Source organism: Talpa europaea (genome assembly GCF_964194135.1).
Source record: "Talpa europaea genome assembly, chromosome: 5".
Classification (NCBI taxonomy): domain Eukaryota; kingdom Metazoa; phylum Chordata; class Mammalia; order Eulipotyphla; family Talpidae; genus Talpa; species Talpa europaea.
This window is the reverse complement of record NC_140071.1, coordinates 61,326,991-61,399,079: the sequence shown is the minus strand read 5'-3', so window position 1 is coordinate 61,399,079 and position 72,089 is coordinate 61,326,991.

The following is a 72,089-nucleotide window of genomic DNA, read 5'->3' as shown; positions in this document are numbered from 1 at the left end:
AGCCCAACATTTGCCAGAACCACCCCTGCAGCTCTCATGTGTGCTTTGTATCCTGCATCAGTGGATAATGGATAATGCCCCTTACATCGATGGATAAATCCTCCAGACAGAAATCAGTAAGAAAACCTCCATCTGAAATGACATATTTAGACTAGATGGACATAATTTAGACATACAGAACATTCTATCTCCATCCAGAGCAGTAAAACACACATTCTTCTTTAGTGCATATTGAATTTCTTTTAAGATTTATTTCTGCATACAAGAATTGGGGTACAGGCCAGAGGTGCTGGGGGTGAGAGGATTCACCAGACACAGAGTGGAGAGCAGAACAGGCAGATCTACTGGAATACACTGCTGAGGGGAGCAGCGGGTATGACAGGGGAGGTCTGCTGCACTGTGTGGGGTCAGCTTCCTGGCCAGGGATCGAACTCGTGCTGCAGTAGCTGCTGATAGCTTCATAGTGCTGAGAGTTAATCCCTTGCACCACCAGGGAGGACCACACATTGAACATTCTTAAGGATAGATCACATGTTGGGACAGAAAGCAAAGCTCAATAAATGGATTTTTTATTAATTTTTTTTAAATTGAGGTAACATTTATGTGCAACAACTGTAGATGACTCAGAGGTAAAGGATCACATCTTTTCAGATATATTTTACCACCCCACACTGAACCACAAATGTAACCATAGTTACATGGTCAACTGTGCCCCTAATTCCTTTGCTCTCTAACTTGTCCTTCCCCCACGGATAGCCTCAATTTTATAGTAAAATTTCTAAACTTTGTTTTGGTTTGGTTTTGTCTGATCCTTGGTTTTGTTTCTCTGTAGTCTCTGGCTTATTTCATTTAGCATAATCTCCTTCCAGTTCCGTCCAAATCATCACAAATGGGAAGAGTTCATCTTTTTAAATTGTTGAGTACTATTCCATTGCACACACACACACACACACCCCTCATTTTCCTAATCAACTCCTCTGTCCTTTGGCACTTAGGTTGTTTCCGTAACTTGACTTTTTTTTTTTAAAGATTTATTTATTTTATTTTTATACAAGCACTGGGTACAGTCAGAGGCGCGGGAGGGTAAGAGAATTCACCACAGCGGAGAGCAGAACAGGCAGAGTGATGAGGTACACTGCTGAGGGGAGTAGCGGGCGGCAGATGTCTGCATGCCATGTGGGACCCTCACCTGGTGGCCGGGGATCAAACTGGCGCTGCAGAGGCTGCTGGCAGCTTTGCAAGCCAGTGCTCAACCACTGTGCCACTGGGGAGGCCCCCATAACTTGACTTTTGTAAATAGTATTGCAATGAATGTAAAAGTATATACATTAGTTTTAACCCAATTTATAAAACAAAAAAGGAAAACAATGTATCTTATCCCCAATAGACTGCAATGTGTTGGGTAGGAAGGTAGGAAAAATATTGCATTGTGATTCATTCAATATTAATTGAATAAGTCAATGAAGTATTTCTAGATCTTTTAAAATAAATTGTCATGAATACTTACTACATATTTGGCTGGCTAAAAGAAACATTTCATTTGTTCCAAATGGCCTCTGTGAAATGATATACTTTTATTGTTTCTATTTTAGAAAAAGTAGAAATGGAAGTTTCTAGTGATGGGTAATGTGCCTAATGCTAGAGCTAGTGAAAGTTGCATTTGGAGTTTGAACACAAATCTTCCACATCTTAGTTACAACTGTGACTTAGAATTAAAAAAAACATTTAAAAAATGCACATATAATTGTGTTTTTTGTTTGCTTGTGTTCATAATAAAAAATAAAGACTTAGCAATACTACATTTTGTACAAATGTGAAGGTACCACGATATGTGAACCATTGAGTCTTGAGAATTGGTACTCTTATAATCCTATGACCCTAAGATGGTGAAAATCTCTAGTTACTTAGTTGAAACATGTTAGGACAGAAATACCTGCTGAACCTGAGAGGATGGCCTGAGTCAGAGCTCACGGACCTTCCCCAAGAGGTCTGGGAACTCTGCCAGTGAGACTGAAGGATGAGTCATCCAGGGGAAACACTTACTCGCTGTGATTTATTAATGGACATTTTGTGATTCTGGTTTTAGTTGGAGCATTACGAGGGAGAAATGAGAATAACTTGGTCTTGAATTCCTGTATGATTTAGGCTTCTGGTCTTCAGAGATTTCTCTCAGGCCAACAAAAAAGGCAAGATGTATTTGTCAAGAGATACCGCCCTTGGTTTCAACTGGAAATACACTGTGAGACAAGGATTCCATTGCAAGTGGTTTATGCAAGATCATCCCAGGAAACAACAGCAGGGGACTGAGTGAGTTAGGGCAAGAAAGGAAACCAATAAAGACTCAGTCATAAAGCAAGTGACTAATGTGGTTAACTGTTTTAAGTTGATGCTCATTACCTCTGGGAAACAGAGCCAATATAAAAGGTGGACCTCAAGTTACGTAACCCTCGGAGTCAGGCAGACGAGAGATTCTATCCATCAATCTCTTTTAGTGTCATTGCCTAATCTCTGAGATCAGTAACTGGCACTTCAACTGGCCAAGAATAAGCCAAATGCTTTCAATAGCTAGAGGTGCAGGCCAGAGGTGTGTGTGTGGGGAGCGTGGGGAGAGGGTGGTGAGAGGATTCACCAGAGACAGTGGGGAGCAGAACAGGCGGATCTACTGAAATACACTGCTGAGGGGAGCAGCGGGAGAGGCAGGAGAGGTCTGCTGAGCCATGTGGGTTTCTCCCTAGCCAGCTGGGGATCGAACTCATGCTGCAGTGTCTGTTGGTAGCCTGATAGTGCTGTATTTGACCCCTGCACCACCAGGAAGGTCCTATGCATATTCTTTAACATAGTGTAACTCTTAACACTTACAGGTATGGATGTCAAGTTGGTTTTTAACATATTCTCTTCCTTCTACCTCTGCAATATCTCTAAATAACTTTGTCCTTGCTGTTGTTATTACTCTAGTTCAGATCCTTTTTCATCTCATTTGGATTAAACTTTATGACTTGCATCTTAAATTCCTGCCTGTTGTCATATGGATTTTACTGCAAAACACTTCATCTCTTCTCATTCCCTGCCCCCAACTCTTCGGCCTAAAAACCAAATTCTACGTTGTTCAGCCTGGGATTTGAAAGTTTCTTAGATGGGCTGCAGTCCATGCCGGGTCTCTTTAGCACCTTTGGAACAGTGTACTGTGCCCCTGTTGGTATTTATTTGTATTGATCCTTCCTGGAAGTTTCTTTCTTTCTGTGTACAGGACACCATTCTTTGAAAGTTTAAGTGTTAGAACAAAAAGTCTCTTCTGATATGTTAAAAATAATAATTTTTGCTACCTCATCTTGGCATAGTTTCACAGTCAATATCCGCGTATTAGTTTTATCCACCGTAGTAGGTTGCATCTTTTACAGCTTCTTGCTCATGACAATGTTCCAAATATGTTGATTTTTTTTTTAAATGGCTAAAGGAAGGCAATTTATTTCTTTAGCTGGAACACCTAGATAATGAAGTTAAACATCTTTGTATTGTTCACTATCCATGGATAATGAGTGACTTTTAGGAGGTACAAATTAAGATATGTTCTTAATGTCATGTAGCACATCTATAAATGATGCTGATGAGTCAAACAGGAATGCGTGAAAAGTCATTGTAAACTTTGACAGTTGCAGCCTTTAACAAGGCCTATAAATACCTAAAGAGGACTCTTGAAGACTGAAGGATGATATTAATGGAACACAATGTTCTATTTAGATTATTTAAACACATGATTTTGAAAATGCAAAATTAGAATATTGTTTGTAATTTTCTACACACTGGGTCTTAGCTGATTATTTTCAAACCATTTGAAAAGTAAGTAAATAAAAACATACATGACTGGTTTTAATGTTTTTGATCCCATGTAGTTTTTTTTCCCCTACATCATAATTTTTGAACACAAACATTCGTCTTTCCATTATGGTCATTCAGTCTCCCTGTTTCTTTTCTCTTCCACACCACGCCAAAGACCCCTTCGACCCGTTCCCTTGATCCCTCCTTCTTAAACTCAGACACTTCATTTATTAGTGTGTTCAATAAATTTTATAGGTGTTTTACTTACTGATTTGTCTGCTATGGAAATGTCCAAGTTTGTCTTTGACATTCTGATTTGCTTTACTATCTGTAATACTGTCTGTAAATGGCAATGTTTTATTTTTCCTTATAGCTGAAAAGTATTCCATTGGGTGGATATACAATTTCTCCTGGATCTAATCCTCTGCCAGTGGACACTTAGGTAGTTTCCATATTCTAGTCATTACAAACAGTGCTTTCATAAACACTGTAGAGAATGTAATTTTTTGAGTTGGTGGTTTCATATATTTTGGATAGATGCCCAAGAGTGGGATTACTGGGTAATATAGTATTTCTACTTTTATTTTTTTAAATATTTATTTATGCATACAAGAGCTGGGGTACAGGCCAGAGGTAGGCGTGGGGAGGATCCACCAGAGACAGAGTGGGGAACAGAACAGGCAGACTGACTGAAATACACTGCTGAGGGGAGCAGCAGGTGAGTCACAAGAGGTTTGCTGCGCCATGTGGGTTTCTCCCTGGCCAGCCCGGGGTTCCAACTCTTGCTGCAGAGGTGGATTGCTTCACAGTGCCGTGCTATAGGGTAAATGGTTTTTCAGGCTTTTCTGCCCTCCCACTGTTAGGATTGCCCTGCTTGATGGGGCACCTGCAGTAGTTACATTGTTGCAAGCTATCTTGTTTACTTCTGTGGGCCATGGGAGGAGTATTGAGATAGTCACCAGAAGAAGCAGGAGAAGAAACAAGAGGGAAGCAGGACAGAGGCAGGAGAGAGAAGGAGAGAGAGAAGCTAGAGAAGCCCAGAGTGAAGACTTGCTGGGTCTTGGAAGCCTAGTGGCCTCCTGGCCCCACCCTGGCACCCCTGCCTGCCGTGTACCTGGATGCTGCACTACATGTAAAGCTCAATAAAAGCCTGAGAAACGTACCAAGGGCTCCAGGACTCCTCCTTCACCTGACTGCCGGATCAGAAAACCTGCTGTGTGCCCATCCTGCCCCTACAAGTCCTTAACCCCTTGCACCACCAGGGAGACCTCCACTTTTGTTTTTTTAAGGTAAATTCAGATAGCTCTCCAACATGGCTATAGCAGTTTACATTTCCACCAACTATGTAATAAGGTTCCTATTTCTCTGCATCCTCTTCAGCATTTGTTATTGGGGGTCTTTTTGATATGTGCCACCCTCTCAGATGTAAGATGATATCTAATTGTGTACTTGATCTCATCTCCCTTTTCAAAAGTGATAATGAACACTTTTTCATGGATCTGTTGCCTCACTCTGTTATCAGAAGATAGCACATCAATTGGATAGCTTCTGGAGAGCCTCTTTGGTGAATTGTAGGTTTAGATCTACTGCTCATTTATTTATTAGCTTGTTTTTATTATCCAGTTGAGTAAGTTTTTATATATATTTTTGGATAGTAACCCCTTGTTGGTTATATAATATGTAATATAACCCCTTGTTGGTTATATACTGTGTAAATATTTGTTCTGATTTGGTAGGATGTCTTTTTAATTCACTCATGTTTTCTTTCCTTGTGTAAAGACTTTTTAATTTTAGGTAATCAGTTTTTAATTTACTCATATTTTCTTTTCTTGCATAAAGACTTTTTAATTTGAGGTAATCCCAATTGCTTATTTTTGCCTCTATTTCCCTTGTCATAGAGGTTGAGTCTACAAAACTTTTTATCATTGATATCACGAGGCAGATCGCCAATGCTCTTTTCTATATATCTTATTGCTGTGGGCCATATGTCTAAGTTCTTAGTCCATTTAGACTATATTTTGGTTTGAAGAGTTAGAGAATGATCCAGCTTCCTTCTTTCACATGTGACTGTCCATTTTCTTCTTTTACTTTTTTTTATAATAAATTTTATTATTATATTCCCCATAAAATTGCAACCCCCTTATTTTGAGCCCAATCCTCGCCTCCCGCCCCCTACCCCCCATAGAGTGTCTCTGGTTCATAGTTTTTTGTTGATTTTGATTTTTACTTTCTTATAGTTATTCATTTTCCTGGTCCCTCATTTAAGTTTTCTAGATTCCTGCTATGAGTGAGACCATCCAGTATTTTTCTTTTTCTTTCTGGCTTATTTCGCTGAGCATGATCCCTTCCAGCGCCATCCATGTTGCTGCAAATTGCATATGTTTATCTTTTTTGAATGCTGAGTAATATTCCATGGTATATATGTACCACACCTTCTTGATCCAGTTATCTATTTTTGGGCATTTGGGTGGTTTCCAAAGCTTAGCTATTGTAAATAGTGCTGCTATAAACATAGGGGTGCAGGTGCTCTTTGGAATTGATGTTTCTGTGTCCTTTGGGTAAATACCTAGGAGTGGAATTGCTGGATCATATAGAAGCTCTATGTTTAGTAGGTCCAGAAATCTCCACACAGCTCTCCATGGTGGATGGACCAGTTTGCACTCCCACCAACAGTGCAGAAGAGTTCCTTTTTCTCCACACCCTCGCCAACATTTGTTGTTGCTAGATTTTTTTTTAATATGTGCCATTCTCAATGGTGTAAGATGGTATCTCATGGTAGTTTTGATTTGCATTTCCCTGATGATAAGTGATGTTGAACATTTTTTCATATGCCTGTGGCCATTTGCATTTCCTCTTCAGATTGTTTTCCATCCTTTTATTTTCAGTCTGTTTTTATCTTATGTAGTTAAATGTGTTTCATGGAGACAGCAAAAGGTTGGGTTTTGTTTCTTAATCCAGCCTGCGACTCTGTGTCTTTTTATTGAAGAGTTTAGTCCATTTACATGTAGAGTTAATATTGATGTGTTAACATCTGTATTTGCCATTTTTGTTTGTCTTTTCTCTGGTTTATTTATTTATTTATCTTAAAATTTTTTTTTTGTCTTGTTTCATTCTTATTCATCCTTTTGTTGGTTCTGGCTTTAGGACTCCTTATAGTATTTTTTGGAGTGGGGGGTTTAGTTGTAATGAAATTCCGGAGTTTCTGTTTGTCTGGGAAGGCCCTTATACTTTCTCCATAGAAGAAGGAAAGCTTTGTGGGATAGAGTATTCTTGGTTGGCATTTGTTGCCTTGGAATCTGTTGACTCCTTGTTTGCAGTGTTTCTTTGGAGAAGTCTAATGTCAGCCTGATTGGTTTTCCTTTGTATGTTATCTGTTTCTTCCCTCTTGTCAGCTTCATTATTTTTTCCTTGTCTTGGATTCTTGGGAGTTTTACTATTATGTGTCTTGCTGTATTTTTCCTTTCATCATGGAAGTTTGGTGTTCTTCTCGCTTCTTATATGTCTATTTTCAGCTCCCTTGTCATGTTTGGGAAGTTCTCTTCAATTATTTCCTTGAATATTTTCTCTGTTCCTATGTCTCTCTCCTCTCCTTCTGCGATTCCTATAACTCTTATATTTCCTTTCCTAATGGAGTCAGATAGTTCCTGAAGTCTTTCTTCATTCTTTTTCCTTCATACTTCTCTTTTCTTTTCTGTTTTGGTTCTTTTTATTTCTGTGTCTTCTAGAGTAGTTATTCATTCTTCCATTTCATCTATTCTGCTTTCATTGCTTTTCCCAGAGTGCTTTAGCTCCTCCATTAATACTTTGATCTCTTGCATTTCTTTCACTTCCCTCCTTAGGGACTCAATTTCATCCTTCTGATCGTTGATTATTTTTCCCATATAATTTTCGACTTCTTTCAGTTTTTTAATCATGGTGATTTTAAATTCTCTATCGGGAAGACTCATAAGTTCTTCTAAGTCACTGGTGTTGCAGCCTGGTGTTAGATTGTCTTTTTGTAATGAGTCTTTTTCCTGGGGATGTGCTTGGCTGCCTGTAATTTTTCTTCTCCCAGCTGCTTATTTTCTAATTTGTCCAATATGTTGGGACACTGTGTCACTGGTACTGGCCAGCATCTCTTTGGTGTGCTCTTTCTGGGATGTCAGGAACTGGCAATCCAATCAAGTCCAATACTGTTATGCCAGAAGTCCAGTAGGGCAGTGGTATTATGGATATGTTAATGGTCGCTGTCCCCGAAAATCTCTTCCTTCTCTATTTGTTTAATTCCAGAGGTGGGTCTTGAGGTCCCATAGACTGCCCTGGTGGTGGCTGGATCACCTGCTGGGCTCCAAATTGCTGTATCCCCATCTAGGCTCCGACTCGTTGCCAGGCGGGGCCTGGCTTATGGGGGCCTTCAGCTCACCTCTGACTGTGGGGATAGCCCTTTCTCAGTCCCACACAACAGCTTTGGTGAGGTCCATATGGGCACATAATTCCCTGTCTTAAATATGGCACATCTGCTGAGCACTTCTCAGAGCCCTGGGTCTGCCCAGGTGGTGGCTGGATCCCCCTCTGGGCTCTGACTTGCTGCCAGGCGGGGCCTGGCTTATGGGGGCCTTCAGCTCACCTCTGACTATGGGGACAGCCCTTTCTCAGTTTTGCACAAAAGCTTTAGTGCGATCTGGATAAGTGCAGAATTCTGTGTCTAAATATGGCACGTCTGCCGGGCACCTCCCTAGGCCTTGGGTCTCTAAATATAAGAATTTATATGAAGCTAAAGGGGAGGGGAAAAAATCACACAATTTCATAAATTTGCATTACGTTGCAACCAAAGAAATAGTAGCACCCCTTATTTTGTTTCATGTTGACATATGAGTATACATTCTAATGGATGAAACAAGTTCTTCTAAATATAGTAATCATAAAATATTTTAAAAAGAGATATTTGCTGTTTTCTTCAGAGCTATGAAATGAATAAATTTTATCAGTGGTTATTATGTGATCTTGTATGAGGGAAATAAGCCAGATATGACTATAAATACTGCATTGTGTTAATATGAAGAGAATGGCAAAATTAGTGTATTTAATTCTCAGATGTGCAGCTCTATTATGGACTGCATTTTATTTTTGCTTGGTTTTCTCTCCTATGATACACTTGCCTTTAATTATTCAGAGCTCAATTTTAATAAATTGGAAAATCCTTATTTTAATTTGACCTAATCAGTACTTACTCTACGATTCCTGTTCCATTGAAATAAATATGGAAGTTTTGTGATATGTGAGGTAGTAAAAATAACAGAGGAGTTTAGAATTAGAAATATCTGGGTTTAAATTTTGAAACTAAGGGCCTCCCTGGTGGCCTAGGTGTAAAGTCTCAGAGCTTTTGATCTCTGGCCACAAAGCTAACCCACAAGTGGTGCAGCAGACCTCTCTTGTTTTACTCACTATTCCCCTTAGCAGTGTATTTCAGTAAATCCACCTGTTTGCTACCCACTCTGTCTCTGGTGAATTCTTTCACCCCCTGAACCTCTGGCCTATACCCCAGTTGTTCTATATGCAAAAAAAATTTAACTAAATTTATTAATCTTGTGAAAATGTGCTCAATTTCATTTATAAGACAACTCACTCATATGTATTATATTTGCAAGATTTGTTTATAATGAGAGCATATAAAATGTGTGATTCTTAATTATTGCAAAACTTGCTATATTATTCAAGGTATGGTAACTAATTGAAAAAGTTTAATAATTTAAAGAGCTTATTGAAACAAAATTTTAATGACTTAATGCAATAAAAGCATATTTCTTAAGTCACAGATGTAAGTCATTGGGGTAGGAGGGCATCTGTTGGCTCTACCATACCTCAGTGCACTGGGTTCCTCTGCAGACTGGCGACAGAAGCAAAGAGAGGAGAGTGGAGAAAATGGGTCAGAGGAGAGTCCCTGCTTCGCTCCTGGGAGGATTATCTGAAATTAGTCCAGAGAGGCACTAGATGCAGAAAACCCTCAGAACTGGGACAAAAGTAGAGTACTTATTGGACATCAGAAACAATCACTGACGGCACCAGAAGGACTCTGAGGAAATTTAGCATCATAGAATAAAAAGTGGGTAGAGAGAGTTGTAGCAGGAGTGTGAGCTGGTGGAACAAACCTAAGCTCCCATGTTTGGCTGATGGACCTGGGGAGGGAGAGCTGGTTAATGGTGTATGCTTAACTGAGAGGAGACAGCTGTGGAGGTGCCAGGGTGACCCAGAAGGTTGGTTCCCCAGTGAAGAGGAAAGGGAACAAAACTGTGTTCACCTTCCATCACTCCCTCAGAACTTAGGCTTATCTGTGGAGAGGTGCTGAAAGAGCAACTGCAGACTATAGAGATCTGGAAACACAGAGAGGAAGACTATCAGGAGTACCAGATACATGAGCCACCATGCACTCCACTTTCACCAGTAACTGGACTCTTTCACACTCCTCCTCGACCCTCTGATTCAGCAACTGAAAGTTAGATCTCCCCAATCTCCCCAACACACAGTGATATACAGCATACTAAAATGCCAAACCAGGAAATGCTAAACAACAAAGATTTCAAAAAAGTCTGCTGAAAAAGTGGAAGTTATGCACCCTTAGGACCCTTTTGGTAAAATGGCAAAGTGTGAAGCTCAAAAAAGGGAAAGATGGAAAACTACAACACATGGCAAGTTGAGTTCTGGAGAAAATATTTAACCACATATATCAAACAAATATCCAGAATCCAAACACAAAAACTTGGAAGGTCTTTTCTTCCTATCAGAACATAGTTCAAAATTTCCAGGAAAAATTCAAAGAAATAAAAATAACAAGAAAAGCTGATAAAAGAAATAAAAGAAAACTCAGAAAAACAAATTAATGTCCTGAGAAATAAAATTAAAGAACAGAAGATAGAAATTCAAACTTTAATTAAGAAAACAAGAGAGACACAAGATGCAAAACAATCCATAGAGGAGATAAAACAAATTCTGGTGAAAGCTAGGGAAGTAGAATATGCCAAGTAGAAGACTGAAATGGTGACTTGGAAGATGGAAATGCACAAATAATCCAGACGGGAGAAGAAAGAACTACAAAGTAAAAAGATGAAGAAGCACATCAAGAATTATCTGACTCCATGAGGAGAGGCATTATAAAAGTAATGTGTATTCCAGAAGGGGAAGAGGGTGAGAAGGGAACAGAGAATTTATTCAAAGAAACAATAGAGGAAAACTTTCCAAACCCGGACAAAACCTAAATATAAATATCTATGAAGCTAAAAGAATACCTGGTTACCTAAACATAATACAGCCTACACCAAGAAATACAGCTGTGAAACTTCCAATAATTTAATGTGAGAAAGTATATTGAAACTGGCCAGAGGGAAGAAGCAGACAACCTGTAAAGGTAGCACAATCAGGCTTTCATTGAACTTCCCTGAGGATGGGGGATGTTTACCTCAAATAACCCTTAATATTGCCACTGTAATGGTGAGCATGAAGATGCTTATTACATTGCAGCTGCTGATGCAAATCAGAGATGGTCAAAATCCCAACAAATGTAACACCAGCTGTAAATGACTCTGTATTAAGAAAGTGTTTCTTTTCCAGAACAAATATGAATGGGGAAAATTGAACATATTTTTGTAACAATCTGTTTGTGTGACAGTGAAGAAAATATTTTTAAGTGATTTGAGGACTAGTTTCTAAGTCTTTTTCACACTGCTTGGTGTATTTCATATTTTGGCAGCTGTTTAGAACACTTTGAATGCAATTGGCTTAAATAGCCCATTTAAATTGGTTCTAGACTATTCAAGTACCATTCCAAAGGGCAACATTCTATTCCTGTATGCATACCTCCTAGCCCCTGTTGTTAATGCAAAGAAACAAACTCTCCCAGACAGACAGATCCATATAACTATTTGCATAGTCATGTTTTGAAGTCTGTGATCATGTTTCTTCCTCTCGGCTGACAAAACAGATATGTTTGTATTGATGATGTGAACAATTAAAAAGATCAGTGAGAGGGCCTCCCTGGTGGCTACAGCCTCTGCAGTGCCGGTTCAATCCCTGGCCACCAGGCGAGGGTCCCACTGCGAGAGTCCCACGGGACTCGCAGACCTCTCCTGCCGCCCGCTGCTCCTCTCAGCAGTGTATTCCATCAGTCTGCCTGTTCTGCTCTCTGCTCTGTTCTGGTGAATTCTCTCACCCTCCTGCACTTCTGACTGTGCACAGTGCTTGTATAAATAAATAAATAAATAAATAAATAAATAAATAAATAAATAAATAAATCTTAAAAAAAAATGATCAGGATATTTGAACGGAATGTCACCTTCTAGGTAAAACCATTAGTGAAGATTTAATAAAATACCTAGTCTATCAATATCATGCAAGAGTAGGCTGAAACCTCGAAATTGAATCTCAGCTGCTAGAATGTAAATATTACTTTGAGAAAATGTAGCTAAAATTTTACAAGGACTATGACATTTCTAAGAGGAAGTAAGCCACGTCAGTCCCCTCATAAGTACTTCAGCACAAATATAAAGCTCACAGTCTGGCTCTGGTAAGATTCCTCATTTGTAAAACTTACTTTACTCCTCTGCACTGAAGGAACAAAGTGCTTTCGAAAGGATTATCTGTGAAGGATTCAAAGAAGCCTTTGTGGGGATTTTTATTTAACTTTTTAGATTACCATTCTTAGTTGTGATTTGGCAAGTGATTCTATTTTCCAAACACTTCATCATATTTTCAGGCGATGAAAAGTGAGTTTGAAGCAAATCTTATCTGTGAACTTTGTTACCTTCCTTTAGTGTGAAAAGCAACTCAGTGTGAGAATAATCGACTGAGGCTCTAGATAAATATTTATCCAGGAGAACTTAAAGGAGCCAAGGACTATTTATTGATTTTCTATTGCAAGTGAGGCACGATGAGCAAGATAAAATTCCTACCTCAAGTAGCTTATTAGGTATTGAGTGATGGAATCATACGAAAGGAAAATCTAATACCAACTATGTAAGTGTGCCTATGGGGGGAACAGGGTGGTGTTTTGCAGGCAGAAGAAAATATCCTGAAGAAAATAATACTTAAGCTGAGAGCTGCATGATATACAGGAGTTGGCCAGAGGAGAAGTGGGGAAGTTGAAGGGCAGGAGTGTCAGGTCAAGGAAGAGTACCTACAAAAGGGTTGGGGCTGACAGAACATGGTCTACTCTGAGAACTGAATTCTGAGTCCAATATGATTGGGTAATTGTAACACCAGCAACAAGGCACAGAGCAGGCAGGGGACTTGAGGGCCAGGAGGCTGGCAGGCCTCCCAGCCCCTGGGGAACCCCTTACTCTCTCTTTGGGCTCTCTCTGGCTCTCTCTGGGCTCTCTCTGTGTGACAATGCCCTTATAGCCACAGCCTCCAGGCTCAGATGTACCCATTTTACACATGCCCACACCATACTCCAGGTGTCCACCATCAGGCATGTGTGCCCTGAGTCCATGATCCCAAGTGCCTCCTACATTCAAGACCGCAAGTGATACCCACAGAGGTCAGTGGCATAAAAGCCTAACTATTCATTTACCATACAGTCGCCTATTGAATTTTGTTAAGAATGGTGTCTTAGTCAGACATATCTAAATACAATAGACTGGGTGGGCTTAAATAATACATATTTCTCACAGTTTTGGAGGATAGGAAGTCTAAGATCAAGGTGCCAGCAGATTCATTTCTTGGTAAGGATTCTCCTCCTGACTTGCAGACAGCAGCCTTTTAATTTATGCTCATATAACAGTGAGAGGAAGCTGTTGTTGCTTCCTCTTGGGCACTATTCTCCCTCACGGGGGCTCAACCCTCTTGGCCTCCACTAAACCTCATTACTTCTCAAAGACCCTGTAGCATCACATTGGTGGTTGAACTTCAAAATATTGAAGGTGTCCAAATCAGTTCATCCCTGTATTTTCAGAACTGGTTTCCTCAAGACATTCTGCTCCAGTTTTCAGAGAATTTTATGCTAAAAGCAAAGAAATCCCTTGAGGCTGAGGAGAAGGTTCTGTCCTTGCTTAAGTCCTTTGCCTTCCACTACTCAAAGAAATGATTGTCAATTCCTAAAACTTTCCTCTTCTTAATCAGAGAAGAAATCACTGCCCTCTTTGATAACCCAGAATATTTTGTTGGGGGACTCAACCAGTTGTAAGTTTTTCACTGAGCATGTTCTCTTTATCTAAGAATCTCATCTTAAATCTCACGACAAGGTCGCCCCTTATTCTCTGTCAGTAAAGATCCTCTACATCTCCTTGATGACCCAGGTCCCTCAAAGCAACATAAGTATCCCCAGTCTACTTCATTATGATATAGAATTTATAAGCATATAAATTCTCCATGTATGTGTTCTAAAATTTGAGCTCTTCTCTTACTGTCTGTCTGATATAATTTGTCAGTCTGTCCAGTCTTAGAAGAAACCAGATGGGGTGGGAAAATTTTCCCCTGTGCTTCACTTATATGAATTTTGGACAAAATATAAACATTCATGTCATAACAAATGGGGATTTTTCTTAGGAATATTGAAGCATATTAAATTATTAGTTATTGACAGATTATTAATTATCAATCTGACAATGGTGTATAGGACCTTATTACTAACTCCTCAGTGAAAATCTTTGAATGGAATAAATGATCTGTGAAACAATTTCTGTACCCAGTCCTCTTCTCCAGAAACTTTGTCACTATATTATATAGATTTTATATATAAAATTCTTATTTTATATGTATATATATATATTTGCTTTTCCAAAAGTGTTTTCCTAGTATTTTCACTGGTTTCATGAGCGACAAATAATATCCTTTTTTTTCCTGCAAAACAACATGCAAACTTGGAAGAAGAATGTTTTCTTGAGCACTCTAGATAATGGTCTTAAGTCAGGATCAGAACAAAATCACCTTCAACTGTTTCTTCAAATGAAGATAATTATCTCTGCTTTCTTTTTTTCCTTTTCCCTTTCAAACCCATTTTCTTTAGTAGTGAGAAAGATAACAATGAAATTCTACTTTAGGGTCACAAGTTAGCTTAGTTAAATCTGTCTCTCTAAAACAATAAAAATAATGTGAGATAAAAGCCATATATGACAAACCTACTGCCAATATTACCCTCAATGGTGAAAAGCTGAAGGCCTTTCCTTCAGGAACAAGGATGTCCTCTCTCACCACTGCTCTTCAATATAATACTAGAAGTCCTAGCCAGAGCAATAAGACAGGAGAAAGACATACAAGGAATCCAAATAGGGAAAGAAGAAGTAAAACTATCACTATTTGCAGATGATATGATAATATACATGAGAGAGCCCTAAAAATTCCACAGAAAAACTACTCTAAATAATCAACCAGTTTAGAAAGTAGCAGGATACAAAATCAACACACAAAAATCAGTAGCCTTCCTATACACAAACAATCAATATGAAGAGGAAGAAATCAAGAATACCATTCCTTTTATAATTGAAACAAAAAAAATCAAATACTTGGGAATAAACCTAACAAAAGAGGTGAAGGAACTATACAAAGAAAATTATAAAACACTGTTAAAAGAAATAGAAGAAGACACAAAGAAATGGAAAGACATCCCCTGCTCATGGATTGGAAGAATTAACATGATTAAAATGGCCATCCTACCAAAAGCAATTTACAGATTCAGTTCTATTCCAATAAAAATCTCAACAGCATTCTTCAAAGAAACAGAACAAATCTGATGAAATTCATATGGAACCACAAAAAAATCACGAATTGCCAAAGCCCTACTGATGAAAACAAAAGAGAAAGGAGGTATCATACTTCCAAACTTCAAACTACAGTCAAAGCCATAATAATTAGAACAGTTTGGTATTGGCACAAAAACAGACACACAGACCAATGGCACTGAATAAAGAGCCCAGAAATAAAGCCACACGTATTTGGACAACTAATCTTTGACAAAAGAGCAAAGAATATGCGGGCCTCCCCTGGTGGTGCAGCAGTTGAGCAGTTTAGCACTGGGCTGCAAGGCTGCCCACAGTCTCTTGCAAGCTGGTTCATTCCCAGGCCGCCAGCGAGGGTCCTACAAAAAAAAAAAAAAAAAAAAAAAAAAAAAAGAGCAAAAACTATGCAATGGAACACAGACAGTTTGTTCAATAACTAGTGCTGGGGAAACTGGACCACCACATGCAAAAAAATGAAACTAGATGACTACCTCTCACCGTGCACAAAAATCAACTGAAAATGGATAAAGGAACTAGATATAAGACCTGAAATCATAAAATACATAGAGGAAAATATAGGTAAAATATTACAAGACAGACAGCTTAGTAACATCTTTAAAGACATCACCCAAAGCAAAGAAAGTCAAGGAAAAGATAAACACCTGGGATTACATCAAACTGAAAAGCTTCTATACGGAAAAAAGAAACATTAACCAAAATAGAGAGACACCCCACTGACTGGGAAAAAATTTTTCATGCCATGCAACTGAAAAGGAACTGATCACAAAGACATGCAAAGAACTCACACAACTCAACAAAAACAAAATAAACAATCCAGTCAAGAAATGGGCAGAAGAACTTAAAAGACATTTCTCCAAAGAGGAAATGCAAATGGCCAACAGGCATATGAAAAAATGTTCAACATCCCTTATAATCAGGGAAATGCAAATCAAAACCACAATGAGATACCACCTTACACCAGTAAGAGTGGCACATATCAAAAAAAGAAGCAACAGCAAATGTTGGTGAGGATGTGGAGAAAAAGGAACTCTTCTGCATTGCTGGTGGGAGTGCAAACTGGTCCAACCACTGTGAAAAGCTGTCTGGAGTTTCCTCAGTCTACTAAAAATGGAGCTACCGTATGACCCGGCAATTCCACTCCTAGGGATCTAACCAAAGGACACAAAATCATTGATCCAAAAGAACACATGTACCCCTATGTTTACTGCAGCACTATTTCAATAGGCAAAACTTGGAAACAACCCAAATACCCAACAAAAGATGACTGGATCTGGAAGATGTAGTATACATACACAATGGAATATTATTCAATAATCAAAAAAGATAAACTCATGCCATTCACAGCAACATGGATGGAGCTAGAAGGAATTATGTTCAGTGAAATAAGCCAAAAGGAAAAAGAAAAATATTGGATGATTTCAGTTATAGCAGGAATATGGGGGAACCAAATAAGACATCTGTGTAAAAAATATAATAACAGTACAAAAGACAACAAAACAAAAATGGACAATTATAAATCAGAGACATACTGCAGGGTTGGAGGCGGGAGAGGGATCAGAGAGAAGAAGGGTGGAACACAGTGGACTGAGGTGATGGTGCATGGGTGCATTGGTGAAGGAAACTCTATGGGGACTATGCCTGAGGGGTGGGGGAAACAAATATTGTTTAAAAGTGAACAATGATGTAAACATAAATAAATAAATAATGTGAGAGATTGTATCAGTCATAGTTTACACCAGTCAGAAACCACAAAATTTGAACAGTACAAGTTTAATATAAATAATTATTAATTATGTCAGAGGACTGACTATTAAGATGTTGACGAGATACTAAGGACTCTCTTAGGTCTAATTGAGAGTACTGCAGTATAAACAACTTGGAAAAAGAGCCTTTCCCCAAAGCTGGATTTCAGACCTCAATGAAGAAGGTATAGTTATAGCCCAGTATATGGCAGGGAAGTTCACAAGATATCTATGGCAAAGAAGGCCTACAGCTTCTGAGCAAATAGAGGAGTTGGGGTGTTAAGAGTCACTTGGGTGGCACAAAGCCTGTGAGGTCTCCCTCAGGAGGGTCTCTCGAGGGTGGTCACCTGTCTGGGCGTGGAGTTGTAAACTCACCAAGTTAGCATGCATTGTGCTGACTGAATGCCCCGTGCATCTCTGGCTATCATATGTTAGGCACAAAAAGAAACAAACCGAACCATACAAGAACCAGAAAAGGAACTTCCCATTTCCTCTAATGTCCTTACAGTCTTCTTGATTGAAAAGTTACTTGTGATCAAAAAGATAAACTCATGCCATTTGCTGCCATATGGATGGAGCTCAAAGGAATACTAAGTGAAATAAGTCAGAACGAGAAAGATAAATACTGGATGGCATCACTGATATGGGGACTGTAGAGTAATTAAACTTAAGAGTCAAATAAAAACAAGCTTAGAAAATAGTCTTTTATAGTTTCACTTATATGTGGAATCTAGAGGAACCCAACAAAGGATCAGACAAAGACAAATTGTAAGACTGACCCAGATATGAGACACTGGGTAGCAGAGGGGGAGTGGCATTATAGAACAACAGTGGGGAACTGCGGGAGGAGAATGCTTGGAGTGTGGTGGAGGACTGTGGGCGTTTGGGTGGTGGGAAAATTATGGTGATGGCACCTGAGGGGAGAAATCCTGTATTGTTAAAATATAAACAGGGATGTTTGGGCCCCCTGGTAGCGCAAGGGGTTAACAGGTAGCCATGAAGCTATCTGCAGCCTCTGCAGCATAAGTTTGATCCGCTGGGCCAGGAAGCAACGCACATGGCACAGCAGACCTCTCCTATCTAGCCTGCTGTTCCCCTCAGCATTGTATTTCAGTCAGTCTGCCTGTTCTGTTCCCCACTCTGTCTCTGGTGAATCTTCTCACCCCCCACACCTCTGGCCTGTACCCCAGCTCTTCTATGCATAAATAAATCTTTTTTTTAAAGGGGTGGGGGTGTTTAAAAGGAAAAAGAAAAAAAGGTAAAAAGAAAAAAATAAATACATTTGTACCAGAGTGAAAAAATAGGTCTAATCCTTGATAGCCAAGTACAGAGCTAACAAGCCCAGAGGAGGGAGTGGGTGACGAAAGGGTAAGAAGGAAGAAGGAAGGAAGCACAAAGGACTATGGTAGTGGACTGTGGGTGATTTTGTGGTAGGTGCACTACAGTGGCACACCTGATGGAGATATCCAAATAGTACCTCAGTAAAAAAGGGGAAAGAGACAGAGAGAGAAGGAGGGAGAGATAGAGAGAAAAAATGAGAGAGAGTGCTATAATAATAATAAAAGATGTTTAACACTGATTACAGGGTCTATCTAGCTCCATTATCTAGAAATCAATAAAAATCTGTGAAGTACTTGACTAGTCTTTTAAACCGCGCCTCAGACTTCCAAGGACTAGTCTTCTGGAGGGAAATGAACAGATGGTGCCTAAAGAAATTGGTCAAATGTCTGAGACAATATTGTTATTTGACACTGCATCATCAACTGGAGCATCTGTCAAGAGGAAGAGTTATGCTTCTGTGCTGCTTTCCTTCAATAATTAACCACATTTCTCTTTACTTCTCACTGTTCAGCATGCATTTTTTTCATAAGCTGGTGTCAGAAAATTTCAGTGACTCACTGACATAATTTTAAAAAGATACTACAACAATAGCATTATTGAAATTCCCTCTGAGACAAAGAGAGATTTCACTAGAAGAGAAATTGACATTTGTTCAGTTATTTCTGACACGAAGATTATTTAGAGTCAGTCACTTAATCTCAAGGGAATTATGATGTGTAATGACATTTCAGCAAAGGAAAAAAAAAACCCTAAAATTTTATGGAAACTCCACACACATCCTCATTCTTTTCCATCATTCTAAGTTATTCAAATATTTATATGATGGAGAAAATACACTATTTATTCTTGCCATGTATTATTGGTTCTTGCCATGTATTATTATTACTATAGGAAATGCCTGTGTTAGAGATTGTCTCCAAATGCTGCAGTATTTATAATATTGTCTGGATCAATGAAGACCATCATTGTAATTGCCCATATATAAATAACCACTTCCTATCCGAAATTATAGAAGAATACACAGGAGGCATGTACTAAGGTTTATTTATTTTTTTTTAAGATTTATTTATTTATTTATTTATTTAGACAAGCACTGGGTACAGTCAGAAGCGTGGGAGGGTGAGAGAATTCACCAGAGCAGAGCAGGGAGCAGAGCAGGCAGAAGGACCGAAGTACACTGCTGAGGGGAGCAGTGGGCGGCAGGAGAGGTTTGCGCACCATGCGGGACCCTCCTCCGGTGGCCGGGGAGCAGCCGGGGATGGAACCAGTGCTGCAGAGGCTGCGGGCAGCTTCGCAACCCAGCGCTCAACTGCTGCGCCACCGGGGAGGCCCCACATGTACTAAGTTTTGAGCAATCATATTCATAGCGATAAAACCATTGTTCAAGGATGTTTCCACAGTCTTTTCAAGTAGAAGATAGTAAGAATTGTCAAGGACAGAATGAATAGTCCAAACCATACGTGAAACCAGGTTATGTTTTCCATACTAAGTATCCAACAATTCCATCAAGTTTCCCAATACAATCTTTATAGCCTAAGTTCTTTAGCCATTTTAAATATTTCTGCTTAATGCTGTTCCAGTTCAGCTGAGGCTTTATGTAGATTAAGCTAAGCCAATGGGCTCTCTTTCATACATCAGAATTAGAAACTCATGAGCTGACCCAGGGCTTGGGAAAAGAGAGAAGAGTTAGTTTTAGGAAAAACAAACTAAAACGATCAACAAGAACAAACTACGCATCAAGCGAGACTGTGAGTGGAAAGGAACTATTTCAGCCACCACACCCCGTGAACTGGAGCTGTGGAGAACCCTGCAGGATTTGCCGCGGAGGTGAGCGAATGGCTCCAGGCGCCATTAGAGAAAAACAGAGACTCCCGGAGACCTTCACACAGTCCCGGGCCAGCTGGTAAGCTTGCGTGGAAAAGAGGCGCGCTTGAAAAGCAAACACGGATCACGGCTGCCCAGGTCCCCGCGCCTGCGAATTAGGCTTGCGGGGAGATGGGCGGGGGCCCTCACTGAGGTGAAAGTCCCTCACTGAGTAATCAGAAACTAGATAGACACCGGAGCGGTGCAAAAGACGCCATTTCTGAGGACACTGAACTGGGCTACAGCCCGCGTCCTGGACCTGAGGGCTTTGGAACTGAGACCCGGGGCACGAAATTTGGGACGTGGGTTCCCCACGACAGTGGGGCACAAGGCAGACACAGCAACCCAAAGCCGTGGAGGTTAACCACACCATTCCCACTCTGTTCCCTGTCCGACGAGGTGAAAAAAAACAGCTCCCCAAGGACACTAGGGGAGATGTCTGGCGCCACCTAGCGACCAGAAAAAAAGTCACTAACACACCATAGAACAGGGACCTCTCTTCAGTAAAGACTGCTTGAAACCAGCAGAAGACTCCCGGAGGAGCCAGTGGTGATCTGGGAAGTTAGCCCACACCAGGCCCCTTCCGACCAGCAGTCTGATCCCACAGGGGGAGTGGGCACCCACGGCTGGGGCAGACCGGGCACGCAAAAGAGTGTGCCTGAGATCAGATGCGCAGGGAGTGCGTCCCGCATCGCCATTTTAGAACAGGGACATTTCTTCAGTAAAGACTGCCTGAAACCAGCAGAAAGCTCCCTCAGGAGTCAGAGCTAAGCAGGGAAGTTTGACCATGCCAGGCCCCTTCTGGCCTGCAGTCCAAGCCCAGAGGGGGAGCAGGAACCCACCGCTGGGGCAGACCAGGCACACAGGGTAGTGTGTCCCCACATTGGCATTTTAGAACAGGGACCTTTCTTCAGTAAAGACTACTTGAAACCGGCAGATGGCTCCGAGAGGAGCCAGAGGGGAGCGGAGAAGTTCACCCAAGATGCCGGCCAGTTCTAGCAACACAGTGTCTAATGCATACGACAAATTAGAAAACAGACAGTAGGGAGTAGAAGAACCACATGCAACCTAACAACTCCTCAGGAAAAAAGCACACCACAAAAAGAAAAACACCCCCCAGATTGCAACGACAGTAACTTGGAAGAACTTCTAAGCCTTCCAGAAAGAGAACTTCAAATTGCCATGATTAAAAAAGTGACAGAACTCATAAAAGAAAACAATGATATGAGAAAAATAATCAAAGATCAGAAGAATGAAATTGAGTCCCTAAAGGGGGGAAGCAAAAGAAATGCAGGAGATCAAAGACTTAATGGAGGAACTAAGGAACTCTGGGAAAAGCAGTGAAAGAAGAATAGATGAAATGGAAGAATGAATAAGTATCTTGAAGACACAGAACTAAAAGGAACCAAAACAGAAAAGGAAAGAGAAGTATGAAGGAAAAAGACCGAAGAAAGACTTCGGGAACTATCTGACTCCATGAGGAAAGGAAATATAAGAGTCATAGGAATACCAGAAGGAGGGGAGAGAGATGTAGGAACAGAGAAAATATTCAAGGAGATAATTAAAAAGAACTTCCCAACGTGAAGAAGGAGCTGAAAATTGATATACAAGAAGCAATAAAAACAAACTTCCATGACGAAAGGAAAAATACAGCAAGACACATAATAGCAAAGCTCCCAAGAATCCAGGACAAGGAAAAAATAATGAAGCTGACAAAAGGGAAGAAACAGATAACATTCAAAGGAAAACCAATCAGGCTGACATCAGACTTCTCTGAAGAAACACTACGGGCAAGGAGAGAGTGGAGGGACATAGTCAACAGACTCCAAGAAAACACATGCCAACCAAGAATACTCTATCCCACAAAGCTCTCCTTCCTCTATGAAGAAAGAATAAGGACCTTCCCAGACAAACAGAAACTCTGTAATTTCATTACGACTAAACACCCACTCCAAAAAGTACTACAAGGAATCCTAAAGCCAGAACCTCAGAGGGACCAATAACAACGAAAGAAGGCCAAAAAAAAAAAGTTATTAAAAGAATAAATAAATAAAATCAAAGGAAAGACAAACACAATGGCAAATACAGATGCTAGCATATCAATATTAACTCTAAATGTAAATGGACTAAACTCTTCAATAAAGAGACACAGAGTTGCAGCCTGGATTAAGAAACAAAACCCAACCTTTTGCTGTCTCCAGGAAACACATTTAGCTACAAAAGATAAAAATAGACTCAAAGTTAAAGGATGGAAAACAATCCTACAAGCAAATGGACTAAAAAAGAAAGCAGGAACAGCTATATTTATATCAGATAAAACAGATTTCAAAATCGAAAAGATAAAAAGAGATCCCAATGGTCACTACATTATGATCAAGGAGACAATATTCAAGAAAAAATAACACTCATTAACATATACTCACCAAACGAAGGAGCACCAAAATATATCAGACAACTGTTGTCATCTCTGAAAACAGACATCAGAGAAAACACATACTGGGAGACTTCAACACACCACTATCAACAATGGATATATCAATGAGACAAAAAATAAGTAAAGAAACTAAAGCTATAAATAAGGACCTAGAGCATTTGGGTTTAACAGACATCTATAGAACACTAAACCCCAAAAAAACGGAGTACATATTTTTCTCAAGCGCACACGGATCATTCTCCAGGATCGATTGATCACGTACTGGGGCACAAGACAAACATCAACAGATACACCAAGATTGAAATCATACCAACCATCTTTTCTGACCATGAAGGCATCAAACTAGAAATAAACCATAAAAAGAAGGCAAGGAACCCTCCTACCTCCTGGAAATTAAAAACCACACTACTGGAAGACCACTGGACTAATAAGGAGATCAAAGAAGAAATTAAAAAATTCTTTGAATTGAATGACAAGGAGGACACCAATATCCTAAATGTATGGGATGCAGTAATAAGAGGAAAATATATAGCAATAGAAGCTCACATCAAGAAACAAGAAAGAACTCAAAGAAACAACCTAATCTCGAAGCTCAAAGATCTAGAAAAAGAACAACAACAAAAAAAACCCTAAAACCAGTAGAAGAAAGGGAATAATAAAAACCAAAGCAGAAATAAATGAAATTGAAACTAAAAAACAATCCAAAAGATCAATGAAACCAAGAGCTGGTTCTTCAAAAAAATCAATAAAATAGACAAACCCCTAGCCAGGCTCACAAAGGGTAAAAGGGAGAAAACACAAATAAACAGGATCATAAATGAAAGAGAAGAAATCACAACGGACACAGCAGAAATCAAAAGAATAATCAGTAACTACTATGAACAGTTATGTGGAAACAAGTTCAAAAATCTAGAGGAGATGGACAAATTCCTACAACTCTACAATCACCCAAAGCTAGATAAAGAAGAAAAAGAACACCTAAACAGACCAATTACAAGCTGCGAAATTGAAATGGTAATCAAAAACCTCCCCAAAAACAAAAGCCCAGGACCTGATGGATTTACAAATGAATTCTACCAAACATTCAGAGACGAATTAGTGCCTATCCTTCACAAACTCTTCCAAAAAATTGAGAAGGAAGGGACAATACCAAACACGTTCTATGAAGCCAACATTACACTAATACCAAAACCGAACAAGGACAACACAAAAAAGGAAAACTACAGGCCAATCTCCCTAATGAACACTGATTCAAAAATCCTCAATAAAATTTTAGCTATCAGAATCCAACAATGTATCCATAAGATAATTCACCACGACCAAGTAAGATTCATTTCAGGGACACAAGGAAGGTTCAACATCCGAAAATCAATCAATGTTATCCAACACATCAACAAAAAGAAATATAAAAACCATATGATAATATCAATAGATGCTGAGAAAGCTTTCGACAAAGTGCAACACCCATTCATGATAAAAGCCCTTGAAATTCTTGGGATACAAGGAACATACCTCAACATCATAAAGGCCATCTATGACAAGCCAACAGCCAGTATCATTCTCAATGGTGAAAAGCTGAAAGCAATTCCATTAAGATCTGGAACAAGACAAGGATGTCCACTCTCACCACTGCTTTTCAATATAATACTGGAAGTCCTAGCCAGAGCATTAAGACAAGAGAAATACATCCAAGGAATACCAAATAGGAAAAGAAGAAGTCAAAGTATCACTATTTGCAGACGATATGATAATATACATAGAGAACCCCAAAAACTCCACAGAAAAACTAATTCAACTCATCAGTCAGTTCAGTAAAGTGGCAGGATACAAAATCAACATGCAAAAGTCAGTAGCCTTCCTATACACAAACAATAAATCTGAAGAAGAAGAAATTAAAAAAACCATCCCTTTTATTATCGAAACAAAAAAATCAAATACTTGGGAATAAATCTAACAAAAGAGGTAAAGGACCTATACAAAGAAAACTATAAAACACTGTTAAAAGAAATAGAAGACGACACAAAGAAATGGAAAGATATTCCCTGCTCATGGATTGGAAGAATAAACATTATTAAAATAGCCATCCTACCAAAAGCAATATACCAATTCAATGCTATTACAATCAAAATTTCAATGTAATTCTTCAAAGAAATAGAACAATTATTGATGAAATTCATGTGGAATCACCAAAAACCCCCAATAGCCAAAGCTCTCCTGAAAAAAAAGAGGGGAATGGAGGCATCACATGCCCAGACTTCAAACTATACTACAAAGCCATAATCATCAAAACTGCATGATATTGGAACAAGAAAAGACATACAGACCAATGGAATCAAATAGAAAATCCAGAAATAAACCCACAGATTTATGGTCAACTAATCTTTGACAAAGGAGCAAAGACTATGCATTGGAGCAAAGAAAGTTTGTTCAATAAATGGTGCTGGGAAAACTGGGTTGCTACATGCAGAAGAATGAAGCTTGATCACTACCTCACACCATACACAAAAATCACCTCAAAATGGATTAAAGAACTAGACATAAGACTTGAAACCATTAAATACATAGAAGGATATAAAGGCGAAACACAACATGATATTCACATCAAAGACATATTTACAGACACATCACCCAAAGCAGTGATAGTGAAGGCAAAGATAAACAGCTGGGACTACATCAAAGTAAAGAGCTTCTGCACAGCAAAAGAGACAATAACCAAAACAAAGAGAAACCCCATCGACTGGGAGAACATTTTTGCACCCAACACTAATGATAAAGGACTGATCACAAAAATCTACAAAGAGCTGATGAGACTCAACAACAACAAAGAAAATAAACCTGTCAAAAAATGGGCAGAAGAGCTAAAAAGAAACTTCTCTGAGGAGGAAATGCAAATGGCTAACAGGCATATGAAAAAATGTTCAACATCACTTGTCATCAGGGAAATGCAAATCAAAACTACCATGAGATACCATCTTACACCAGTGAGAATGTCACATATTAAAAAAAACTAGCAACAACAAATGTTGGCGAGTGTGTGGAGAAAAGGAACTCTTCTGCACTGTTGGTGGGAGTGCAAACTGGTCCAACCACTATGGAGAGCTGTGTGGAGATTTCTGGACCTACTAAACATAGAGCTTCCATATGATCCAGCAATTCCACTCCTAGGTATTTACCCAAAGGACACAGAAACATCAATTCCAAAGAGCACCTGCACCCCTATGTTTATAACAGCACTATTTACAATAGCTAAGCTTTGGAAACAACCCAAATGCCCAAAAATAGATGACTGGATCAAGAAGATGTGGGACATATATACCATGGAATATTACTCAGCATCCAAAAAAGATAAACACATGCAATTTGCAGCAACATGGATGGTGCTGGAAGGGATCATGCTCAGCGAAATAAGCCAGAAAGAAAAAGAAAAATACCGGATGGTCTCACTCATAGCAGGAATCTAGAAAACTTAAATAAGGGACCAGGAAATGAATAACTATAAGAAAGTGAAAATCAAAATCAACAAAAAACCTATGAACCAGAGACACTCTATGGGGGGTAAGGGGCGGGATGCGAGGGATTGGGTTCAAAATAAGGGGGTTGAAATTGTATGGGGAATATAAAAAAAAATTTATATAAAAAATAAATAAATAAATAAATTTGTAAATGAGAGAGATGTTAAAAACTTATCATGAAACAGGATGCTAGGAGGGAAGCTCAGATTAATTGCTTAAAAAAGTAAAAGAAAAGAAATAGGTATAAATCTAAAAAAATATGTATTAAGTATTACATAAGGAAAACTGAAAAATGCTTATATCAAGAATCAAAGAAGATCTAAATAAGTGAAGAGATATTTCATGTTCTTGTATAAGAAAATTCAATATTGTTAAGATGTCAGGTTCTTTCCAACTTGATCTGTAGATTCAAAGCAATCCCAATCAGAATCCTAGCAAGTTATTTTGTGAAACTGACAAATTAATTCTATAGTTTATATGGAACAGCAAAACTCTGAATAGTACACTATACAGAATAATAAAGGCCAAGGATTGACACTACTCAACTACAAGACTTATTATAAAGTTAAAGCAAACAAGACAGTATTGTATTGGTGAAAGAATAGACAAAAAAATTCAATAGAACAGGACAGAGTCCAGAAACAGACCCACACAAATACAATCAACAAATCTTTGACAAAGTAGCAAAGGCAATTCAATGGAGAAATGACAGTCTTTCAACAAATGGCACTAGAACAATTTGATATAGAAATGAGAAAATGAGTCTATACATAAATATTATAGCGTCACACAAATTAACTCAAAATGTATAAAAAAAAGAAATAGAAGTCTTTATATTGTCTATAGGCAAAGTCGTAGGCAAAAATATTTATTATACTATTGTTAACACTGTGACCAATAGCATTTCAAATCTGAAAATACCAGAATAATGAGCTTGATTTTCTCTACATAAAATGTATTAACTATTAATAATACTGTTTTTGCAGTTCAGGCTCAAAATGTCATATTTTGTTTTCTCTCTGGACAAGCACTGCCATGGCCTAAAATGGCCATGGGGAGAGCAGAGAGACAAGAGACTCTATAAGTTATAGACTATGTAGTTCATACCATTACTATGTAATTTTTTCATCATTTCAGACAATTACATCTTTAAGTGAAAGCTGATTTCCAACAAAAAAATGTGCAAGAGATTTTTTAATTACCAATGAAAGTGCAATAGACTATATCTAAAGCTACTGTCCTTGAGACTGTGTAAAATGGCGTTTCCTGAAGCTCATCAGGTTAACATTAGTTGCAGTAAGATAATTACCTTAGAGATATTGTTTTGCTACAGAATTTCTTATATGTTGTTTTGCTATAGAATTCCCTACAACACAGTTCCAGTCAAGGTTCTGGATTATTTCTACCAACACTTTTTTAAATTCAATAATCAAAACATGGATTCAGAAATTAAAAGAAGCTTGAATCTGAAGTTTACATTTAAAAAAGTCAGTTTGGGGCCTTGCCTGTTCTGTTCCCTGCTCTGGCTCTGGTGAATTCTCTCATGCTCCCGCGCTTCTGACTGTACCCAGTGCTTGTATAAATAAATAAATAAATCTTAAAAAAAATAAAATAAAAAATAAAAAAGTCAGTTTGTCGGGGCTCCCCTGGTGGCACAGGCGGTTGAGCACCTCGCTACAAAGCTGCCCGCAGCTTCTACAGCACTGGTTCGATCCCCGGCTGCCGGGGATCATTAACATATACTCACCAAACTCATTAACATATACTCATAAACTCATTAACATATACTCATAAATTCATTAACATATATTCACCAAACGAAGGAGCGCTAAATATATCAGACAACTGTTGTCATCTCTGAAAACAGACATCAGAGAAAACACATACGTAGTGGGAGACTTCAACACACCACTATCAACAATGGATATATCAATGAGACAAAAAATAAGTAAAGAAACTAAAGCTCTAAATAAGGACCTAGAGCATTTGGGCTTAACAGACATCTATAGAACACTAAACCCCAAAAAAACGGAGTACATATTTTTCTCAAGTGCACACGGATCATTCTCCAGGATCGATTGATCACGTACTGGGGCACAAAACAAACATCAACAGATACACCAAGATTGAAATCATACCAACCATCTTTTCTGACCATGAAGGCATCAAACTAGAAATAAACCATAAAAAGAAGGCAAGGAACCCTCCTACCTCCTGGAAATTAAAAACCACACTACTGGAATTGCGGCAGCCTCTGCCGCTGAACGCCAGTAAACTGACTGGAAAGAGGAAGGCCAGTAAACTGACTGGAAAAAGGGAGGCCAGTGAACTTACTGGAAAGAGGGAGGCTTTCACTCAGACACATCAGAGTGAGTAAGACCCCCTTCCCCTGTGCGCTGGACTGGACAGTCAATGACGGGTAAGATCGGGGGCAGACTAAAGAAGGCACTGGCCAGCCTCATGTCTGTGACTCCTGATGACCTAAGACAGGCGCAGTCCCCGAGGGGCTTTATTATGATAAACTTTGGCGTTCAGATCAAACAAGGTCCACATGCCTAAAAGCCTAATTTAGGCAACAAGCCCGCAGTAATTAACCCCTCCTTTGACGGAAGCAAGGCTGCTAAGATCGTCACCTGCAAACAAGCCTGATGGAATTACCGACAAAGCAGTTTTACCATTAGTCAGATAGCCATTGTTTCAGAATAAGTAGCAACCTAGCAACCTGTCTATAATCATACTACTTTTTCACTTACTTTGCCTTTTCCTTATATGTGTACAATCAGTTTCAGGAAATGCATGATAAAGAAAATAGTGTGTGGCAATGGTAGTTTTATAATAATCATAATACTTCTCACATGAGACAACACCATAAAAATCAAAATGCTTACGTAGAGAACATATTGCTCGTGATTACTAAAAGTAGGAGGTGCCAGTAGGTAAATATTAATGCCTTTTGATCATTGTGGTTTTGGGATACGAATCAAGAAAAGCTAGCTTAAAGAATGCTGTTCGGTGTAGGCAAAAGTGATTGTGTAGATTCAGTACCTGGAGATTGTTTACTGTGCCATGTCATGGAACAGCGATCACATGCACGTGAATAATAAAGTAAATGTCTTATGCCTTACAAAGTATTTTATGCTGAGAAAGAATTAAATTGTATGAAATCATCCATTGTTAAAATAGGTATAAAAGTGTATGATGACTTTGAGCAAATTACATTCAGATCTTCACTCTTGAAGTGTGTCTGTTTGTCATTTGTGTGTCTGTCTGTCATTTATGCGCCGATTCCTTGAGCATCCTCACAGTTTCTCAAATCCTGAGACAGTCCTGCAAGTCTACCGCTGTGCTGGTCCGCGGCATGGAAGACCACTGGACTAATAAGGAGATCAAAGAAGTAATTAAAAAATTCTTTGAATTGAATGACAAGGAGGACACCAATATCCTATATGTATGGGATGCAGTAATAAGAGGAAAATATATAGCAATAGAAGCTCACATCAAGAAACAAGAAAGAACTCAAAGAAACAACCTAATCTCGAAGCTTAAAGATCTAGAAAAAGAACAACAACAACAAAAAAAACCCAAAACCAGTAGAAGAAAGGAAATAATAAAAACCAAAGCAGAAATAAATGAAATTGAAACTAATAAACAATCCAAAAGATCAACGAAACCAAGAGCTGGTTCTTCAAAAAAATCAATAAAATAGACAAACCCCTAGCCAGGCTCACAAAGGGTAAAAGGGAGAAAACACAAATAAACAGGATCATAAATGAAAGAGAAGAAATCACAACGGACACAGCAGAAATCAAAAGAATAATCAGTAACTACTATGAACAGTTATGTGGAAACAAGTTCAAAAATCTAGAGGAGATGGACAAATTCCTACCACTCTACAATCATCCAAAGCTAGATAAAGAAGAAAAAGAACACCTAAACAGACCAATTACAAGCTGCGAAATTGAAATGGTAATCAAAAACCTCCCCAAAAACAAAAGCCCAGGACCTGATGGATTTACAAATGAATTCTACCAAAGTTTCAGAGACAAATTAGTGCCTATAATTCACAAACTCTTCCAAAAAATTGAGAAGGAAGGGACAAAGCCAAACACGTTCTATGAAGCCAACATTACACTAATACCAAAACCGAACAAGGACAACACAAAAAAGGAAAACTACAGGCCAATCTCCCTAATGAATACTGATGCAAAAATCCTCAATAAAATTTTAGCTATCAGAATCCAACAATGTATCCATAAGAAAATTCACCACGACCAAGTAAGATTCATTTCAGGGACACAAGAATGGTTCAACATCCGAAAATCAATCAACGTTATCCAACACATCAACAAAAAGAAATATAAAAACCATATGATAATATCAATAGATGCTGAGAAAGCTTTTGACAAAGTGTAACACCCATTCATGATAAAAGCCCTTGAAATTCTTGGGATACAAGGAACATACCTAAACATCATAAAGACCATATATGACAAGCCAACAGCCAGTATCATTCTCAATGTTGAAAAGCTAAAAGCAATTCCATTAAGATCTGGAACAAGACAAGGATGTCCACTCTCACCACTGCTTTTCAATATAACACTGGAAGTCCTAGCCGGAGCAATAAGACAAAAGAAAGACAAGAGAAACAGACCCACACAAATACAATTGATCTGTAGCAATAAGACAAGGAATACCAAATAGGAAAAGAAGAAGTCAAACTATCACTATTTGCAGATGATATGATAATATACATAGAGAACCCCAAAAACTCCACAGAAAAACTAATTCAACTTATCAATCAATTCAGTAAAGTGGCAGGATACAAAATCAACACGCAAAAGTCAGTAGCCTTCCTATACACAAACAATAATTCTGAAGAAGAAGAAATAAAAAAAAATCCCTTTTATTATCGAAACAAAAAAAAATCAAATATTTGGGAATAAATGTAACAAAAGAGGTAAAGGACCTATACAAAGAAAATTATAAAACACTGTTAAAAAAAATAGAAGAAGACACAAAGAAATGGAAAGACATCCCCTGCCCATGGATTGGAAGAATAAACATTATTAAAATGGCCATCCTACCAAAAGCAATATACAGATTCAATGCTATTCCAATCAAAATCTCAATGGCATTCTTCAAAGAAATAGAACAATTATTGATGAAATTCATATGGAATCACTAAAAACCCCGAATAGCCAAAGCTCTCCTGAAAAAAAAAAGAAGGAAATGGAGGCATCACACTCCCAGACTTCAAACTATACTACAAAGCCATAATCATCAAAACTGCATGGTATTGGAAGAAGAACAGACACACAGACCAATGGAATCGAATAGAAAATCCAGAATAAACCCACATATTTATGGTCAACTAATCTTTGACAAAGGAGCAAAGACTATGCATTGGAGCAAAGAAAGTTTGTTCAATAAATGGTGCTGGGAAAACTGGGTTGCTACATGCAAAAGAATGAACCTTGACCACTACCTCACACCATACACAAAAATCAACTCAAGATGGATTAAAGAACTAGACATAAGACCTGAAACCATAAAATACATAGAAGGAAATATAGGTGAAACACTATGTGATTTGCATATCAAAGACATCTTTACAGACACATCACCCAAAGCAGTGATAGTGAAGGCAAAGATAAACAGCTGGGACTACATCAAATTAAAGAGCTTCTGCACAGCAAAAGAGACAATAACAAACACAAACAGAAACCCCACCAACTGGGAGAACATTTTTGCACCCAACACTAATGATAAAGGACTGATCACAAAAATCTGCAAAGAGCTGATGAGACTCAACAACAACAAAGAAAATAACCCAGTCAAAAAATGGGCAGAAGAGCTAAAAAGAAACTTCTCTGAAGAGGAAATGCAAATGGCCAACAGGCATATGAAAAAATGTTCAACATGACTTGTCATCAGGGAAATGCAAATCAAAACTACCATGAGATACCATCTTACACCAGTGAGAATGGCACATATTAAAAAAACTAGCAACAACAAATGTTGGCGAGGGTGTGGAGAAAAAGGAACTCTCCTGCACTGTTGGTGGGAATGCAAACTGGTCCAACCACTGTGGAGAGCTGTGTGGAGATTTCTGGACCTACTAAACATAGAGCTTCCATATGATCCAGCAATTCCACTCCTAGGTATTTACCCAAAGGACACAGAAACATCAATTCCAAAGAACACCTGCACCCCTATGTTTATAGCAGCACTATTTACAATAGCTTAGCTTTGGAAACAGCCCAAATGCCCAAAAATAGATGACTGGATCAAGAAGATGTGGTACATATATACCATGGAATATTACTCAGCATTCAAAAAAGATAAACACATGCAATTTGCAGCAACATGGATGGCGCTGGAAGGGATCATGCTCAGCGAAATAAGCCAAAAAGAAAAAGAAAAATACCGGATGGTCTCACTCATAGCAGGAATCTAGAAAACTTAAATAAGGGATCAGGAAAAAGAATAACTATAAGAAAGTGAAAATCAAAATCAACAAAAAACTATGAACCAGAGACACTTTTTGGGGGGTGGGGACCGGGAGGGGAGGGATTGGGGTCAGAATGGGGCATGTGCAGTTGTATGGGGGAATATAAAAATAAAATTTATTATTTAATAAAAAAAATAATAATAATAATAAAAAAGTCAGTTTGTCGGGGCTCCCCTGGTGGTGCAGGCGGTTGAGCACCTCGCTACAAAGCTGCCTGCAGCTTCTACAGCACTGGTTCGATCCCCGGCTGCCGGCGAGGGTTCCAAATGGCGAGCAGACCTCTCCTGCCGTGCCCACTGCTCCCCTCAGCAGTGTATTTCGTCAGACTGCCTGTTCTGTTCCCCGTTCTGTCTCTGATGAGTCCTCTCACCCTCCCACGCATCTGGCCTATACCCTGGTTCTTGTATAAATAAATAAAATAAATCTTTAAAAAAAAATAAAAAAATAAAAAACAAAAAAGTCAGCTTGTCTTTTGTTGTCATGCAGAAAAAGGAAAAAATAAATATCGAGGTCTCTAGTTGTACATTTCCTTTATTAATTTCTGCTCTTACAATAGACAAGTGAAATTTCAGAGAAAGAGTTGGAAAAAAGAGATGTTGATGTGTTCATATTTTCCTTTTTGGCAGCTTCTTTTTGCTGCTAGCAGAGAGGCGGAGTAAAAGACTAGACAGTTAAAAAAAAAAAAAAACAACTTTAAGATCTATAAACTATTACCAGAAAGTACCACTGAATAAATTGAGAAAATTAAACCAAATAGTCCTCCTTCTGCTTATAAATTTATAGAATTAATTAAATATTAAATGAAAAAATATTATGCAAATGATCTTTGAGATCATTAGTAATGCCCTTATTCTCATTTAGCACTCTTTTTTGCCTAGCTAATTTTTCTTTATTTTCTGATGTGACTTCAAAGCAAAATGCTTTATATGTGTTGTTTGATTTTCTCTAAGTATGCAAGATATATAGGTCAGTGCCTAAGAATTTGGGCTTTAGATACAACTGGCATCTTGGATGTGCCAGTTAAGTTTGTGACCTTGGACAAGGGATGTTACATCTAAATACTTTTATGTGGGGCCTCCCCTGGTGGTGCAGAAAGTTGAGCACAGCGTTGTGAAGCTGTCCGCAACCTCTGCAGCACCAGTTCGATCCTGGCCAGCCAGCGAGGGTTCCACATGGAGTGACAGACCTCTCCTGTCTCAACAGCTGCTCCCCTCAGCAGTGTATTTCGTCAGTCTGCCTGTTCTGCTCCCCACTCTGTCTCTTGTGAATCCTCTCACCCTCCTGGTCATCTGGCTTGTACCCCAGTTCTCGTGTAAATAAATAAATAAATCTTAAAAAAAATAAATATTTTAATGTGTATAAATCAATTCATAATAGCAGCTACTTTCTGGTATTGTTTTAAGTATAAAATGAATAAATACGGTGCCCTAAACCTTGTACATGATCACTCTGAATATAGATTGTTTTAGTGGAATCCTCTCCAGATCCTGTTCTGGGCACATGCCAGTACCAGGGCTCTTCAGCCAGTACCCTCCAGCCCTCCAGCATTGGATAAAGGGGTACACAAACAGGCATCCAGGACAGAGAGTTACAGAGGTGAGGTCCCAGAGTGAGGGCTATTGACTTCAATCTGAGTTCCATAATGTAGAACGGCTTAGCCTAAATCAGGTCAGAGCGCCTGGACTTCCTTAGAGAATAGACTACTACTGAAGTCTAGTGGGATATCGGAAACACCTGCTTTGGTGTTGCATGTGTTGTGGTGATGACACCTGAAGAAGGAGGTCCTATACTTCCAAAATACTAATAGCAATGCAAACCAGTGGCACTTCAAAAAATTTCAGATAAAAGAAAGGTAAAAAGAGATGAAGGAGAACACTATATTATTAGTAAGAGTCTAATACAAGAAGTAACACACCAATATATATGCACCAAAAATGGAGCACCAAGATACATAAGACTTAACAAAGAGAGATTGATAAAAACACAAAAAATAATACTAGGGAACTTTAATACCCCAGTCACAAAAATGGACAGATCAACAAGACAAAGTATATATAAGGAAACTACAGGCCTAAAGGAGAAGAGAGACCAAATAGGCCCTGTGTTGATTAATAAAAGTAATCAACTGAGGTGATGGTGCACCGGTGCATTGGTGAAGGAAACTGTGGGGACTACATCTGTGGGGGTGGGGGGAAGCAAATATTGTTTAAAAATGAACAATGATATAAAAAATAAAAATAAATGAATAAATTAAATTAAATTCAAAACAAACAAAACAAATTCAAAACAAGCAAAAACAAAAAGACTCCAAAGCATGTTGTTTTAAAGACTGAGAAAAGGTCTGCCAGAAAAAAAAAAAAAAAAGTATATGCCAGCTAGAGGGCAGCAAAATAAATCTTTTAGAAAGTACCTCTGGGGAAATCCCTGCAGGCAATTAAATTATCAGGAGAATTAGGAATTTGGACAGAAACCACATTTTGCAAAATGTGCTGGCAAATAATATAGTGTATGAACCAAATTTTGACTCTAGAGTTTCTATAGCGGGCTTCCAAAGTCAAACTTTTAATTCCAGTTTCTTTGGACTCATGCGAACTGTGGGTTCTAAGTTTCAGACAAGCTCTTCCAGGGATAACTCCCCACAGTCTTATGAATTCTGAAAATACACTTATTGGCTGACAGAGAAGGTCCAATTTACAATTCTGACCAATCTTTGTCAGCAAGCCTGCCCCTTACTAACTGCAGTGCTCCAACCCTCTCAAAATCCTTCTCTATCTCTCTCCTTTGATAACATTATCTTTTGCTTTAGACTTAGAGTTTAGATGTTCTTGGAAGTATGGGATGATGAAATTTAACACATCTCATCACATTCTATTTTCAAACTTAATAAGAAATGATCATCATAATTGTTTACAAAATTGAAGTAGATATATTTCAGGTAATAGAAGTCAAATGTTACCAAATATACAGAAACAAACTATCAAAGATACATACCAGAAATGACTTTCTCCTCTACAAAACAAGTTTTTCTGAGTCCTCTTTCCAAATAGGCCTCCTGCTTGGGCCTTGCTCTTAGTCTGCTTAAGCCAGGCTTAGCAAAGCATCCTGCTAATTCATCACACACTCACCATTCATATCTGATTATCCTTGGCAGCTTATCAAGTTTCTTATTGCCATTTTTGATATTAATTCATTGGCTTGACTTTAATGAAATCCTGTTAGCAAGACCCGCTACTTTTGATGTCTCTTTTTATGATTTTCCATCCACAGGCATTCTCAATCTGCTCTTTGGTTATATATTCCCACTAGACTTTGCTGTATCTGGAGTTCAATACAATTTCTCATCATTCTTACAATAATTTAAATAAAGCCATTCTTACCCTTTTAAGAATTATGAGACTAATTTCTCTTTAGTAATACATGTTTATTTTTTAATATTTCACTTCTTTTCAAAATTTTAACAGGTAATCTAGCAACCATTCTGAATGGTTTTAAATTTAATGTTTTCTTTTTTAAAAGTGTATTATCTCTAACAGGAATATGTTTCCTAAGGTCTTCATTGCCACCTATAGTTTCATTCAGCTATACATGACTTTAATATTGACATTTTAGATGATCTTTTAGTATTTCCATCTCTCATCCACTCAACCATCTTGCATGTTGAATTTTTAGGCTTCTCTAGCTAATGAGTAAAAATAATTCTATGTTTATTTCAATAGCACACATTCTTAACTGTAAGACTTCAGCTTTTGCAGACACTGAGAGTCCTCTGTTTCCACAAAGATTCAGTCAGGAAGTCATCTTGGGGCCCTACATATTATTCTTTTTTCCCTTGATCCTTCCCTTTCAGAATAGGTTATTGTCTGTAAAGTGGCTTCAGGGAATCTTAAATCTAACTACAGCTTTTAACATTTTTTCAAAGTGTCTTAAGCCTTATCTCTAATGTATCTCACAACAAATATCAATTTAGGCCTTTATGGTTTATGCAAATATTACTGCTTTATTAAATTTTACTGGTTTATTCAGGATAATATCAAGTATTGCCCTCTCTATATAAGTTTTTGTGAGAACATTTGCTGATATTTCCCCCATCGATTAAATTAACTTCTCCCCATTGTTTGAGAGTCCAACTTATAGAGGCATATACATAGTAGGCACTTGTCGATATTAAGTTTCATGATTCTAGCAATTACATAATTATCTTTGAGTGTCTACTACATGCCAAGAACTATGCTAGACACTTTTAGCATAATCTTCCTAGTCCTCATAATAACCTCGCAAATGTGTTATTGTTATCCTCATTTTACCAAGAAGGAACTAAGGGTGAGAATGCTTAAAGGATTAATGCAAAATAACATAAAGCAAGCAGAAGTGCTGGAGCCAAAGTCTATGTATTGCTCACTATCATCATGCTTTCTTCATGCCGTCCATGTCTATTTTCTTCCAGATTTGAAAATTATTTAACAGTTCAGTTATGCAGCTGTTAGGCTTCTAATCTCAGTAAAGATGTTTCAAGAAGTCAAAAAATAAAGTAAAATAAAAAGTCTGTAATTCTTTGAGAAAGTACTGCTTATAGTACACTCCATTTTAAATATTTTTAGCAGTAGATTATAGTCATTTTCAGTCTAGAACTGCAGATCTTGTTCTTTGAAGAATATGTAATAATTTTAACTACATAATTATGGGAGCCAGCACATTAGAAATTGTAGCAAGAAGTCCCTACAGTCAAGCTAGAGAGGAAGCAAGAATCATTCACCATGGAAACTAAGCAAACAAGGGCCATTTACTTAAGGGGCAAACAGTTCTTTATTACTTAATCATTGTGGTCATCCTTGCATTAAGCTACATTGCAGTTGTTTGTAACATCGTGTGGTTTATCTGTTTTATAGACTCATTTGCTAAAAAGAACTACATGAATTACTCTCAGTCAGTTACTTTAGTGAGTCATTCTTCCTACATGAATATTTAGCTGTTTTAGCTGTAGGTAGATATTTTATGAAGGACATTTAATAGCACCTCATATACATTCTTTGTTTAATTTAGCTAGTTTCTTGAGCTGCTAGACTTATCAGGAACTGCATTATTTGATAGCTATATTTCAGTAACTACATTGAAAATTTGTGCAATCATTACTTGCACTTATACAACAATAACAAAATGATTTTAATAGTATAATGTTATAGATTAAAATGTTTTTCCCACATTTAGCATTTTTAAGATTATAATATGCTTTATAACCCTAATCTATTTCTTATGAAAATTTATTTTAAGTCAGTGATCTGTCTTTCAGGAAAATAAATACAAAGGTTTTGATTTTGGTACTGTCAAGGCAAAAACTGGAAAAAAGCTTATACCATAAATACAGCATGCGTTAAAGAAATTACAGTAAATTCATACAATGGAATTCTATTAGACATTGTACCATCATATAAATATAACCAAAATGGATTATGTGTGATGTTTATTATGTTAAATGTACAAGGCAAAGATTTGCTATTTCTTCTTAAATACTTAGATCCAATTCTAATAAATGAATGGCATTGTCTTCCATTATGTAACAAAAATCTTATGATCAGACATTTTTCCATTCAAATAAATGCTAATATTAAAAAAGCAAAATTAAATGATTGAGTCTGGCTTTAAAATACAAATTTGATGTAAAAATGAAAAACATTTTATTGTGAAATATAAAAGATATAGAACACAAAGACATCAGTTAATTAATAACAAAAAAGAATAGTTATCCACACTGTCCTTTAACAAATTTCACTCCCCAAATGACTTATACACTTAAGTGTTTAGAACTGAAAATGCAGCTCTGTAATTACACTCCCTATTATTCCAGTCCCCGGGTACATGTGGTTATACAATAGAACATTGAAATGTGGCCAGTCCAAATTGGAGTGTGCTGTGAGTATAAATACACCATGTACCTAATAGGAATAAAGACTTAATAGGAATAGAGACTTAATAGGAATAGAATAATGTAACATATCTCATTAATTAGTGACTTAGAAATATTGATGACATATTGAAATAAAAATAATATTAATAGTTTGACTATATTAAGTTAAATAAAATATATGATCCACAATAACGTTTCTTGTTTTTTTTAATGGTGAATACATATGTGTTACCATTTTACTTCTGTTGGACAGCACTGCTCAAAACCTTCAAAGCCTTCATTTCTGACTCAAAGTAAAATAATAAAATGAGGTACCACTCATAACTTCTTTTTGACACTTTTTGGACCAAAAAAAACCCAGTAATCAGAACACCAACCAAAAAAAAAAAAATCAAATTTACACAGGGAGCACTTTCCCTAGGACCTCACTCTTCCCTCAGCATGGAGCTATATTAGTAAACATAGATGTGGCTGCCCCATATTCTAGTTCATGTGCCTTAACAGTAAATAGGACCGATGACTGCACCTGCTGCTTCAGCAGGGATTTCCAGAGTTACTTTATTTTTTTTTTCTGTTCTCCCATCTTTCATTTCTTTTTAAAATATATATATGCTTTTTTATGAAAGCATACAAAGAGACTAAATCATTATTTTTCCTCTATGGATATTTTAGACATCAATGGTTTTTAACAAATTACCATTTGGTCATAGAGCTATTTCTTTGCATAAAGAATTACTCAAATGACTTTGGAAGCGTGACAAAAGTCAGTAATAGATCAGAATTAGAGATCATCATCCCAGTTATTTTCCTTGATAAAGTCCTAGTGCCGCCCAACTGTGGTTTGGGATCTAGAAATATGCAGATATGAAGGGTAAAGTGTTTTTTGTAGACTCATTTCAGAAGTCTAATATTTCTAGCTAAAAATAGTTCTTACAAATGTTTCTGTTCATGGAATGTTCTTTGTTCTTTGAATAATTCTCTCAGGGTAAGCCAATGCAAGGACATTATTTTTGTGCTTTATCTTCATCTCAGTAAAATTTTAAATATACTCTTTGAAGATTTCACTGACTATTACTGGTAGTTTCCAAAGATGTCATCATTAACTTCTCAGATATGTGAGATTCACCTTTTAATTACTTAATTAGTAATTAAGTAATTAATTAAGGAAAAATCAATTAAACTCTTCAAACTGCTAAGCATTCTGCCCTCAAGATGCTTTCAGCTTGGTGATGAAACATTTGCACAAATATAATGAGATGTTTGCTTTAATGGAGATTTGTATGGTCAAAGTGAGGAGTCACAATGAAGTAATTAGAGCTGGAACATGAAGATCAAAGAGGTCATAGTAAAAAGCTGGTAAGAAGAGCTTGAAGAGCTTGAAGACCTTCAGAGCTTTGAAAAGCCTTGAAGGTCAAATCATGAAAAACACCTTTCCAGTTTTTTTTTTTTTAAAGATTTATTTATTTATGTATACAAGAACTGGGGTACAGGCTAGGGATGCAGGGGGTGAGAGAATTCACCAGAAACAGAGTGGGGAACAGAACAGACAGATTGACCAAAACACACTGCTGAGGAGAGCAGCGGGCGAGTCAGTAGAGGTATGCTAAGCCAATGTGTGTTGCTCCCTGGCTGGCCGGGAATCGAACTGGTGTATGCAGAAGCTGTGGGATTGCTTCACAGTACAGTGCTTAATCCCTTGCACTACCAGGGAGGCCCTTTCCAGTTTTTGAAAAATGGAATCCTTTACTCAAATAAAACATTACACCAAGTCTCAGTGAACACAAGTAAATAAATTACTACTCTGGTTGAAAAATCAGAAATCCTCCTAAATCACTGGGTCCAAAGAAACCCCAGAACTTAACAAGAAGAAATTAAAGATAACCAAGACTTTTAACTTAGTGAATGTTTTTGCCATTCAAAAAAAGATTAACCTTTTATTTTTCTCCTTAATAGTTCTAGAGCTACTGTTGGATGCCATGCTCCATAATAGTGAGAAACCGAGAACTTGTGTGATGAATTGCCCTGTAAGGCCTGTGGGAAAACACTTTTCTCAGAGTTTTTCAGGCTGTTATTCACCATGACCTTCCAGCACAGGTGGCCTGGTAGGTAACATGTAGGTAACATGTTACCTGGTAGGTAACATCTTTGAATGCTATCTATCATTTAAATATCTTTTCCTACCTTCCTTCAAGGAGTCAGGCTACATTTTCCATGCCCATACTGGCTCCCTCATGTATCAGTCTCTCTCATAAGGCTTTGCCTAGTTCAACTATATCTAGCACTCTGTAGTGCCAGGAAGGCACAGTATAGGTTTTCTATGATCCAGGCAGATGGGTAAAGGAGAGTACTGGAGCCCTCGGTGGCTTTTCAGGCTTTTGTTGAGCTTTTTACACGTGGTGCAGCAACCAGGTACATGGCAGGCAGGCAGAGGGGCCAGTGAGTCAGGAGGCTGGCAGGCCTCTCAGCTCCCAGCAAATCTTCACTCTTTATGGCTCTCTGGCATTCCCTCATATATGTTTCAATCATATCTACACATACATGTAGATATATACATACATGCATATTATAGGCCATAACCATAACCTGTAATATTAATCAATACACACACACACACACACACACACACACACTGAATCTCAGTGTAAATATAATTTTTATAGGAGGCCATGGTTAAAAATCTTTAATATTCCAGACTAGGGAAAATGCTGTTCTACCTCCACAGTTTTCTGTGAGAGTGTAATTTAATTGAGTCATGATAGTGGAATGGCATATAAACACATTCACTTTATACTTAATTTTCTCTTAGTTTGGAAATATTAGTAATGGAGCTGTGAGATAAATCTTTGATTTATTCTCTTAAGCAATACTATAAGCATAAGAACAGTAATATCTTCTTTTTATAATTGTCTGTGGAATAACTTTTATGAAAAGTTCATTGATCACATGCATGTGGGCTCCATCATCAAGACCCAATCACTTCCCAAAGTCTCTACCTACAAATATCACCATATGGGGATTAGGATATTAATGTATGGATTTCAGGGAGAACAAACATTCAGTTCATAGCAAAGTCAGGACAGTTTTTTTTTTTTATTTATGCATGCAAGAACTGGGGTGCAGGCTAGAGGAGTGGGGGTTGGGGGTGTGAGAAGATTCACTAGCAACAGAGTAGGGAGCAGAACAGGCAGATCTACTGAAATATACTGCAGTGGGTGAGACAGGAGAGGTCTGCTGCGACATGTGAGTTAGCTCCCAGCCTGGATCAAACTCTGGCCACTGTGGCTGATGATCTCTTGACAGAGCTAAGACTTAACCCCTGTCCCACCAGGGAGGCCCAAAGTCAGGATAGTTTTAAATGAAAGTGTCAGGATTAGACATCTTTGTTTTGTATCTATGGGAGGGAAGCATTCAGTCTTTCACCATTTAAAATTATGACCTAGGGCCTCCCTGGTGGAGCAGGTGGTTGAGCGCCGCGCTGTGAAGCTGTCCGCAGCCTCTGTAGCATGGGTTCGATCCTGGCTGGCCAGTGAGAATCCCACATGGCAAAGCAGACCTCTCCTGTCTTGCCCGCTGCTCCCCTAAGCAGTGTATTTCTTCAGTCTGCCTGTTCTGTTCCCTGCTCAGTCTCCAGTGAATCCTCTCACCCTCCCGTGCATCTGGCCTGTACCCCAGTTCTTGTATAAAAATAAATCTTTAAATAAATAAATAGACATTTATTTATTTTTTATTTTTATTTTTTTATTTAAATATTTTATTTTATATAATTCTTACATCTTTTTTCATCTTTGCACAATGTATGCATTTTCATTTTGGTTATATTCCCCATACAATTGCACCTCCACCCTTATTTTGACTCTAGTCCTTCCTTTCCCCACCCTTTCCTCCCCCCCTCCTGTAGTGTGTCTCTGGTTTATAGTTGCTTGTTGAATTTGATTTTTGCTTTGTGTTGATTAGTCTTTTTTCTAAATTCCTGCTATGAGTGAGACCATCCAGTATTTTTCTTTTTCTTTCTAACTTATTTCGCTGAGCATGATCCCTTCTAACTCCATCCATGTTGCTGCAAATTGCATGTGTTTATCTTTTTTGATTGCTGAGTAATATTCCATTGTGTATATGTACCACATCTTCTTGATCCAGTCATCTATTTTGGGGCATTTGGGTTGCTTCCAACGCTTAGCTATTGTAAACAGTGCTGCTATAAATATAGGGGTGCAGGTGCTCTTTGGAATTACTGTTTCTGTGTCATTTGGTTAAATATCCAGGAGTGGAATTGCTGGATCATATGGAAGCTCTATGTTTAGTAGGTCCAGAAATCTCCACACAGCTCTCCATAGTGGTTGGACCAGTTTGCACTCTCACCAAAAGTGCAGGAGAGTTCCTTTTTCTCCACAACCTCGCCAACTTTTGTTGTTGCTAGTGTTTTTAATATGTGCCATTCTCACTGGTGTGAGATGATATCTCATGGTAGTTTTGATTTGCATTTCCCTGATTACAAGTGATGCTGAACATTTTTTCATATGCCTGTTGGCCATTTGCATTTCTTCTTCAGAGAAGTTTCTTTTTAGCTCTTCTGCCCATTTTTTGACTGGATTATTTTCTTTGTTTTTGTTGAGTCTCATCAGTTCTTTTTAGATTTCTGTGATCAGTCCTTTATCATTAGTGTTGTGTGCAAAAATGTTCTCCTAGTCGGTGGGGTTTCTCTTTGTTTTGGTTATTTTCTCTTTTTCTGTGCAGAAGCTCTTTAATTTGATGTAGTCCTAGCTGTTTATCTTTGCCTTCACAATCACTGCTTTGGGTCATGTGTCTGTGAAGATGTCTATGAGGTGCATGTCATGTAGTGTTTCGCCTATATTTTCTGCTATGTATTTTATGGTTTCGGGTCTTATGTCTAGCTCTTTAATCCATTTTGAGTTGGTTTTTGTGCATGGTGTGAGGTAGTAGTCAAGCTTCATTCTTTTGCATTTAGCGACCCAGTTTTCCCAGCACCATTTATTGAACAAACTTTCTTTGCTCCAGGGCATATTCTTTGCTCCTTTGTCAAATATTAGTTGACCATAAATCTGTGGGTTTATTTCTGGATTTTCTATTTGGTTCCTTTGGTCCATGTGTCTGTTCTTGTTCCAATACCATGCAGTTTTGATGATTATGGCTTTGTAGTATAGTTTGAAGTCTGGGAGGGTGATGCTTCCATTCCCTTCCTTTTTTTTTTTTGTCAGGAGGTTTTGGCTATTTGGGGTTTTTGTTGATTCCATATGTATTTCATCAATAATAGTTCTATTTCTTTGAAGAATGTCAATAAACATTTAAAAAATATAAAATTATGACCTAGAAGTTTTCGACAGATACATTTATCAGTCTGAAGATGTTCCCTCTATTCTTAATTTTGTTGTGTTTTTTTTTTCATCAGCTGTGATATTTCCAGATACTTTTCCGGCATTTATTAAAACAATCATGTGGATTTTGTCTTTTATGTATGTAATTAACCAATGTTTAAATGTTCTATTCCTGGGATAAAGCCCACTTTGTCATGAAATATAATTATTTTTATATATTGTTGGATTGGTATGCTAATATTCTGTTGATTTTTTCATATTTTTTTTTCTTCCATATTTTAAAAATATAGTTTCATCATATTCTAGCCGGCATAGTTACTGATAATATAATTTTAAAAAATCTGTTTCTCTTTAAATTATGTTTTTCTTTTCTATGATTTCAACAAACTTTCCTAATTAGGTTTGATTTTTCACAGTTTGACTTTATATGGTTAGGTGTGTTTTCCTATGTACTTATTTTGTTTGCTGTTTCCCAAGGTTCTTGTATATGTCGTTCTACATCTTCATTTGTTTTATAAAATTTGTGACCATTACATATTCAAATAATTCTTCTACCTCATTGTCTCTCCTTGATGCCTCAATTATATATATAGTAAATCATTTAGTGCTAATTTCCAGATAGTAATACTAATATGTGGAACATTATATAAAAAATAATATTGGAGAGGCCTCCCCTGTCCACAGCCTCTGCAGCACGGGTTCGATTCCCGGCCAGCTAGGGAGATTCCCACATGTCACGGCAGACCTCTCCTTTCTCTCCCTCTGCTCCCCTCATTAGTATATTTCAGTCGTCTGCCTGTTCTGCTACCTGCTCTGTCTCTGGTGAATCCTCTCACACTCCCATGCCTCTGTCCTGTACCCCAGCTCTTGTATAAAAATAAATAACTCTTAAAAAAAATAGAGGCCTCCCCAGTGGCACAACGGTTGAGCGCTGGGTTGCAAAGCTGCCTGCAGCCTCTGCAGCAATGGTTCGATCCCCGTCAACTGGATGAGGGTCCAATATGGCATGCAGACCTCTCCTGTCGCCCACTGCTCCCCCCAGCAGTGTATTTCGTTAGTTTGCCTTTTCTGCTCTTCGCTCTGGCTCTGGTGAATCCTCTCACCCTTCCACGCTTCTGACTATACCCAGTGCTTGGATAAATAAATAAATCTTAAAAAAAAAATATTGGAGACTGGTGTATCTACACTTAGAAATGTTGGTTCATTTTTCTTTGTCTCCTAGTATAAGTTTGCCAATGTTGACAAAAATGGAGTTGTATTTGGGTTTTGTTTTACTGTACTTATTACAAGCTTAAAAGTCTTCCAGTGGGAACTGAAGCTTTCTTGTTCTTCATAAGAAACCTGGAGCTCTTGAATTATTATTTTTGACCAGTGCTACTATTCCACCCTCAGCTTTTAGTATTCCAGTATGCGTACACTGCAGGAGAGAGACCCAGCTACACTGATAGAATGCTAATGAGTCTGCTTTAGGCTTTGAATACCTGAGTCTCAGAGGTCAGAGTTTGTCCCTTTTTTGGTAACAGTTTTTGGTAAGGAATGATATTCCTTGCCGTCCCCTTCGGCAGGAGTTTTTAATTCCATCATTCCCGCTGGTGATAGCTAAACTTTGGGTGGACCACAGGACAGGATGGTTCCCTAAACTTCTCTCCTGTTTTATCTCTCTCCCTGTAATAACTAACCTTTACCAGGGATTAGGGGGCAGGAGAGTTTCCTGCCTCAATCCTAGAGATGAAATTGCTTTTGCTTTATGTGCAAAAATGTTTAGGAATTGAACATTGGGACTGTAGGGGCATGAACTAGCTCATTCTGGTACCAAAGCACAACAGGATTTCCTGTCTCCTAGGAATACCCTTTCCTAATTTCATGAAGCAATGTCAGCAAGCATGTTAGTTGAATATGATGAACTCATCAGGAGAAAATGAGGACATTTATCTTATTTGCATAGTGACTGTGTTTTGGACAAACTAGGTCTCTTCAGTATAGATAAAATAACATTTCCACCCACTGATAGGCATATAGCTGTTGAGGTAAACTCAGGTTGGTGTGGGGTGGGTGATACCCTCCTCCCAAGTCCTTCTCAGCTATATTTCTCTAGCACTCAACACTTTCTAGCAACTCAAAACTTTTTGAAGAGCTGGATTATTTTTGGTAAAACAATGTTTAATATATGGGAGGGGAGATAGTTTTATTTCACTTAAATGTCATCTTCCAAAGATGTTAGGCCTGAATAATTTTTATTTCTGCTAAAGAAAAACAAAGCAACAACAATTAAGAAGTTGTATTGGGACTCCGCTGGTGGCGCAGGTGGTTGAGCTCAGTGCTGTGAAGCTGTCTGCAGCCTCTGCAGCACCGGTTCCATCCCTGCTGGCGGGTGAGGGTCCCACATGGCATGGCAGACCTCTCCTGTCTCGCCCGCTGCTCCCCTTAGCAGTGTATTTAAGTCAGTCTGCCTGTTCTGTTCCCCACTGTCTCTGGTGAATCCTCTCACCCTCCCGCGCATCTGGACTGTACCCCGGTTCTTGCATAAATGAATCTTTTAAAAAAAAAGTTGTATTTTCAAGTAAAACATACATGTTTTATATCTTGCTTTTATTCTCCTATATACTTTTTTTTCAGTAAGATTTTGTACCTGGGAAAGTAAATTACACTGTAGGTTCTATTTCCTTATTTAGGGAGGAAAATAGCAAACCTTTGATTCTTGGTTTCATATAGAGTCTTTAAGATAATAATTTTTATGTGCAAAATACTTCACTTAGTTTTAGAAGCATTCTTTGGTATATTATTTTATGATCTTTGCTAGCTTCCGATTGAGGTAGAAGTGTATTTTCAAGTCTTCCGATTTCTCCTGGTCCTTCAACCATATTTTTGGTGAGATCACCCCATTTAATAAATACTACATGAAAGTAAGCCTGCGGCAATTGGGAGAGAATTCCACTGTCCCATCATTGCACACTCCTGTTTCCTAATTAGGAATTGTTAAATAGGACCTCCCTGGTGGCGCAGCGGTTGAGCGCTGGGTTGCGAAGCTGCCCGAAGCCTCTGCAGCGCCGGTTCGATCCCCAGCTGCTCCCCGGCCACTGGAGGAGGGTCCCACATGGCGCGCAGACCTCTCCTGCCGTCCGCTGCTCCCCTCAGCAGTGTACTTCGGTCCTTTTGCCTGCTCTGCTCCCCGCTCTGGCTCTGGTGAATTCTCTCACCCTCCCGTGCTTCTGACTGTACCCAGCGCTTGTATAAATAAATAAATAAATAAAATAGTTAAGCATATTAAAAAAAAAAAAGAAAAGAAATTGTTAAATAAATGCTAACATCCTCGACTATCACTAGAGTTAACTCTGGTGCTCCCGTAGGTGTTAGCGGTTATCTTAATCTATGTTTATAAGTTTACCCCTCCCCCATCCAACCCTTACCTCTTCCCCACGTGAAAGCAGAGAAGTAAACAGTCCTGGAAATTCTCACAAGGCAACTGTCAACCTCCCTTCCAAGACGTTTGCCTCCTTCCCTCTGGAGGGCTGCAGACACTGGTTAGGCAGCATTTACCCTGGGGGTCACCAGTTCCCAGAAGTCAGCATGGCCGGCCTTTCCGTTCAAGCGCGTAGAAAGGATGGCACCGCGTCCAAGGCATCAGGTGTTACCATCTACCCAGCACGGTCCAGCGTGAGTCACACTCCAGCCATGGAGGGAGACCTAGTGGAGGTGGAGCCTCAAGAGGCGCAGGTCCAGTCTTCTCAGGACAACGGGGCCTTGGAGAAAGTGGACACGAAAAGCTCTTCATATGTGATGACGGTTGCAAACAGTCTAATCAGGTTCTCCAATTTAAGAAAAAAAGGGGCCTCTACCAGGAAACCAAAAAAACGACAAGAAAATTTGGATCCGCCTTGCGGATTGGGCTCTATAATTATTCCCAGCTGGCAGCGCTTTAATAATGTCCACTGCTTCCTAGTTTTCTACTGCCTCTTGGTCATCTCTCAAGGTGAGCCTGAGGGGCGGCGATGCGGGCGGCAGCTGAGTTTGGTGAGGTAGGGAGGCCGGTGAGAGACAAATGGTATGTGTGCAGGGGCTAGTGTAGAGTGGGCTAGCTTTAGCCAGCTCTGGCATGGTCTTAAGATATGTCTGGAATCAAAACAGGTTAACTGGGTCACCACCTTGGGTTGGGCTTCATCATTGCTTCACCTCATCAGGCACCTGACTAACACAGTTCCCCCCTCACAGTTTGGATAATAAGGGCCTAATCTCCAGAGAACCAACTGGAAGGAGGGTCTGTTGCTTAATGTTCAATTCTGAGAAGTTCAGTGTTGAATCATTTGGGAAATTAAAGTTGAAAACAGTATCTGTGACCATCAAATTTTTCTGGTTCTGACCACAATTTTGAGACATACGGACCAAACCACTTTCTGTCTGAATCTTGTTTCCTCCTGTATGGAGAGTAAAGGTGATATGTGACTTGAAATAATCTTTATCAGAAAACCCAAACTCAAAGGAGTCTGTCATTGCCCACACATCTCTAGTTGATAAGAGTCCACCGCTCCCATCACTCCTAGATTCTTTACTAATCTGTTCACATTAATGATTTTAGAGTTTGCCAAATATGATCTCATTTTATTCTAAAATCCAATGTCTAAATAAGTGCAATAAAGACTAGATAAGAAACATATGAGAGAAAAACATCAACATAAGTTTACTTTGAGATCACCAAAGAATTTCTTGAGGAAGAAGCATATATACTTTGATAAGTAGGGACAGATCTAACAGCCATGCATGTAGTTAAAGAGTATTTATTGAATGATGTAGTGAAAAAATGGATGAAAGAGTGAGTGCTATGATAAACACTCAGATACAGGAAAACCTTGTTTTGAATGGAAGTGACACTTGTGACTGGGTAACGGTTTCTCCTAAGTACCTAAGCACTAAAAAGGGTAATTATGTTGATTTTATTGAGTGTGTCTTCCAGGAATTAGTATATAACTGAAGCAGAAAAGATATTCAATAAATATGTTTTGAATGTATAAATGAATTTTTTAAAAGAAGGGAATGACAAATTGTGGTCACATTGTGATCAGAGCTTTGCAGCCCAGTTCTCAACCGCTGCGCCACAAGGGGAGGCCCTTTACTAGAATTTTAATTGTGATATTTATTCTGTAGAAATTGAGATCTTAATAATACTGTGTATTCCAATGCTTCACTGTATATCTCTTATTTAAGTTTTCTGTTCTAAAACTTAGCTAAATTTAACTCTTATCATTTATAGAATGATACTTTTGGCAGATTCCTTAGGACTTTTTACATACATGATTATGTCAACTGTGAAACACAATAGTTTTACTTCTTTCTTCCTAATCTGTATTTTTAAAATTTATTTTCCTTACTTTGTTGTACTAGGTAGTACCTCCAGTACAGTGTTGAACACAAGTTATAAAACAATGCATTCATTTATTTTTTGCTGATTTTAGGTAGAAATCACTTACAGCCTTTCACAATTAAATGTTAACTGAGAGTGATTGTACTTGTCCTTTATCACTTTGTGGATGTTCCCAATTAGTCTTAGTTGTTTGAAAATTTTTATCAGAAATTGGTGGTAGGGCCTCCCCGGTGGCACAGTGGTTGAGCTCTGGCTTGCGAAGCTGCCCGCAGTCTCTGCAGCGCTAGTTTGATCCCGGGCCACTAGGTGAGGGCCCCACATGGTGCACAGACCTCTCCTGCTGCCCACTGCTCCCCTCAGCAGTGTATTTCATCAGTCTGTCTGTTCTGGTCCCCGATCTGATTCTGGTGAATTCTCTCACCCTTCTGCACTTCTGACTGTACCCAGTGCTTGTATAAATTAAAAAAAAAAATTGGTGCTGAATTTTATCAAGTGTTTTTTTCTCCCTACAATGGTCTATGGAGACCATTATATATTTTTCTTCTTTATTCTATAAATTATAGATACTTCATATATATTTTATATGCATAATATTATAGATTGCATTTACTTTGGGGGGATAATCAACCTTACATTCCTGGGATAAGCCCTCATTCTGGTTTGTTATCATTTTTCTATATTGCTGGATTAAATTTTCCAAAAATTTGTTAAGAATTTTTTATGTGGGTTTTTATCTGCCTTTAGTATCAGGTAATACTGGCTTCATTAAATTAATTGGTCTTTTCTTTCCTTTCTGAAAGAGCTTATGTGGGATTAGGTGCCTATACAAACTCTTTCTGAATCAATTTGTCAATTTATTGTCCCTCTATGTCAAGATCAGTACATGTTTATTGCCTATCAACTCCAAACTTGTCTTTTTTGCCTATTCTGTGAAAACTTACTTGGGTGCATTTTCTTTGCCAGATATCACAATATTAAACATAATGTCCATAGAAGGTACTGGGGAACCACTACACAGGGAATTTTACATCTTGGTTCTAATGAATGTGAAAAACATAAACCCCAAAATCATGATCCTCTGTTCATAGTAGAAGTAACTATTCCTCCTACAGCTGAAGAAAAAGCAGTACCTTGCTTGAAGAAACTGTATTTACATCTCTTGAATTAAAAGAATGCTATTTGCACTCATGACCTACTCCATAGCCACTTTTTTTGCTACCAGATTCATAACTAGAATCCTATCCCAGAATTTCCGAACTCACTATAAAGTTTGTCCTGAGAAATAATACCTTAAACACCCCAAATCTGCCTGCCACTTCCATGATGCTTATAGGTATCAAGTGGTTGGGTATGTGCAGTGTTATTCTTTCTAAAATGAAGGAAAGTTTCTTCATTTCTACCACCCACTACCAAGAAAGAAACATAATTCTTGGTACAACTGCAGTATTTTGAAAATGAAAACTATTTAATAAAACTATTCCATGGTTTTATTAAAGCCCAACTCAGCAGAGGCACTGCAAAATAGAGGAAAGACAAATCTCCTGGAGGCAGAACAAAAAGTAGTGCATCTGACTGTCCATATTGCCTAGATGCCATGCTGCCTTTGCTGAATGATTTGACCAGCTGATGACTGGGATGGATGGATAAGGGTTCTGACTCTCTAAATGGACAGAAATATCCCAGATAAATATATTCACCAAAAGAAACTTATTGCAGAGGAAGCTCTTAATAATTGGGTAAATAGATAAGCATCCTGTGAATATTAGCTAGCATCTTTTCCCAGACATCAAATATCTTGTTTAATGGGTTCATTTTTATAGTGGGAATTGAATCAAAGATGAGGATAATACAAGAAATGAATAGATGGATTTATCTTCACCACAGTTGATTTGGCTGTTACCCTACTGACTGCTTGATTTGCCACCAGGAAAAGTCAGCATAATCTAGGATTTTACTCTATTCCTTAGTTAAACCAAGCAGCAAACTGGAGGCAAGTTGATTATATTATCTGCTTCCACAATGGATTGGGCAACAATTTCTCTTCACTGAAATAGATATTTACTTTATATATATATATATATGGGTTCTTCTTTCATCACCAGAATGACTTTAATGAACAACATCAAAATCACCTATTTATTCATTCATTGCTTATAGTGAAGGAACTCATTTCAGAGCAAGAGAAATACATCAAGAAGTTCATGTTCATGGAGATCATTGATCTTACTACCATCTCAATAACCAGAAAATCTTGACCTTAGACAATTACATGCCCTAGTGAAGACTTAGATAAAGCTCTAGCTAGACAATCAATACAAAACAGAACAGAACAAAAAAACTTGTGTGTTGTCCCATAGAGTGAGATACACTCTGAGGCAGCAACTTATATATGTTATCTGAGATCAAGAGAAGAGGGGTGAGTAGTAGAAGAAGGAAGTTATAAATATCAACGATGGTCTCATAACCATATACAGAAATAAAAACTTTAGGAGCTCTGCTTTTTTCTCTTTCTTGTTTATGTGCACACACAAACATACATATATATATATATATTTATGTGTGTGTAAATATTCCAATTTTTAAATTTTCTCTTTATCTTTCCTTTACTATTTGACAAAAGAGTATTAACTGAGAGAAATTTGCAAATTCATGTCTAGATTACAAAATATTACTGAATTAGAGGGGAATTAATTCCTCAACTTCAGAGATGTGTAGTTACTAACAGGACATTTCTTACTTTGACCATTATCATCCTTCACCCCATCAAAAATGAGAATTAAAGAAACTTGTCCTCTTGGATTCAGGGAAGATTTTATATCTTTTTTCCTTCTGGCCTTGGTTTGTAAAACTGCTTGACTCTAATACAGGCATAGGGTTCCTTTTGCAACACAATTCCTCAAAAATTCAGTTAGTTCTGTGATATGTTTGATTAACTATATTTTTTAAACTACTTACACCTTTGCAATTTAAGTTTTTATGTAAAAGAAAATTCATATTGTCATTGAACTAGAAGGATAAGCATGACCTTGAAATGGATATGGTGACCGAATGGATTATGTCTGTCTCTTTTGGGGAGGTGAGAACATTTGTTTTTAAGAATGATAATTGCAAAATAGACCGAAGCATGATGATGTTGCTATTAATTTGGTAAGGCTATTTATATATGGGAAGAACGATAAAAATGTATCCCGGGTCATGTACAGGATGAACTCTGCCAATGATTTCTCTATTGATCATAAATTCCATGGTTCTACTTCTGGATTATGCCTATTTGGAAGGGGTCTGCCAGCCGTAACCTACATTTTCCAGACTTTCTTGCCAGCTGGTTTCCACTAAGCACTGTCGATGAGAAGCTGTGGCAATAGAGTTGAAAAGGAGGGAAAAGGAGAGAGAGGGAAGCATCTTCTTCCTTCCACCCTTTCCAGTTATATTTTTGGCAGGTGTGACAATGCTGGGTGAATAAAGGCTCTGGAATTACTCTCAGTGGTCGATGAAGCTCCATGAGCAACAGTGGATGATTCAGCAACAATAAGCTCATGGACTCTAGCTTTGGAAACTGCAAGGGCAGCAGAAGCAGCAGGTGGCTCTGAGCTAGCTCTCCAAACTTTAGTAGGAGGTGGATCCTGGCTTCTTATCAAAGAATTAGTGATGGCAGTGCCAACAGTAATAGCAGCAACAGCCTATGCCCCAGCACCTTTGACCACAGAAATATTATGAATTTTGATTAGTAACTCTTTTCCCTTTTCACTCCAACAAATGTGTTATCTTTAGTAGCCAACCCCTAAACGATTTTGTTTCTAGCATGTAGTGTGATTATTGCTTTCCTAGCTAAATGCTGAGTGACAGAAATGCACACATATGATTCCATTTATTTAGTGTTCAAGAGCATGACAAACAATTTCTATATTGTTCGAGGATGAATGTATTGTCAAAAAAGTGTTTAAAAGATTCAAAAATGGTAAGCTTCAAACATAAAATGTGGGTTATGGAGGGAAAGAGAAGAATGTGTTTGAGTCTATGTTGCCTTCAATTATTTTGACAATGTTTTAGTTTCTGTTCTAGATGGTAGGCAGATAAAGTAGTCATTAGATTTATTTATTTTGCCTTTATAGTTGAAATATGATTCATTAAAATAAAGATCAATATTGAGATGATTAAAATATCAATATTTTCAGTAAATGACACATATAGCTTTAAAAATAACTGTAAAATTCAATAGAAAGTATTTCACACAGGTTAAATCTAATTAATATTTTAGAAAAGACATCCTTATATGCTTACATATCTTAAATATTCAGAATAGTATAAAATAAACTTAAATCAACGTGAATTAAAATTTAAAAAAATTAAAATGGTAATCTATTTTATCTCTTAAAATGCATATTACTGCTTTCTTTTTTTTCTTTTTACATTCTAGGTATTGTGTTTAGTTTTATAAATCTGAGCACTGACCTTTTTTATCAGGCAAATCATGTGAGCAACTATAAGTATATTTTGTTGACAGAGACTTACGATATATCATCTTGCCTGTCAGTGCTTCTCCTATTATTCTATGGCGAGAGAAGAAATGTACCAAGATTGCTTGCACTTGCCTCCTTTTTAGTAGGATTTGGATCACTTTTATTTGCCTTCCCATACTTCAGTGGAGAAATTTATCAAACAGATGTAAAATATGCCGGTAAGATTTTTTATAAGATACTGTCATGCCTCAAATCATTATTCATTTAAACTATTGACTATAGGAACTTACAATGGACTGTGATTCCATATACATCTATCCACCTATATCTATTTATATGACTCAGTTTATTAAGTTAATTAATTGTAGCTCCCTGTAACATAGATGCCACCATTCTGTAATCTTCTCATGATCATAAATACGTCTATGTGTGAGACTGGCATAGGAAAAAGGAAGTATATTTAGTATAATTATTTCATGAAAATTTCTTTCAATTTTCATATAATTAATATCTTGAGAACTTTGGTGATACCTTATGTCTTTCTGAATGCTTTAATTAATACCTTTATTTTGACCACTGCACTCATACACAAATGCAGATACCAACATAAACAAACTTACATACATAAAATGTAAAGATTGCCTCTCTTCTAGTGACTCCTACCATTTCAAAATGGGAGATGTCCTTCAAGACTTTGAATCTAAAAAGATGAGTGAGTTTTGGATTTTATTTTTCCCTCATTTTTATTAGTGTAGTGGGCTATTCCCACTACATAAAGACAATTTGAAGTTTTTAAAGATTTATTTATTTATGCATACAAGAACTGGGGTGCAATCCAGAGGTGCAGGGAGTGAGAGTATTCACCAGAGAGAGTGGGGAGCAGAACAGGCAGACTAACTGAAATACACTGCTGAGGGGAGCAGCGGGCGAGACAGAAGAGGTCTGCTGTGCCATGTGGGTTGCTCTCTGGCCAGCTAGGGATCCAACTTGTACTTCAGTGGCTGATAATAGCTTGATAGCTATGTCTTTAACCCCTGCACCACCGGGGAGACCCCTATTTGAAGTTTTTAGAGCATAATTTCTAACACTATTGCATCAGGTATTTCTGTTGTGTAAGACTTATAGAGGTTTTGAAGTGCTCTTGTTTGACAATTTTAAACTGGACTTTAGGGAGAAACAAAAGAAGGCATGTGGATGGCTCTGTGTGTGTGTACATTTATACACATTATAATGTGTAGTTATACTTATGATATTTAAGAAGCATAGGTATGATGTATGTTTATAACATAAATTAAAATACTTCATATGAAATACAATAGTTTAAACGTTAACATGTTTGAGTACTATATAGTACATATGTAAGCTGTATAATATATGCATGTCTTTATATTACGTTTATAGAATATAAATATGTAGGATAAATATTTATTAATTTTTAGAGTATATTTGTAATATTGTTTCTTATATTTTAAAATGAGCAGTTGGTTAAGCTAGAAGATGACTTTTGAAAAGAAGGGAATAGAAAATATTTCATTCCTATTCCCTTAATTCTGTTCTAAACAGAAAAAGTGAAAAGTTAAGAAGCACCGCCCGAGGCATTAAAGATGCTGCTTGATCAGGATTCATTGGGACTCATGGGAGTAGAAATAGTGCAGCCCTCTTCCTTTGTGTCTTCTTTATAACATGTAAATTCTACATACTTTATTTTCTGCTTGTAATTGGAAACATGCAATCTATCCAACAAAGCCTATTCGTGTATTTAACTGCATTACCCTCTACTTGGTATTGGAAAAGCAGAAATAGTCTTTGCAATAGTTATTTCATATACTCTCTTTGCAGATATTTAATTTTGTTTAAATATTTATTTATATAATTTATTTTCTACTTCATATTCACATCTCAGTATATGTATATATTTTTCAAATTTCTGCACTTTCGTTTCTGCAAGTCTCACCTATTCTGCTTTCTGTTTATCTTCTCCAGTTGCTCCTGTTCATCTTCTTTTGTGAGTTTTCTGAATCTCTTTGGACAGTCCATTTATTTCCACCTTCCATAGTGTTTCTGTCTCCCCCACCCCTTAACAGTTTTCTGTACTCATGACAAGTTGATCGTCAACCCTGTGCTGCAGATATGTAGATAACATACTCCACTTAATCCGTCAGAAGTTGAAACTAAATTTCGTCCACTAGTTATGGTATCACACGCCAATCTTTAGTTTCTAGATCTCCACATTTAATTGACTACCCACCATAACTGGTTGCATTGCACTTTCATTAATGAAAACTTCTAAATATCTATTATCCCGCTCTCTGATGATACTCACTTATTCTTCCAACTCCAAGAAAGATAGCAGATCCTCCTTTCATTGGTATCTTCATTCTACAGAATTCTACTTTTTCCCTTTATAAGTCTTGTAGTTACTTCCATTTGTAGCTTATTTTATGTTCCTTTTTATAAATATTAGATTATTTCCAATATACTCTAGTCATTTTCCTAAGTTCCCTCTCCTATTGGCATTTCTTGTCACTGGCCTGGAAAACTTTATATATATATATAACTTTATATATATATAAACTTTATATATATATAAAAGATATATATATATATAAATATATAAACTTTATATATATATATAAAAAAGATATATATATATATATATATATATATATATATATATATATATCTTTTACCAGTACCTGGGTTACTGATGAGCATTTTAGAGAAAAATCACACAAGTGGACAGATTGACTAGTCCTGCAATGAATTTTTTACTGTCAACCTCAACTATGCTCTCAAATAGATCCAATCCCTTAAAAATATGTTTTTAAGTCCACTCTCCCTTCCATAATTCACAACAAAGATTTTTAGACTTTTCTCATGTATTATTTAATTAAGACTGCTATAATAAAAGTATCATAGACTGGGTAGCTTAAACAAGAAATATTTCTAGAGCCTTTTTGGTGGTGCGGGAGTTAAAGATACAGCACTCTGAAGCTTTCCCCAGCCACTGCAGCACAAGTTTGATCCCTGGCAGGCCCGGCAGCAACCCATGTGGCAAAGCAGACCTCTCCTGTCTCACCTGCTGCTTCCCTCAGCAGTGTATTTTAGACAATCTGCCTGTTCTGCTCCCCACTCTGTCTCTGGTGAATTCTCTCATCCCCCCCACACCTTTGGCCTACACCCCAGTTCTTGTATGCATAAATAAATCTTTTTTAAAAAAGAAATATTTCCAGCCGCCTTGGAGGTTGAGCATCTAAGATCCAGGTACTGGCCACTATGGTTCCTGACAAGAGCACCCTTCCTGGTTTTGTCCTCACACAGCAGGAATGGGGAGGAAGGGAGAAAGGAGGGAGGGAGGGAAGCCGAAGAAGGAGGCTTGGAGGAAAGAGGGAGGGAGGAAGAGAAGGAAATTCTTGTGTCTCTTCTTTAAAGGGCACTAATTTCATTCATGAGGGCTTTACCTTCTTGACTTAGTTGCTTCTCAAAGGCTTCCTCTTCAAATACCAATTTGGGTAGGACAAAAACATTCAGTCTGTATCACCTCACTTTACACTTACCTTCAGTGTTGGGTGGAAAATATATGCTATAATAGAAATTGCCTTAACTTCTCACCATCAAAACAATAATTTCTTGTATATTTACATGCTGACATTCTTTACTACTTCCTTCTTGTTAAAATGGAAGGGTGATCCTTTTACTCAACATTCTGTACTTTTGTGCATTGGTTAGCTTCTCCTTCCTTATGCAAATTCTCCATCTTTATTGGTTCCTGCTCATAAGCACATAAATATGTTCTTTTTTTCATTCTAAAGTTAAAAAATAAAATAGTAGACAAATCCCATAGTCCTATTTTTTTTTTTTACATTGCACAATCTCCTCATATTCATTGACAACTTTTTAAAAAGAATTGTACATGTTTCCTGGCTTTATTGCATATTCTTTCCTCAACCCACTTTAACATGGTTTCCATGTACTCTAAAGAGTGCAATGGGGGGCCTCCCTGGTGGCACAACAGGTTAAGACGCAACCTATGAAGCTGTCCGCAGCCACTGCAGCACGAGTTCTATCCCAGGCAGGCCGGGAAGCAACCCACAGAACAGCAGTGTTCTGGCACAGCAGACCTCTCCTGACTCGCCTGCTGCTCCCCTCAGCAGTGTACTTCAGTTTATCTGCCTGTTCTGTTCCCCACTCTGTCTCTGTCGAATCCTCTCATCCCCCACACCACTGGTCTGTACCCCAGCTCTTGGATGCATAAATAAATAAATCTTAAAAAAAAAGGTGCAATGGAATTATTTTCACTATGCCACTCATATATTTTGCTATTTAATATAGTTAAACTTCTTATTAGTTATATTTCTTGGATTATCACCAGCAATTTATCATACTAACTGCTCCCTGCTTCTTGAATTATAGTTCAAACAAGAGAGTTTTTTTAAAAAATAAAAGAACAGGTGACCAGATATTGAATTTATCCTATTGGTGGAAAGCATTTGTCTTCAGGTATTGGACAGCAGAAATCTCAGGACTGTGATTCTCAGAAGAGAACCAAACAAGTTACATTTTCTCAAAGAAAGCTAGATTATTAGACTAGGAACATATTTGATTATCAGCAGGTTGAAGGACTACCATGTGTTTAATTATCATTAATTCAAAGTGATAATTGTGTGGTTGTGTGTTTGTCTTCAGTTACATTCAGCTTTAATTGAAGTGTAGATGTAGAGTAGGCAGAGTTTAATTTGACGTGGATTGCAATATTATTAAGGGATTGCATGATCTGATACAGTAAGGGATTTAAAAGTGTTAAGATGACAATGAGAGAAGTAAGGACATGGAGAGAACATTGGGGTAGTGAAAAGGAGCAGGATAAATGGATGATGGGCCTTTAGGATTGTTGGCATTGTATTACCAGGTGTGTGTTGGAAAGACAGAGATGGTTTGTGCGCAGGAAGCTTGAAATTGCAGTTAAGAAAGGTTTGCAGGTATTGTTTTTGAAAGTTTCCAATGAATAACTAAAATAATTGGAATAAAAGTAATGGTAGCAGAGGAGTTCTAGGAACTAAGAAATTAGGAGGTCAGAATGTGGAAACATCACATTAATACTGATATCGCCACAATTAATATGTCTATATAACATTAAATCATCAATTCTGAATCACAAGTATAGAGATAGCTTCCATTTAACATGGAATCAAATATCATTTCCTATGCATACTGAATCACCTGAAAATTTCCATTAGTGTACTATTTTGCAATCTATATTGGAACCGGTTTTCCACACTAATACTTAAGAGTATTTGCTAAATCCTGATGAAAATGGATATAATCAGAGAAATCTGATAGCATTGCTTGAATCTTCCAATATATCAATAATAGCAAATGCACTTCAACATTTACTTACTATTGTTCTATCACCATGTGAATTAAAAAATAAAAACTTAAGAATTAGATTGCCACCTAATAACTAATTCTAACAAAAATAATTTTTCCTTGTGTGGTGCCTTCACTGTCACTACAAATAAAAGAGATACCACTTAAAACCATTATGAGATACTATCTCATGCCCCGAGAATGGCATATATTAAAAACACCACCAACACAGAATTGGAGAGGATGGGAAGAAATAGAAATCCTATCACATTGTTGGTGGGAATGAAAACTGGTTCAACCATTACAGGAAGCAATCTGGATATACCTTAAAAATAAAAAAAAAAAGAAAAGAAAAGAAAACAAAAGCAGAGAATAAAAATGGTAGTCATCAGGGCCTGAAGCAGGAAAAAAAAAAAAGAAAGAATTATTGTTTAAGGATACACATTTGCAACTAGTAGATAAATAAGTCAGAAAGACTAATACATACTACAGGGATGATGGACCTCAAAAATATAAACACTAAATTTGCTAAGAGAGCACACTGTCATTTTTGGCAACACTAATAGAAATGATAATTATTTGACACCACACTGGTGTTAGTTAAACCTACTATGGTGATCATATTGTAATAAAAAAATGTATCAAACTAGTTCATTATACACTTAGATTTTCACAATGCTGTGTGTCAAAATAATCCTGGTAAAACACTACCATATAAGGAAACAACTCATTATGAGGGGCAGTTAGCAGAAAACATAAAGAATCAGCAACTTAAGAACTTGTAATAAAGAAACCAGCAAGCAATAAAATGTGTGTGTTTAAAACAGCAAAAAAAAAAAATCTAAAAATGGAAATTCTATATAACCTAGCAAATTCTCTGGGTATATGTCAACCAACACAAAAGCCCTTATGGTCCACAATGATCACAACAGCATTATTTACTGCAGCTAGGAACTGGAAGCAGCCTAGAAATCCACTGATGGGCCATTGGTTCAAAAGATGGAGTATATTCTCACCATAAGTATTATATAGCCATAAGAAAGGATGAAATGTAGCCATTTTCAACATAATGGAGGGAATCTGAGAGAATTATTTATAGTAAAATGAATGGGAATAATAAATATAAAAACTTGACATTTATATAACAGATAATTTAATAATGTAAAATAATTTCAAAAATATGTTGACTTCAGTAAACATCTTGAGAAATCTGAGGTTAAGAGGAAGGCGGAAGGAAAAGGAACAAGAGGATAGGATATAAGATAATGGTGGTGTAAGTAAAATAAATACATAAAAAAATAAATAACTTGCTTGAATGAAAAAAATGCAAACTCTCACTTAAATAAATGCACTGAAGGAAAAGTTGCTTCTGACCATATTTATTTTTGTCTCATTTTATCCTTCTATATGGATAAAGCATTATTCTGAAAAAACTAAGAAAATAAATACTATGATATTCACTTTATGAAACATAAAAATATTATTATATAAAAGTGCATTTTACCTGTGTGTGCCAGTTGTATGTGTTTAGTGATGATCAAAATAAAGATTTCTCTCTTTGTATTTCATAAGTAAAAAATTCCTATAATTATCAGGACAACTAATACTTTAAGAAAAAAATATTAGGGATACCAGATGATGCCAAATGTAAGAAAAATATGTGTATATGGGTGTGTATGTGGTATATATTCATATTCATATATATATATGGGTGTGTATGTATATATTCCTACTGACTCATAAATGCATATGTACAAATAGTCATACATACACATCTATATTTGGTTCAAAATATATGCAACTTTTCCAGTATTCCTACATATTTCCTTTTATTATTGCATTTTTCTGAGAACACGATGATTGCAGAACTGCTATATTCAATATAAATGAAAATTTAATGGAAAGAAACAAACACAATGGTGGAAATGCTTTTAAAAAGGTAAAATATCAATGATACTTTGTGTTTGGTATGTATTTAACTTTTGACTTATTTAACAAAAATATAATGATCTTTTTCAAAAGATATGTGCCTAGAAAGAAAGATTCCTTATGTTTGCAAAAGAAACACAATGTCATCTCAATCAAAATATGTGACTTACTTCATCCTTGGGCAGATTCTGCAGGGAATAGCAGCAATACCCATTTATATCGCTGGAATAATTTTTCTTGATGGAAGCGTCACAACACACTCATCTGGTATTTACTTAGGCAAGTATTATTCCCTCTATTATGGTGGACCCATTTTGAATTTTTATTTAGCTTCTATATTTTGTTGTACACATCTAAAATGATAGAACATTTTTAATTTCTGGCCCTTAAAATAAATTGTAATAATTAATATCTGGTATGCTTAACTTCAAAATCACATTAATTGTGAGGAGCTACTTGAAATTTGGAATTGTGGACAGCTTGTTTGAAGATCACTGAAAAGACAGAAAAATACCCTTCTTAAGAAATAAAAATTGCACTTTATGTGGGTGTATATATTCTACATACACCTGTAACATATATCTCTACATATATATGTATGTGTGTACATATGCATGCATATGTGCACACATACACCAATATATATGATATCATATCAAACTACAGGCTGAAGTTGATTTCTGTAGGAAAAATATGTCTCATATTACTAGATTGAATTGCTTGGGTAGCTGTATTTTTAAACTTTAGGTATATAGGTGGGAAGTTGCTGCCCTTGTGTCCAATAAGGGGACAGAAACAATGTTTTATGTCTCCTTAGTACTAAATTCACGCGTTTCTAAAATAATCACCATTGTACTAAACTCTGTGCTTCAACTCACTTAATTTTGGGGGAAGCTCTGTGGGAGGATGAATTGATTCTAGTGTAATATCCTCTATTTACAGGCTTTACACTACTACTATTTATAAAATTAAGTCTAGGGTATATTTCAGAATAATCTGTAATTCTTTATATTACAATAACTTCTGGTTTTGGTAGATCATCTATATATACTATCATTTTTGGAAAAATATATAAAGTTTTGTTTTCATATACTTACTGTGAAAGGAACTTCAAAGAAAACAGCATTTTTGTACCAAAATAATAATTTTTCCACAAGATATAGGAGACTCTTGTAAATAAGTGAAAATAAATGATATTCATATTTATCTTTGCTTTTGGAAAACAAGTTTTGCACTGATTTATTGGTGCTAGCTGAAGGTGGCAATGCCTATGTTTGTTTTACTGTTGGTTCAACCAAATATCAGTTAAAACACACATATAGACACAGGAAAGAGAAGCTTACTTTATTGCCATCTCCTGCCACCCTTGAAGTTAATGTGCAGTACACAGGCCTGTTGATTATATTAAAGTGTCACCTTGCTTTAGGTGCCACAAATGAAATGAAAGAAGGTATATTGAATTCATATTTATATAAAATATAAGTGTATTCATTTACATGAAACATTATTTACATGAAATATATAAATTAAATAAAGTTAATTACATGTAAATTATTTGATTTTCTCTAATACATTCATTGGTTAATAATCATGGTGATTCATTTTATGTGTCACCTTGGCTGGATCATGGCAGTCAGTTTAGATGTTTCTGTGATATTTTCTTAGAGGTGACTAACATTTACAATCATTGGACTTTGAGTAAGAGCAGATTACCCTCCTTAATGTGAGTCTGATCCAATCAGTTGATGTCTTTCAAAAAATAAGCTGATGTTTCCCAAAAAAGAAGCAATTCTATTTCTAGACTGTAATATAGAAACCCACCCTGATTTTTTCCAGTCTGCTGGTCTGCCCTGTGGATTTCTTCTTAATTATGTACCCAAAAGTATAATACATACTCTTATCTGGATGTCCAGCCTCTCTGTCTGCCCTACAAATTTGTCTCTTGGTTGTGCCCGCAAATCCCTAAACCCTTGCCTTTAAATGACTCTCTGTCTCTTTCTGTCTCTGCCCCTCCCCCATTTTGTCTGTTTCTCTGGAGAACCCTTACTAGTCAAGTATGCCTTGAAGCTTTCAGAAATAATCCATTTCAGTGATGTGATTTTTAATCATTTTTATGACAAAGCTGACATAGATCAATTTTTGATGTTCAGTATTCATTTTATAGGCTGTGTGGAAAGTTCACTACCGGTTGGCTATGCTTTGGGTTACACAATAGGCGCACCCCTAACTAATACCTTAGAGAATGACACTGTTGTGAAGAGGTAAGTAAATTTTTTTCCTTTTTGTAATTTACATCATGTTAAGTACTTATGGACCAGATAGTATAGTTGATTAATATATGTTTTTAATTTAATTTGTAAAAGATATGCAAATGTGATTATATATACATATATTTAAATACATCCAAAATACACACTGTATCTTTATGACTTGAAATATAATTTTAAAAATACTACTTAAAATGTCAATCTTACCACTAATGCTGCATATAGATATTTTTTTAAATTGTGATGAAAAACACATAACATAAAATTGATCATCCTAGCCACTTTTAAGTACAGTAGTGTTAACTATATGCGTGTTTCTGGGCAACAGCTCTTCAGAACTTCTTCCTCTTGCAAAACTGAAACTGTATTCACTGCACAACTCCTCTTTTCTCACTTCTCCCCAGGTTCTGACAACCACCGTTCTAATTTGTTTTTAAGAGTTACATTATTTTAGGTAATCATATGTGTAGAATCATGCAGTATTTGTCTTTCTGTGACTTATTTCACTTAGCATAATGTCCTCAAAGTTTTTTGTTGTGTATGATATTTCCATTTTTTTTAAAGCTAAATAATATTCCACTGTATGTATATACCACATTTTCTATCTTCATTTATCTTTAATGGACATTTAGGTTACTTCTATTTATTGGATGTTGTGAATAATGCCTCAGTTAACATGACTGTGCAAATATCTCTTTGAGAATCGATTTTTAATTCTTTTGAATATAGTCTCAGAAGTGGGATTGTTAGATCAAATAGTAATTCTATTTTTAATTTTTTGGAGGAACTTCCATATGGTTTTCCACAGTGGCTATCCCCCCTTTATATTCCCAACAGTGCACAAAACTTCCAATCTCTCAACGTCCTTGTTATTTCTCTGTTTATTTTGTTTGTTTGATTTTGGTAACAGTCACCCTCACAGATGTGAAGTGGTATTTTATGTAGTTTTGATTTCCCTGTAAATTAATGATGTTGGACATCTTCATATACTCATTTGTCATTTGTATATTTTCTTTGGAGAAATGTTCATTCAGATTCTCTGCCCATTTTAAAATTAGATTTGTATCATATATTTCCTCCCATAATACAGTTTGTCCTTTTAATCTGCTAATTATTTTCCTTTGTTGTGCAGTTTTTAAGTTTGATATTGTCCTGTTTGTCTAATTTTGTTTTAGTTGCCTGTGCTATTGGCATAATATCAAGAAATTATTGCCAAGGTCAATGCCATGAATATTTCCTACTGTTTTGTCTTCTAGGAGTTTTATTGTTTGAGGCATTATATTAGATCTTTAATCTGTTATGACTTATTTTTTTGCAAATGTTGTAAGATAAGTGTTCAATTTCCTTGTTTTTCATTGGATATCTAATTTTCTAGCACCATGTGTTGAAGAGACTATTCCTGACCCATTCTGAATTCTTGTCACCCTTGTCAGGATCATTTTACCGTATCTATGAAAGTTTATTTCTGGGTCGTATGTTCTATTTTATCGGTCTGTATTTCTTTCCTAATACCAGTACAATAAATAGTCTTTTGAAATTGTAATTTCGTAATGTAACTTGAGACCAGAAAGTATGAGACCTCCAGCTTTCTTTTTCTTTCTCAATATTGTTTTGGCTATTTGGGGTCTTTTTCTGATTCCATATGAATTTTGTCCCTGATTTCACAAAATTTTTCATTGAGATTTTGGTAGGCTTTTTCATTGAATCTATATACCACTCTGGATAGTAAGGACATTTAAATAATTATTAAGTCTTCAAATCCACAAACATAGGTGTCTTTTATATTTATCTTTATTTCTTTCAGTAATGTTTTATAGTTTTTCATGTACAAGTGTTTCACCTTGTATACTGTTCATCAGTAGTATATAGAAACACACATGATCTTTATGTTTTGTGTTCCACAACTTGTTTAAATTAATTTATTACTTCCAGTAAATTTTTGGTGTCATCTGCAAACAAAGATAATTTTACTTCTTCATTTATGTTACTGCTTCCTTTGGATGACTTTTGTTTCATTTTCTTACCTAATTGTTTTGGCTAGATTTTCCAATACTATGTTGAATAGAAATGGTGAGATAGGCATCTTAGTCTTGTTTCTAATCTTAAAGGGAATTTTTTTCAGATATTTACCATGATGTTAGTGATAGGTTTTATATATATATATATATATTATTATGTTGCAGGAATTTCTTCTATTTTCAGTTTATTGAGAATTTTCATATGAAAGAGCATCAAAATTTTTGAATGTTGTTTCTGCATCAATTGAGATGATTGTGGGGTTTTGTCCTTCATTCCACTAATTTGCTATATTGCTTTGATTAATGTTCACATGTTGCATCATTCTTGCATCCCAGCAATAAATATCATTTGGTCATGATGTATAATCCATTTCATGTATCATGCATTTAGTTTTGTTAGTACTTTGTACCTGAATTTTATATCAGTATTCACCATGGATAAGACTATCCTTTTCTTTCCTGTATAGTTTTGAGATATTATGGAAGTATTACTTCTTCCTCAATTCTTTGAAAGTTTGTGTCTGATAGGAATCAGTTCATCTTTGAAAATTTGGTAAATTTCACTTGTGAAACCATCTGGTTCTGGACTTTGGTTATTTCAAGAGAGTTTGATTACTATTTCAATGTCCTTGCTTGAGATTGGTTTGTTTAGCATTTTCTTTCTTTCCTACTCAGTTGTGGATGATTGTATAAATCTAAGAATCTGTCCATCTCATCTAGGTTGCTGAATTTGTTTGCATATAAATGTGCATAGTAATCTCTGATTATCCCCCTGAATGTCTGTACTAATAGTCTTTTGGAATTTTTCCTCTTTCATTTTTGATCCTATTAACTTGAATTTTTTTCTCCTTTTTTTTTTTTTTGAGCCTAGCTAGAGGTTTGTCTTTTTTGTTTATTTTTTCAAAGAACTACTTTTAGTTTCATGACCTTAAGAACCACCTTTTTGATTTCCATTTCACATATTTCTGCTCTGATTTTTTTAATTTCCTTCCATTTGCTGACTTTCAGACTTTTTGTTCCTTTTCATGTTCCTTGAGATAAAAGATTGTTAGATTAGGCTCTTTCTTGGTTGTTGACATGGGCCTGTATTTCTATATACTTCCCTCCTAGAATTGCTTTTGCTGTGTCCCATGTGTTTTGGGAGGCTGTGTCTTCATTATCATTTGTCTCAAGGTACTTTTTGATTTCTTCTCTTTCCTCATTAACCCATTAGTCTTTCGGTAGTGTGCTGTTCAGTATCATGTTTTAGAATAACTCCTTTTGTTGTTGATTTCTACTTTGATAACCTTATGGTCAGATGATAGTTGATATGATTTTAATGTTCACAAATTTGTTATATTTATCTTGTGACCCAATATGTGGTCAATCCTGGAGAATGACCCATGTGAATTTGAGAAAAATTTGTATTCAGCATTTGTGTGTATGGAGGGCGGGGTGTGGGGGGCAGCAGCAGTGCCCTATAAATGTCTAGTACATCCAGATAACCTAGTTCTTTGTTTAGGGAATTATGCCCATATTTATTTTCTCTCTAATTCATCTGTCTATTGGTGAAATGGGGTATTGAAATCTCCAACGACATATGCATTTTCTCCAAAGTCCATTTTCAGATTTAGTAGTAATTATATGATGTGTTTTGATGCTGCTTCATTTGGTGAGTATATATTGATGAGTCTTGTCTTCCTGTTTTATTGTTCCCTTAATCATTATATAGTGTTCATCCGTGCCTCTTATTATCTTCTTATGTTGGAAGTCTATGTTATCTGATACAATTATGGCTGTTCCTGCCTTCATGTGGGTATCATTTGAATTGTTTTCCAGCTTCCCTTTATTTTCAACCTGTGTTTATCCTTAGAATTTAGGTGTGTTTCCTGGAGGCAGCAGAAAGTTGAAATCTGTTTGCTGATTCAACTTGATATTCTATGTCTTTTTATTAATGAGTTCAGTCTATTATATTTAGAAAGATTATTGTTATAAGAAAGTTTCCTGGGCCTCCCTGGTGGCGCAAGGGGTTAAGACGCAACCTATGAAGCTGTCCGCTGCCTCTGCAGCATGAGTTCGATCTCCTGCTGGCCAGGGAGCAAACCACATGTTGCAGCAGAACTCTCCTGACTGGCCCACTGTTCCCCTCAGCAGTGTACTTTGGTCAATCTGCCTGTTCCGCCGTTCCCCACTCTGTCTTTGGTGAATCCTCTCACAGGCCACACCTCTGGCCTGTACCCCAGCTCTTGTATGCATAAATAAATCTTTTTTGAAAAAGGCATTTCTTAAAAAAAAAAAAAAAGTGTTCTACTGCCATTTAGTCCTTAGTTTTGTGATTCTATTTAATTGCTTGTTCTATTTCGTGTGTTTATTCCTCTGTTTGGTTTAAATACTAACACTCCTTTTATTATTTCCTGCAGGGGGGTTTAGTGTTTGGAAGCTCTCAAAGGTTCTGTTTGTCTGAGGACTTTATTTCTCCCTTATATCTGAAGGAGATATTTGCATTGTGGTTGGTATTTTGAATGTGTCACTCCATTCTCTTCTTGCCCATAGAGTTTCTTCAGAGAACTCTGATGTTAGTGTAATCAGGGTTCCTTTGTAGGTTATCTGCTTCTTCCCCTTCATCAGCTCATATTTTTCTTTGTATTGGACTCTTGGAATTTTAACTACTGCATGTCTTGCTATAGTTTCTTTTAGTCTGTTGCTTGTCATTCTTTTGACTGCCTGTATCTGTATGTGCCCTTCCCTTGGAGATGTGGATGATTCTTATATTTCCTTTCCTATTGGTGCCAGATAATTCTTGAAATGTTTCTTCATTTATTTTCCTTTGTATCTCTCTTTGCTTTTCGGTTTTGAATATTTCTATTTTTGAATATTTGCATCTTCAAGCTCATTGATATGGTCTTCTTTTTTTTTAAAGATTTATTTATTTATTTATTATTTTTTATTTTTATTTTTTTAATAATAAATTTTATTTTTATATTCCCCATACAATTGCAACCCCTCCATTCTGACCCCAATCCCTCCCCTCCCTCCCCCCACCCCACAAAAAGTGTCTCTGGTTCATAATTTTTTGTTGATTTTCACTTTCTTATAGTTATTCAATTTCCTGGTCCCTTATTTAAGTTTTCTAGATTCCTGCTATGAGTGAGACCATCCGGTATTTTTCTTTTTCTTTCTGGCTTATTTCGCTGAGCATGATCCCTTCCAGTGCCATCCATGTTGCTGCAAATTGCATGTGTTTATCTTTTTTGAATGCTGAATAATATTCCATGGTATATATGTACCACATCTTCTTGATCCAGTCATCAATTTTTGGGCATCTGGGCTGTTTCCAAAGCTTAGCTATTGTAAATAGTGCTGCTATAAACATAGGGGTGCAGGTGCTCTTTGGAATTGATGTTTCTGTGTCCTTTGGGTAAATACCTAGGAGTGGAATTGCTGGACCATATGGAAGCTCTATGTTTAGTAGGTCCAGAAATCTCCACACAGCTCTCCATAGTGGTTGGACCAGTTTGCACTCCCATCAACAGTGCAGAAGAGTTCCTTTTTCTCCACACCCTCGCCAACATTTGTTGTTGCTAGTTTTTTTAATATGTGCCATTCTCACTGGTGTAAGATGGTATCTCATGGTAGTTGTGATTTGCATTTCCCTGATGACAAGTGATGTTGAACATTTTTTCATATGCCTGTTGGCCATTTGCATTTCCTCTTCAGAGAAGTTTCTTTTTAGCTCTTCTGCCCATTTTTTGACTGGATTATTTTCTTTGTTGTTGTTGAGTCTCATCAGCTCTTTGCAGAATTTTGTGATCAGTCCTTTATCATTAGTGTTGTGTACAAAAATGTTCTCCCAGTTGGTGGGGTTTCTCTTTGTTTCTGTTATTGTCTCTTGCTGTGCAGAAGCTCTTTAATTTGATGTAGTCCCAGCTGTTTATCTTTGCCTTCACTATCACTGCTTTGGGTGATGTGTCTGTAAAGATGTTTTGATGTGCAAATCACGTAGCGTTTCGCCTATATTTCCTTCTATGTATTTTATGGTTTCAGGTCTTATGTCTAGTTCTTTAATCCATTTTGAGTTGATTTTTGTGCATGGTGTGAGGTAGTGGTCAAGCTTCGTTCTTTTGCATGTAGTGACCCAGTTTTCCTAGCACCATTTATTGAACAAACTTTCTTTGTTCCAATGCATAGTCTTTGCTCCTTTGTCAAAGATTAGTTGATCATAAATCTGTGGGTTTATTTCTGGATTTTCTATTCGATTCCATTGGTCTGTATGTCTGTTCTTGTTCCAATACCATGCAGTTTTGATGATTATGGCTTTGTAGTATAGTTTGAAGTCTAGGAGTGTGATGCCTCCATTCCCTTCTTTTTTTTTCAGGAGAGCTTTGGCTATTCGGGGTTTTTTTGTGATTCCATATGAATTTCATCAATAATTATTCTATTTCTTTGAAGAATGACATTGAAATTTTGATTTGAATAGCACTGAATCTGTAGATTGCTTTTTGTAGGATGGCCATTTTAATAATGTTTATTTTTCCAATCCCTGAGCAGGGGATGTCTTTCCATTTCTTTGTGTCTTCTATTTTTTATTTATACAAGCACTGGGTACAGTCAGAAGTGCGGGGATGTGAGAGAATTCACCAGAGCCATAGCGGGGAGCAGAGCAGGCAGAAGGACCGAAATATACTGCTGAGAGGAGCAGCGGGCGGCAGGAGAGGTCTGCGCGCCATGTGGGACCCTCCTCCGGTGGGGGGAGCAGCCGGGGATCAAACCAGTGCTGCAGAGGCTGCGGGCAGCTTTGCAGCCCAGCGCTCAACCACTGCGCCACCGGGGAGGCCCTCATTGATATGGTCTTCTACTTGGTGTATTCTACTCCCTCAGCTTGCTCCAGAATTTTCCATCTCTTCTATTAATTTTTCTACTTTTTCATTTCTATTGTTTTCTTATTTGGAATTTCAATTTTAATTTTCTTTTCATTGATTGTGTTCCTCATTTATTTGCTTTACTGAGATTTCTTGCATATCTCCAATCTGCATTTTTGAATTTTCTTTGTATTGTCTCAATTCTTTAATTTTCATAATTATGACAGTTTTGAATTCTGTATTTGATAGGGAAAAAAGTTATTTTATGTGTTTGTGACTGGTTCTGGAGATTTTTTTTCTCTTTCTGTATATCGTTCCCCTGTGCACTTTCTTGGCCATTTGTAATGTTTCTTTTCCCCTATTTTTTGCCATTGCTACTGTTGGATCTTTTTTTGTGTTAGGGTCCTCCTCTCCCACTATTCAGGACATTTACTGGTTGGTGGAGATAGCAAGTGGTGCCTAATAGGGTTTTTTGTGGTGTTGGGAGTTCAACCTGAGGCTGTCAGGACCAGGCTCCAGGTGCTGTGATTAGGGCTGGGTGGGAGTCAGGGCCAGTCATCAAGAATATTTGGTGTTGCTTTGATAGTAAGTGTTCAGTGGTACCATGTATTTGAAAAGGTATGAACCTATACCCTTAAACCATTTACAGATTGTTAACTCAATAAAAAGTATTTTAATAATTAAAAAAAAATACCAGGATATGAGTGTTATTACTGTCAATATCTAACTTATCAACAGTAGAAGTCAAACCTGATCCCCTAATATGACACAGTTACTGGGAGACAAAATGTCATCAGTTTAATTGCATTTTAACACAGAGGATATTTGTCTTGACAGGGGAAAATACAAACCCCAGAAGGAATTTTTGTCTTAATCATGAAAACTTTATAACAAAACTATCATAGACAGAGCTTATTAACAACAAAAACCTATTTATCACAGTTCTGGCAGTTGGAAATTCCAAGGTCAAGAGGTCAGGAAAATTGGTGTCTTGTGAGATCTTACTTTCTGGTTCAGAGACTGTAATCTTCTCCTTTTGTTCTTACATGGATGAAAGATCATGAAAGTTCTGTAGGATCTCTTTTATAAAGTTATTAATCACATTCATTTAGCTCTACCCTCAGGGTATAATCACCTCCAAATGTGCCCCTTCCCTATACCATCATACTGGGGGTTAGGATCCCAACATATGAATTTGGAGGGGGACACAGTCAGTCTAGAATATCTACCTACAGTGCTCTGTTTGGATCACCATTCAAAGACTTACGGATACCGTGTTCATTCCTGTAGTTTCTCATACAATATTGCCACTGATTAGATTGCTTATAATAAGACGAAGGAAATGAGACAATATTACTTCAGGATTCTCTGGTCTTACTCAGCACCTCATTATCCAGAAATAAATGGCTTGATAGAATGATGTTATAGCTTGGACCCTTCAACAGATTTTTTTAAAGTCTTTTAGGATTTTCTATAGGTAATATCATGTTATGTTAAAAAAGAGTCAGTTTACTTATTCCTTTCTGATTTGGATTTTTTTATGAGTTTTGCCTTCCTAATTGCTCTAATTGGTAGTTTCAGTTTTATGTTGAATAAAAATTAGCTTGGGCATCCTTGTCTTGTTCTTGATTTTATAGGAAAAGCTTTCAACATTTTACTATTGAAAAGGATGTTAACTGGGAGCTTGTCCCATAT